General features: G+C 45.1%; 2 protein-coding genes across 2 annotated transcripts in view; both read right to left on the bottom strand.

Moving 5' to 3' along the window:
* Nucleotides 1-7,893, bottom strand: part of LOC144484293 (E3 ubiquitin-protein ligase DDB_G0292642-like) — an 11,841-nt gene extending 3,948 nt beyond the window's left edge. Inside the window, exons 1-3 of the mRNA XM_078202825.1 lie at nt 7,637-7,893; nt 1,542-1,639; nt 1,279-1,452 (exon numbers count right to left, since the gene is read on the bottom strand). Coding sequence (XP_078058951.1) covers nt 1,279-1,452; nt 1,542-1,639; nt 7,637-7,712 — 348 coding nt within the window. The 5' untranslated portion in view covers nt 7,713-7,893. The remainder of the gene's footprint in view (nt 1-1,278; nt 1,453-1,541; nt 1,640-7,636) is intronic.
* Nucleotides 7,894-59,803: 51,910 nt separating this feature from the next.
* LOC144484282 (uncharacterized) lies at nt 59,804-67,878 on the bottom strand. The gene is made up of 4 exons (XM_078202813.1): nt 67,744-67,878; nt 67,366-67,486; nt 62,374-62,451; nt 59,804-61,039 (listed from the first exon to the last, which is right to left on the bottom strand). The coding sequence occupies exons 1-4, from the start codon at nt 67,835-67,837 to the stop codon at nt 60,994-60,996; spliced, it is 339 nt and encodes a 112-aa protein (XP_078058939.1). The 5' UTR covers nt 67,838-67,878; the 3' UTR covers nt 59,804-60,993.
* Between the last annotated feature and the right edge of the window lie 4,211 nt (nt 67,879-72,089).

The raw sequence follows: 72,089 nt of genomic DNA, 5'->3' as shown, positions 1-72,089 counted from the left end.
GTGAAGATCTGTGCTGCTTGGTTGTGGAGAACATTGCATTTCCATAATTCGCGTTGGTGTCCCTGTGGGCCCTCAAAGTAGTCAAATAGGTGGGGCAAGGTCACAGACTGCTCACCAGGTACAATCATCATTACCTCCCTCCAGTGTGCCTCCTTCTTCTGCCAAGATTTCTTCAAATGTTCCTTCACTCAGTAGTTCCTTCAATATTACTGATGTATTTTTGCATCGATGTCTCCAAAACGGCCACTATGTTCTGAGATGGGTCCCTCTACCTTGGACTCTAGACGTGGGACTTTGTTTTCACAGACTGTAGATATCTGCTTATGTTATCTGCTTCGCAATTGTTTTATTAGTACCACATCCTAACAGGTTACAGAATAGTATGCATGGCATTCTAACCTCAGTAAGAAGTCTCACAACACCAGGTTAAAGTCCAACAGGTTTATTTGGTAGCAAATACCATAAGCTTTCGGATCAATGCTCCTTCGTCAGTGCTTCCTCCAAGTGGTGTTCAACATAGAGGTGTACTGATTCATCAGCTGAGGGAGTAAGGTATGACCAGGAGATTTCCTTGCCCACATTTGACTTGATGCCATGAGACTTTGATGTTGAGGACTCCCAGGGCAACTCCCTCCGAACTGTGCCCCCCCCCTACTCTGCTGGTTCTTTCCAGGACATATCGAGGAGAGGAGCATTGCTCCGAAAGCTTATGGTATTTGCTACCAAATAAACCTGTTGGACTTTAACCTGGTGTTGTGAGACTTCTTACTGTGCTTACCCCAGTCCAACGCCGGCATCTCCACGTCATTCTAACCTCAACAGAGAGAGAGTCTAACACATGACTGACTGATGTCCATCATCATCTATGTTGTACATTAACATGTCTCATCTGCTAACCCTTTATACAACACAGCCTTTTCAATATTTCTCACCATAAAAAAATGTCTTCAGAGATTACAGGGGGAATTTTCCTGTTTCACCCACCACGGGAATTGTAGTGGGCAGGGGATGGACCATGCAAAGGTGCATTGACCGCAAGAGGGATTTTCCAGTTTTGGGGCAGGTGCAGCAGGAAAATCCCACCCCACCTGCTTTTGTTTCAATTAAAAATGTTTCTAATAGGCCGACAAAAGTGTTGTGATCCTGCCTGAATCAACCATTCTGATTGCCTTATTTTTTAAATATTCTCACTCCACACTGACTTCAGAATTTTCCCAATTCCTGCAATGTCCCCTATTTATTGCTAACAATAAATATGAATTGCCGGGGCTGGATTACCAATTTGTAGTCACAGTATTTTGCAGCAGCATATGTGGCAACCTTCTCTTCAAACAACCGCCTTTCCAGAACCGTCAGCAATGCATTTCTGCAAACCTCCACATAGGACCATTTCTTGTTACATTTCTCCTTAGTGCCTGCCTTTTCAGCTGGGCAGTGGAATGTGAAATGACCCTTGAATAGAAATTGAAAACTATATTTTAAAAATATCACTGTTAACGATCACTTTTTAAAAATTGATCAATCTTGTCCAAGACACTGACCTGGTCTATCAGGCTCCGACACCATAAAGTGAGTGAATTGGGGTCGACAGCATGTCCACAGGACATTTCTATTCTCAGAACATCTGGGTCATCGTCTCCTGAAATAGACATCTTTCATTTCATGAGTACAGAATTAGGAGGATAAGGCAGATGAATGCGTGACTGGGAAAATGGTGCAGGAGAGAGGGGTTTAAGTTCCTGGGACACAGAGACTGGCTCTGAGGGATATGGCATGGGCACAAGTCGGACGGTTGCAGCTGAATAGAGCTGGGACTGAGTTTATTATGAGGCGGTTTGCGAGTGCTATTGGGAGGGCTTTAAACTAACTCAGCAAAGGTGTGGGAATAGAGAGGAAATATTGAAGAGCAATGTCAGGATGCATAAAATATTAGGAGGGGTAGAAAGCACCAGCATAGAGAACAGTAAGTTAATTGGTGAAGTTGGAGTAAAGGAAAAAGTAATGGCGTCTAAATCAGGGTTACTGCGGATGTTTGCGAATGCACGGAGCATAGTAAATAACATTGGAGAGTTACAGACACAGATTGCATTGTGGAAATATGATATTGTGGCAATAACAGAGGCCTGACTGAAGGAAGGACAGAAGAGGGTGTTCAATGTTCCTAGGTATAAGGTGTTCAATAAAGATAGGAATGGAAGGAAAGGAGGTGGGGTGTCAGTACTGATTAAGGAAAGTAATGCTGTGCTGGAGAAAGAGGATGTCCCAGAGGCTTCAAGGGCAGATTCAATTTAGCTACAGCTAAGGAACAAAAAGTGTGCAATTACATTGCTAGGTGTGGTCTATATACCACCAATCAGTGGGAAGGATGTAGAGGAACAAAACTACAGGAAAATTACAAAGAGAGGGCAGGCAGAAGGGATTAGTTTAGTTTGGCATCATGTTTGGAAGGGCCAGTTCCTGTGCTGTGCTGTTCTATGTTCTATGTAGATGCACACATTATGGAATAGTTATTTTGAGGAACTTTAATTACCTACATATAGATTGGGATAGTGGTAGTATAAAGAGTGAAAGGGGCAAACATTCCTAGATTGTGTCCAGGAGAATGTTCAATCCAGCAAGAAAGGATGCATTGTTAGACCTGGTTCTTGGACATGAGGTGGGCCAGGTAGATCAATTGTCAATGGGGGAAGTTTTAGGAGACAGCACTCATTGTATTGTAAGTTTTAGGATGATGACAGAAAAGGATAATAGGCAATCCAGAGTAAAAGTAGTTAACTGGGGGAGAGCCAACTTCAATGCAGCAAGAATGGAGCTGGGCTGGTTAGACTGGAATGAGAGGTTGGCGGGAAAAACTGCTGCTGAACAATGAACTGCCTTCAAAACAGAAATGGTCCAGGCACAGTCAAGGTATTTTCTTTTAAAAGGAAAAGGTAGGCAAACAAATCCAGAGCTCCCTGGACAAAAAAGGCGATAGAAATTAAGGAATAAAAAGTGTGCTTATGACAGGTGTCAGGTAGAAAATACAGTTGAGAGCCAAGAGGAATACAGAAGGTTCAGAGGGGAAAAAGCACATTAGAGAATTGAAGAAGGATTATGAGAAAAGGCAAGCATCCAACATAAAGGGAATCCCAAAGTCTTCTACCAGCGTATAAATAGTGAAAGGGTGGTCAAAGGAGGAGTAGGGCTGATTAGGGATCTAAAAAGGAATTTAGATATGGAGGCTGAGGCATGGATGAGGTATTAAATAAATACTTTGCATCTGTCTTTACCAAGAAGATAGATGCTGCCTAAGCCATGGAGACAGACAAGGAAACTCTGTACCTAGAAAGATTCAAAATCGATAAGGAGAAAGTGATGAATAGACTGTCAGTATTTAAGGTTGACATGCTCTGGGGACATGATGAGATGCATCCAAGGATATTGAAGGAAGAGAGAATGGAAATTGCAGGAGCACTAGCGATAATCTTCCAGTCTTCTCTCGAGGTGCCAGAGGACTTGAGAAATGCAAATGTTATCCTTTTGTCCAAAACAGGTTGTAAAGATAGCCCCAGCAATTACAGACCAGTCAGTTTAACATCAGTGATGGGCGAGCCTCTAGAAACAATTATGAGGGATAGAATTAGTCGTCAATTGGAAAAATGTGGGTTGATTAGGGAGAGCCAGCGGGATTGCTAAAGGGGAAATCATGTTTAACTTTTTTTGAAGCGGTAACAGAAAGGATCAATGAGGGTAATGCTGTTGATGTGGTGTATTTGGACTTTCAGAAGGCATTCAATGCAGTGCCACACAACAAACTTGCGAGAAAAGTTATAGCAAATGGAGTGAAAGGGGCAGTAGCAATGTGGATACAAAATTGAATAATTGGAAACAGACAATAATGGTCAATGGAAACTTGGGCTGGAGGAAGGTTTGTTGTGGTTTCCCCCGGGGATCGATACTGGGACTCTTGCTTTTCCTAATACATATTAATGATCTAGATCTTGGTGTGCAGGGGGTAGTTTCAAAGGTTATGGATTACACAAAACTTGGAAATATTGTAAACTGTGAAAAGGGCAGTATAGAACTTGAAAGGGACATCAACAAGAAGGTGGAGTGGGCAGATAGATGACAAATGAAGTTCAATGCAGAGAAGTGTGAAGTGATGCATTTTGGTAGGAAAAAATGGAGAGAAAAATTAAAACGGATAAAATTCTTAAGGGGGTATAGGATCAGAGGGACCTGGGTGCACAAATCATTAATGCAGGACAGGTGGAAAGCAATTAATAAAGCATATAGTATTCTGGGCTTTATTAAAATGTGGCATAAAGCACAACAGTAAAGAGGTTAGGCGGAACTTATACATAACACTAGTTAAACCCAACTGGAGTACTGTGTACAGTTCTGGGTGCCAGACAATAGGAAGTATGTGGACGCATTGGAGAGAGTACAGGAGAGGTTTACAGGAATGGTTCCAAGGATGAGAAACGTCAGTTATGAGGATAGATTGGAGATGTTGGAACTGTTCTTCTTGGAGAGAAGCAGGCTAAGAGGAGATTTGATAGAGATATTCAAAATCATGAAAGGGCTGGACATAGGGAGAAACTGTTCCTGCTTGTAAAAGGATCAAGAAAGGGCACATATTTAAAGTGATTTGCAAAAAAAGCAATTTTTTTTCACACAGTGAGTGGTTGGGGTCTGCAATGCCCTGACTAGAAGTGTGGTGAGGGCAGGTTCAATCAAGGCATTCAGAAGGCAATAGATGATTATTTGTATCGGAACAATGGGCAGGGGTACTGGGAAAAGGCAGAGGAATGGCACTAAGTCATGATGCTCATTTGGAGAGCTGGAGCAGCACGATGAGCCAAATGGCCTCCTTCTGTGCTGTAACAATTCTGGGATTAGAATCATGACCAATAAAGTCTATTGTTTAAAATAACACTGGCCAAATTTTGCAGGCAGTTGTGAAGAAAAGACACTCGCTGCTGACCTTCAAGAAATATGTCCACAAGGATCGAGCAATCTTTGTGGTGTGATTTTCTCCTTTCCTGACAGTAGTTTAAATCTGGTGCTAGGTTAAGGGAATATCTTGGCGTGTAGCAGCAGTGATGTCAGTAAGCAGGTAAGCAGCCTATCAGACTCAACAAATCCGTAAGTAAAAACATTTAATATCCTTCATTTTTAATTCATATTTTCAGGTAACAAAATAAATGATCATATTTGGATTAAGGTCGAAGCTAAAATAATGTAAAGCACACCGTCTGGAGAAGCAAACGACCACAGGCACCAACCTTTAGATTGTCAGAAGAATTCATCATAGAATCATAGAAACCCTACAGTGCAGAAGGAGGCCATTCGGCCCATCGAGTCTGCACCGACCACAATCCCACCCAGGCCCTACCCCCACATTCTACACATTCTACACATGTGGACTCCAGAAGCTAATGTCACTTTCACTGGATTAATGACAGCGAATGCAGACAGTTTCACTGCAAAATCTGGGCCAAAGAAAATGCTACCCACATATTTTTTTTAAACTTTTTGTTCGAAAAAATTTAGTAAAAACATCCTGAAACAGTTGAAAGAAAATTGATCTATATAGGGAAAAAATAGTTTAAAATGATGGCGATGAAAGGAACGTTCAAGTGACAACTTGGCCAACAATTCCTTTTCTCCCAATGCTTATAAACATATAATATAATGATTAACTTAAGCATATCCAGGTATGTCTGAGAGTGTTATTAAATGAAGGAAATGCCCCTTTAGAAATATCATTATCACCCAAAATGTTATGGTATCTTATTTTCAATTGCAAATGTCTAAATGCATCTAAATGGCATATGAATGCACATTAGAATTGGGTATCTGCAACTTGATCTGAGAAACAGAGCTCCAATTTACAAAATCACAGAATTGTCACAATGCAGAGGAGGCCTTTCGGTCCATCGCGTCTGTACTGGCACTCCAAATGAGCATCATGATTTAGTGCCATTCACTTGCCCTTTACCCTGCACATTGTTCCAATTGGACTAATCATCCAATTCCCCCCTGAATGCCTTGATTGAACCTGTCTTTAACACACTTCCAGGCAGTGCACTGCAGACCCAAATCATTCATTAGGGTGAATTTTCCCATCCTGTCCGCCATGGGAATCATAGCAGGCAGGGGCTAGACCATGCAAAGGTCCATTGACCTCGGATGGGATTTTCTGGTTTTGGGCCGAGCGTGGTTGGAAGCCCTGCCCATTGTGTGAAAAAGGTTTTTCTCACATTACATTTGCTTTGTTTCCAAATCATTTAAAATCTGTGCCCTCTCATTCTTGATCCTTTTACAAGTGGGGACAGTTTTTCCATATCTACTCTGTCCACCCCCCTCATAATTATGAACACCTCTATCCGATCTCTTAGAATCCCTACAGTGCAGAAGGAAACCATTTGGCCCATGGAGCCTGCACTGACAATACTCCCACCAGGCCTTATCCCCCTAACCCCACGCATTTACCCTGCTAATCCCCCTGACACTTTGGTGGGATTTTCTGGCCCCAGGACAAGAAAATTCCACCCGAGGACAATGGACCTTTGCATGGTCCATCCCCCACCCACACCTATGGCAGGCAGGACTTCTTCCCTCCAAGGAGAGCGTCCCAACCTCTCCAATCTATCCTTATCCCTGGAACCATTGTTGGGAACCTCTTCTGCACTCTCCAATGCATTCCTATTCTTCCTAAAGCGTGACACCCAGAACGTGACACCCAGAACTGTACACAATACTCCAGCTGAGGTCTAAATAATGTCCGATGCAAATTCAGCATAACCTCTTGGCTCTTGAACGCCATGTCCATATTAATAAAGATGTGGAGATGCCGGCGTTGGACTGGGGTAAACACAGTAAGGAGTCTAACAACACCAGGTTAAAGTCCAACAGGTTTATTTGGTAGCAAACGCTTTGCTACCAAATAAACCTGGCGTTTGCTACCAAATAACCTGTTGGACTTTAACCTGGTGTTGTTAGACTCCTTACCATATTAATAAAGCCTAAGATACTAAGAGTGGTTAATAAAACATACTGTATGTTTTATTAACCACTCTCTCCTGCCAACTTTAATGACTGATACACATATCCACCCAGGTCCCTCTGCTCCTGTGCACCCTTTAGAGTTTTCCCACTTATTTTGTATTGTATCGCAATGTTTTTCTGACCTAAATGCATCGCCTCACACTTCCTACCTTCAACTTCATTCAAGTTTAAATGTGATTTTACAATATTTACAAATCCCTGCATGGCCTCACCTTTCCCACTCTGTAATCTCCTCCAGCCCTCACACATATCTTCTTGTATCTTGAGCATCCCTGATTTTAATTGCTGCACCCACCAATTGCCTGAGCCCCAAGTGTTGGAATTCCCTGCCTAACCTTCCTCACTTTCCGCCTTTAAGACGCTCCCCTAAAGTCGACTGCTTTAAAAGATTTTGGCTATCTGAACCAAACTATCTCGGAAAGTGGCTCGGGGCATGTTTTATTTTAAAACTGTGAAACCACCTTTCTATTTAAGGTGCTGCATACAAACATACGCTATCGTTTACTGACGTTGCAATCGTTCAACTCCTTTATCTTTACTTTCAAGGTGTAACGCTGCCGATGTGCAGCGATTGGTATTTTACCTGTGATCTCGTCCTTTCTCTTTACAAATTTCAAAGTGGTGTCATTGGGATCATAGCGCTTCTCCACAGACTCCATTCTCCTCTGTCACCGCCTCAGTCCTAGCTGAACGCTGCTTGCTCTGCAATAAAACCTCCGCGGATAGTTTGAGTGAAACGATCCCACGGACCACATCGCATCAAACCAGCGACTTTTTGCTTTACCAGAGGCAGATATTGAAGAAGATAGTCGCGGGTGTTTCATTTTCGTTTTCTGTCGTAAAGAATGGTTTCAAAGCTTGGCTGAACCGGAAAACACTTTTCCAATGCGCCAATGTGGTGTTTCTGTCATAAATATCCAATAGAGGAAATATTTTGGCCACGTTCTGGGACCTCCTAACTCGGTGCCCACCTCTCCCAATGGGTTTCCAACTCTAGGACAAACTACCCTAGAAAAAAATCTAGCCAGAAGCACTGAAACCACCCTTGTCAACGTTACAAATCACATCCTCAGTAGCTGCAAACAGTCGTTTTTATAAGTACCTTATTTCTAATCAAAAATGCCAGTTCAAATTTAATCCAACCAAAGAACAAAGAACAGTACAGCACAGGAAACAGGCCCTTCGGCCCTCCAAGCCTGTGCCGCTCCTTGGTCCAACTAGACCAATCGTTTGTATCCCTCCATTCCCAGGCTGCTCATGTGACTATCCAGGTAAGTCTTAAACGATGTCAGCGTGCCTGCCTCCACCACCCTACTTGGCAGCGCATTCCAGGCCCCCACCACCCTCTGTGTAAAAAACGTCCCTCTGATGTCTGAGTTATACTTCGCCCCTCTCAGCTTGAGCCCGTGACCCCTCGTGATCGTCACCTCCGACCTGGGAAAAATCTTCCCACTGTTCACCCTATCTATACCCTTCATAATCTTGTATACCTCTATTAGATCTCCCCTCATTCTCCGTCTTTCCAAGGAGAACAACCCCAGTCTACCCAATCTCTCCTCATAGCTAAGACCCTCCATACCAGGCAACATCCTGGTAAACCTTCTCTGCACTCTCTCCAATGCCTCCACGTCCTTCTGGTAGTGCGGCGACCAGAACTGGACGCAGTACTCCAAATGTGGCCTAACCAGCGTTCTATACAGCTGCATCATCAGACTCCAGCTTTTATACTCTATACCCCGTCCTATAAAGGCAAGCATACCATATGCCTTCTTCACCACCTTCTCCACCTGTGTTGCCACCTTCAAGGATTTGTGGACTTGCACACCTAGGTCCCTCTGTGTTTCTATACTCCTGATGGCTCTGCCATTTATTGTATAACTCCTCCCTACATTATTTCTTCCAAAATGCATCACTTCGCATTTATCCGGATTAAATTCCATCTGCCACCTCTCCGCCCAATTTTCCAGCCTATCTATATCCTGCTGTATTGCCCGACAATGCTCTTTGCTATCCGCAATTCCAGCCATCTTCGTGTCATCCGCAAACTTGCTGATTACACCAGTTACACCTTCTTCCAAATCATTTATATATATCACAAATAGCAGAGGTCCCAGTACAGAGCCCTGCGGAACACCACTGGTCACAGACCTCCAGCCGGAAAAAGACCCTTCGACCACTACCCTCTGTCTCCTATGGCCAAGCCAGTTCTCCACCCATCTAGCCACTTCTCCTTGTATCCCATGAGCCTTAACCTTCTTAACCAACCTGCCATGTGGGACCTTGTCAAATGCCTTACTGAAATCCATATAGACGACATCCACGGCCCTTCCTCCATCAACCGTTTTTGTCACTTCCTCAAAAAACTCCACCAAATTTGTAAGGCACGACCTCCCTCTCACAAAACCATGCTGTCTGTCACTAATGAGATTGTTCCGTTCTAAATGCACATACATCCTGTCTCTAAGAATCCTCTCCAACAACTTCCCCACCACGGACGTCAAGCTCACCGGCCTATAATTTCCTGGGTTATCCCTGCTACCCTTCTTAAACAACGGGACCACATTCGCTATCCTCCAATCCTCAGGGACCTCACCCGTGTCCAAAGAAGCGACAAAGATTTCCGTCAGAGGCCCAGCAATTTCACCTCTCGTCTCCCTGAGCAGTCGAGGATAGATGCCATCAGGCCCTGGGGCTTTGTCAGTTTTAATGTTCCCTAAAAAACCTAACACTTCCTCTCTTGTAATGGAGATTTTCTCTAACGGGTCAACACCTCCCTCCGAGACACTCCCGGTTAACACGCCCCTCTCCTTCGTGAATACCGATGCAAAGTATTCATTTAGGATCTCCCCTATTCCCTTGGGTTCTAAGCATAATTCCCCTCCTTTGTCCCTGAGAGGTCCGATTTTCTCCCTGACAACTCTTTTGTTCCTAACGTATGAATAGAATGCCTTAGGATTCTCCTTAATCCTGCCTGCCAAGAACATCTCGTGACCTCTTTTTGCCCTTCTAACTCCCCGTTTGAGATCTTTCCTACTCTCTCTGTATTCCTCCAGAGCTCCATCTGTTTTCAGTTGCCTGGACTTAACGTACGCCTCCCTTTTCATTTTAATCAGATCCTCAATTTCCCTGGTTATCCACGGCTCTCGAATCCTACCTTTCCTATCTTTCCTTTTTACAGGCACATGCCTATCCTGCAGCCTTATCAATAGTTCCTTAAAAGACTCCCACATGCCAGACGCGGACTTACCCTCGAACATCCTCTCCCAATCAACATCCACCAATTCCTGCCTAATCCAGCTATAATGTGGAGATGCCGGCGTTGGACTGGGGTAAACACAGTAAGAAGTTTAACAACACCAGGTTAAAGTCCAACAGGTTTATTTGGTAGCAAAAGCCACACAAGCTTTCGAGGCTCTGAGCCCCTTCTTCAGGTGAGTGGGAATTCTGTTCACAAACAGAACTTATAAGACACAGACTCAATTTACATGAATAATGGTTGGAATGCGAATACTTACAACTAATCCAGTCTTTAAGAAACAAAACAATGGGAGTGGAGAGAGCATCAAGACAGGCTAAAAAGATGTGTATTGTCTCCAGACAAGATGAATGAACACCGCTTGAAGATGAATGAACACCGCTCGACAATCACCAGGCAAGACTGTTCTCTTCCTGTTGGGGAGCACTTCAGCGGTCACGGGCATTCGGCCTCTGATATTCGGGTAAGCGTTCTCCAAGGCGGCCTTCGCGACACACGACAGCGCAGAGTCGCGGAGCAGAAACTGATAGCCAGGTTCCGCACACACAAGGACGGCCTCAACCGGGATATTGGGTTTATGTCACACTATTTCACATAAATATTTCTGCTTTTTTCCTCCTGAGTCTTTATCATGCGATCCTAGAATCAGAATTTATGTCACACTATTTGTAACTCCCACAGTTGCGTGGACCTGCAGAGTTTCACTGGCTGTCTTGTCTGGAGACAATACACATCTTTTTAGCCTGTCTTGATGCTCTCTCCACTCCCATTGTTTTGTTTCTTAAAGACTGGATTAGTTGTAAGTATTCGCATTCCAACCATTATTCATGTAAATTGAGTCTGTGTCTTATAAGTTCTGTTTGTGAACAGAATTCCCACTCACCTGAAGAAGGGGCTCAGAGCCTCGAAAGCTTGTGTGGCTTTTGCTACCAAATAAACCTGTTGGACTTTAACCTGGTGTTGTTAAACTTCTTACTGTGTTAATCCAGCTATAGTCAGCCTTCCCCCAATTTAGCACCCTGCCCGTAGGACAGCACTCATCCTTGTCCATTACTATCCTAAAGTTAACAGAGTTGTGGTCACTATTTGCCACATGTTCCCCTACCGAAACTTTGACGACCTGACCGGGCTGACAAGATCCCCACATGAGGGACAAACCTGAACCAAGCTGACAAGACAAGGATATTGCATCTTGGGTTCCTCCTGGACTTGATCTAATGCTTCATCTTAGCCAAAGGGCTCAGATGGCTTTGAAAAATTGTATCAGGTAAAGCCTCGGTTTAACCTCATTAGCCACCCTGATTCTTTACCCTAGCCTGAGCAAACAACCACGATCGCAGGCGTCAGCACTCACCATTGCTATGGGCTAGCCTTGTCCCTGCCGAATCATAGTTTCATCATTAAGGCTCCTTATTCTCCTTGACCTCACTGTGGCATGCCATAAATCCAGCCCTGCCCATATCCCATTGTCTGTTCTGTTAGGACTACATTTGCAAGGTTGCCAAGCCTATCATTTCCAAAAGAACCAGAGCTTTTCTAATAATGGGGATGATTCTCCGACCTCGCCGTGCCTGTTGCAGATTGTGCCGATCCTGGAGAATAGTGTGCAGGCCTAAAGATCGGTTTGACACCCAGCGTCAAACAGTTTGCAATTCCTCCTGCCTCTTTCTAATGGTGCGACTAACGTGAGATTGACTGGATTTCAATCTCATTAGCGAGTTTGAACATAAGAACATAAGAAATAGGAGCAGGAGTAGGCCATCTAGCCCCGCCATTCAATAAGATCATGGCTGATCTGAAGTGGATCAGTTCCACTTACCCGCCTGATCCCTATAACCCCTAATTCCCTTACCAATCAGGAATCCATCTATCCGTGATTTAAACATATTCAACGAGGTAGCCTCCACCACTTCAGTGGGCAGAGAATTCCAGAGATTCACCACCCTCTGAGAGAAGAAGTTCCTCCTCAACTCTGTCCTAAACTGACCCCCCTTTATTTTGAGGCCGTGCCCTCTAGTTCTAGTTTCCTTTCTAAGTGGAAAGAATCTCTCCACCTCTACCCTATCTAGCCCCTTCATTATCTTATAGGTCTCTATAAGATCCCCCCTCAGCCTTCTAAATTCCAATGAGTACAATCTGCTCAGTCTCTCCTCATAATCAACACCCCCCATCTCTGGTATCAACCTGGTGAACCTTCTCTGCACTCCCTCCAAGGCCAATATATCCTTCCGTAAATAAGGGGACCAATACTGCACACAGTATTCCAGCTGTGGCCTCACCAATGCCCTGTACAGATGCAGCAAGACATCTCTGCTTTTATATTCTATCCCCCTTGCGATATAGGCCAACATCCCATTTGCCTTCTTGATCACCTGTTGCACCTGCAGACTGGGTTTTTGTGTCTCATGCACAAGGACCCCCAGGTCCCTCTGCACAGCAGCATGTTGTAATTTCTTTCCATTTAGATAATAATCCAATTTGCTATTATTTCTTCCAAAGTGAATAACCTCGCATGTGTTAACATTATACTCCATCTGCCAGATCCTCGCCCACTCACTCAGCCTGTCCAAATCTCTCTGCAGACCTTCTACGCCCTCCACACGATTCACTTTTCCACTTATCTTTGTGTCATCTGCAAATTTTGTTACCCTACATTCAGTCCCCTCCTCCAGATCGTCTATATAAATGGTAAATAGTTGAGGCCCCAGTACCGATCCCTGCGGCATGCAGGCACTTGGCCCTCACACCTCTCTAGTGGGAAGGCACACAGGCACGAATCACTACTGGTCCCTTCAAGTGTGGTTCAGGCACAACAGTTGCAAGGGCGAACGAGCAACCTCCAAGATCTAATAGAGCGGGTCAGCCATTGCCATGCTGCGGGGTAGAGCGGGGGTGGGGGGGGGGGGGGTTGTCCATGGGTACAGGGTCTTGTGGGGTCTCGGGCTAGGCCAGGGGTCCTCAGGTCAAGGATTGCCGTTGGGTTGGGGCTCGTGTGGCGAGCATTCTCCCTGCCTGATGAAACAACCCCGAGGGATTTTATATGAGGTCCAGTTCAAGTCCCATTAATGTTGCATCCTCCACCCTGCCACCCGTCTCCTGGAAAGGCTCTGTGGTTTATCGTGGACATTTCATCCCAGACCCCACTAAGCACCAGGTCTGGCCGCTTGTCGCCTCAATGAAGAGAGCTTGGCGGGTATTAACACAGCTCTTCACACTCACAGACTAAAGATTATGGTTAGTGAGAGATGTGTGCCTTTGCTGGAACCTTTGCTGCATTGAGTCATATAGCCAGTGGTTAAAGTGAGAGTCTTGTGAGAAAACAACTTATGGTCTCCAGGAGGGCTCTGAGACTATAAATGACATGAAGTGGGGTAAGGATGAGACCAGAGGGAGCAACTGCGGGGCAGGAGCAGAGAGCAGCGATGAGGTTTTTGATGTGACATGGGCTGTCTACCAGCACATCTTTCAGCTGCAACTGGGGCATCTGACCTCAGCGATGCCCCTCCCTCATCGGTTGTGTGACTGTCAATGAATGGAGTTCCACGGGGTGAGCCAACAGCTTGTGCTCATCCAGGCTTACAAGGGGGAGAGCCCTTGGTGCACTTGGGGTGACATGGTGGCACAGTGGTTAGCACTGCTGCCTCACAGCGCCAAGGACCCGGGTTCGATTCCTGGCTTGGGTGACTGTGTGGAGTCTGCATGTTCTCCCCGTGTCTGTGTGAGTTTCCTCCCACAGTCCGAAAGACGTGCTGGTTAGGTGCATTGGCCATGCTAAATTTTCTCTCAGTGTACCCGAACAGGCGCCGGAGTGTGGCGATTAGGGGATTTTCACATAACTTCATTGCAGTGTTAATTCAAGCCTACTTATGACACTAATAAATAACCTAAAACTAAACTAACATACCTTGTGAATGAGAGGAATTCAGATACGCCTGGGGACCATTAAGTGAACGCAGAGATAGGCCAGATTGTGAATGGATTGCTGATTCAACAGGGGTCCAGATGGACATTGTAATAGATTGAGGGTGACCCGATGTGGCTTTAAACAATAAAAGACTTTATTGTCAAATAAAGAATAATATATATATATATGTATAACAAGATCAGAATAAATTACAATGCGACTCCTCTGCTCAAATTCCTGGTTAAAACTGTGAAAACCTCCTCGCCCTGTGGTATGCATCCGCAATTGGCTCAGCTCCTGGCGGCAGGAACCTGATTGGGGCCAGCGGAGCCGGCCAGGCAAATGACAATGGGTTTGACGCCCATTGGGAATCTCATTTTAGCCCCAGTGCCCCATTTGAATGGTACTGACGAATCCGCACCCCCCCCCACCCCCCGCTTAATATCTAATAAATGACACAAGTTTTGAAAAATAACTGAGAAAAAAATGCTCACCAACCAAACACTTACATGTTCCTTCCTCCCCTCCTGGACTATATTCCCTCACTCAGCAAATTATCATTTTTACACTCTGTAATAAGTTTCACTTATCTGTTGTCTTTGTGTTTGCTTACTAGGAAATGTGGGAAATGCAGCAGCAAGCTTGCACTCAGCAAACTCTGTCAAACAGCAATATCACAATGACCAGGCAATCTATTTTTTGTGATATCAATTGTAGAGCAAATATTAGCCAGGACACTGGGGATAACTCCCCTGCTCTTCAAAATAGTCATGATGTGGAGATGCCGGCATTGGACTGGGGTAAACACAGTAAGAAGTCTCACAACGCCAGGTTAAAGTCCAACAGGTTTATTTGGTAGCACAAGCCACTAGCTTTCGGAGCACTACCCCTTCATCAGGTGAGTGGGAGTTCTGTTCACAAGCAGGGCATATAAAGACACAAACTCAATTTACAAAATACTGTTTGGAATGCGAGTCTTTACAGGTAAGCGGTCACGGGCATTCGGCCTCTGATCTTCGGGTAAGCGTTCTCCAAGGCGGCCTTCATGACACACAACAATGCAGAGTCGCTGAGCAGAGACTGATAGCCAATTTCAGCACACATGAGGACGGCCTCAACCGGGATCTTGGGTTCATGTCACACTATCTGTAACCCCTACGACTTGCCTGGGCTTGCAAAATCTCACTAACTGTCCTGGCTGGAGACAATACACATCTCTTTAACCTGTGCTTAACCCTCTCTCCACTCACATTGTCTGTACCTTTAAGACTTGATTACCTGTAAAGACTCGCATTCCAACCATTATTTTGTAAATTGAGTTTGTGTCTTTATATGCCCTGTTTGTGAACAGAACTCCCACTCACCTGATGAAGGGGCAGCGCTCCGAAAGCTAGTGGCTTGTGCTACCAAATAAACCTGTTGGACTTTAACCTGGTGTTGTGGGACTCCAAAATAGTGCCATGTGATTTTTTACTTTCTCTGGAGCAGGCAAATAGAACCTTGGTTTAAAATTTTACCTGGAAGGTGGTAGCTTCAACTGTGCGGAACTCCCTCAGCACTATACTGGTGTTCCAGGCTTGATTTATGTGCTAAAGTCCTGGAGTGGGATTTGAATCCAGAACCTTGCTATTCGCAGGCGAGCGGGCTCTGAGTCTCAGCTGAGACTCTGCAATTGGTGTCATCAATTTTGGTGAAAACCTCCTTTGTGAAATAAAGACATCAGACACACTTCTTTCCTGGGATTCAGAGAGGACCCTATGGACCCTGCACAGCTGTGGCCTCCTGCTTGAATTTTTTCTCTTCCTCTCCCTTACAACAGCATGTCCTGTTCTGCAATCGCAGAGGGTGCAACACCTGCCCCTTTATCTCCTCCTTCCTCACCATTCAAGTCTCCAATCACCCATTTCAGGTTAAGCACGGAAAAAAACTCCAACTATCCATTCTGTCTATGCCTCTCACAATTTTGTGAACTTCCATCAGGTCACCCCTCAAGTTGTTGGTATGGCGTGGGGCATCAGATCATATTCTTATTTTTACTTTTTCACTCCTGAAATTTCACTCCATCTTATCTTCCAAAAACCTCCCCTCACCCCGCCACACTCCCCCCCCAACCCCGCAGACCAGCTGCCACATTCCACAGGTTGTCCTGTGAGAATCTGCGACTTTCTTCTGCCATTTACACATTCCGATCTCTTAATGGATGCTCTTAGCACCTTTCTCAGCCTTTATCATCACCATTTACATTCCCTTTGCCCAATTACAGCCCCTCCCCAACCACCCCCCACCCTCATAGAATAAATCTTGTCCTATCTTCTTTGTCTTTAGCTCTGACCAAGGATCATCCAGATTTGAAACATTGGCTCTATTCTCTCTCCACAGATGCTGTCAGACCTGCTGAGTTTTTCCAGCATTTTCTGTTTTTGTTGTTGACGCATACTCTGGTTGATTTGAAATGGACCACCTGCTAGCCATGAAGAGCAACACAATCATAAGCAAGCTCAAGAGGCACTTGGGCAAACATAGCATCCCACAGCACATAATGACAGAGAACACACGTCAGTTCATTTCCAGAGAGTTCAGGGACTGTGCGCACGCATGGGACTTCGAGCACACCACAAGTAGTCCACTATATCCACAGTCCAATGGCTTGGCTAGCAAAGCATCTTCTTGAGAAATGTGCCCGAGACCATACAGATTTCTATGCTGCACTCCACAGCCTGTGAAACATGTTCAGACAGGTCTGCCATCGCCCACACAGTGCCTGTTCTTTGGGTGCATCAGGACCACAATACCCATTGCCAAGTCCCTCTTGCAACCAAAGGTTGAAACCAACATGTGTGTGGTGCCCTTGTGAAGTGGTGACGAAGAGAAAAGAGGTATTACAACCAAAATGCGTGCTCACTTTGTCCTCTAGAACCGGCTTACATGGTCAGGATCAAGACCACATGTGGCCATGACAAATTGGCAGTGTTACATGGTCAAAAGTTTTACTTTTGTTTAATTATAATTTCATTAATTAAAATTAATTTATGAGCATGTTCAATATAAACTTTTCTGCTGGTATCTCTTTTATTTTAGAAAACTTTTGTTTATTATAAATAATAAACTAGTTGATTATTTTCTTCAATTGGTAACTTAATTATAAGCCATCCTACTGACCTGATTGGCATTTTCACAATTTACAGATCCTAAATTGTACTGTTTCTCCGTTGGGAGGTTAAAACAAAATGCCATGTTTATCTGACGTCATTCAGCTTCTTTGTTATTTAAAGCTTAGTTTCTATTGGAATGGGCATGGTACCTGATGCATTTGGATTGCTTGCTTCATGGGTAACATTGAGATTTTATAGTTCCTTGATAAATGTCTATTTAACACAATTAAAAGATGCAGGACATGTCACTCAAATTGGTTAAAAATTAAATCAGAGAGGCTTATTCCAAAGTTTAGTCACTCGATGAAGGGGCAGCGCTCTGAAAGCTCGTGCTACCAAATAAACCTATTGGACTTTAACCTGGTGTTGTGAGACTTCTTACTGTCCAAGGTATGAGATAACATTTGTGGCACAAAATGTGTTTGCACAAAGGTCATTGGTAAAGAGTGGGCCCATAAAAAGCAGGCCAAAAATAAAGGAATGACAGATAGGCAGTGGTGAGAGAGAAACTGCAGAAATGTATAGGTTTAAGGAATCAACAACCAGATACGAGCAGCTGTAGACGTTTGTCAATTGAATGTACAAAACATTTACTTGAGAATAAGAGAAGTGAGATTTGAAACAGAACTGGTCCAATAGGTACCAGCATGAGAGATAGATTTACCCAAGAAACAGACCACTAACAAGGGAAAAGGTACCAAGATAACATATCAATTTTGGTGATATTAGATCTGACTTTGTAATCTCAATTGTTAATTATAAATTGGTAACTTTCACCTAATAGTTTTCATAAATTATTCTGAAATACTGTGAATTGTGGTCGAAGTATATTAATAAAGGAATGTTAGTTCAGAAACTTCATCATCTGGTTTCCTCTTGCGTGAACCGAAAAGATATTTCAGCTCTTGCCAGTCAGTGAGGGAGCTCAGAGCAAAGAACAAATTGAGGCGCAATCAAGGAATGAGGAACTTCAAGGCAAAAGTTAATTATTAAAAGGCCTCATCTAAAAGTGTATCATAGGCAGAACAGAAAAACAGATTTCTGACTCCGGCCTCGGGTAACTGTGTAGAGTTTAGACATTCTCCCCATGTCTGTGTGGGTTTCCTTCGGGTGCTCCAGTTTCCTCCCACACTCCAAAGATGTGCGGGTTAGGTTGCTTGGTCAAGCTAAATTGCCCCTTAGTGTCAATGGGGTTAGTAACGTAAATTCATGGGGTTATGGGGATAGGGACTGGGTGGAATTATCAGATGTGGAGATGCCGGCGTGGGACTGGGGTAAACACAGTAAGAAGTCTCCCAACACCAGGTTAAAGTCCAATAGGTTTATTTGGTAGCATAAGCCACTAGCTTTCGGAGCGCTGCTCCTTCATCAGGTGAGTGGGAGTTCTGTTCACAAACAGGGCATATAAAGATACAAACTCAATTACACATTGAGTTTATAATAATTATAATTAAGTTTGTGTCTTTGTATGCCCTGTTTGTGAACAGAACTCCCACTTACCTGATGAAGGAGCAGCGCTGCGAAAGCTAGTGGCTTGTGCTACCAAATAAACCTGCTGGACTTTAACCTCGTGTTGTGAGACTTTTTACTGGAATTATCAGTGCAGGCTTGATGGACTGAATGGCCTCCTTCTGCACTGTAGGAATTTATGTTCTAAAATTCCATAGTAAGAAGTCTCACAACACCAGGTTAAAGTTCAACAGGTTTATTTGGTAGCAAATACCATAAGCTTTCGGAGCGCTGCTCCTTCGTCAAATGGAGTGGAAATGTGCTCTCAAACAGTGCACAGAGACACAAAATCAAGTTACAGAATACTAATTAGAATGTGAATCCCTACAGCCAGCCAGGTCTTAAAGGTACAGACAATGTGGGTGGAGGGAGCATTAAACACAGGTTAAAGAGATGTGTATTGTCTCCAGACAGAACAGCTAGTGAGATTCTGCAAGTCCAGATTCTGCAAATTCCATCACATGGAATGTCAAAATGTTGCCTAGCTTAGGCTGTAAAGCAAGTACAGCAACCTCAGCGTTTCCCGATAGTGCTTGCTGGTGTCTGGTAAACATATCAGGGAGATAATCACTGATTGGAAGCCTATGAATCATCAGGTGCAGTACTTTTTGAATTATTTTGCTAATGCTAGCCTCTCCCTGCTCAGTTATGGTGTCAAAATACTTTCCACTTTTTTTATTTTGAGAGGCTGTTCTGTTTTGCAAAGGGGATTACTGTGAGAGAGAAAGAACTCGCATTTATTTAACATTTTCACAACATCTCAATATCTTTATATTCAGTAAAGTAATTTTGAAGAGTGGTCACTATTATAATGGATCAAACAGATAATATGCACATCGCAAGTTCCCACAAACAACAATGTGATAATAACCATATAATTTATTTCAGAGATCTTAATAGAAGGGTAAATAAGGCTCATGTAACCAGGGTAACTCCCCTATTCTTCAACTAATAGCTCTAAGTGACCTTTGATATCCACCTGAGAGGGTGATTAGACCTTCAGTTCATGCCTCATGGGAAGGGCCTATGACAGCTTTGGGGGAGGGGGGCAGTGCACCAAACAGTGTTGTTGGCAACTGTGAGGTCGAGGGAAACAGCACCTGCCTTTAAGTTTTTCTGAAAGCCATTTTCAATGTAAAGTGGTTTGGGCATGACCTCTGTGCTGAGGTCCTTGTGGAAACAGCTTGGTCATTGCTAAGGACTTCTCCTATGATCGGGGATATGCACTGAAGGATGAGGCATTCAAGAATTTTGTATAGGGCCGACAGGAGCGAGATTAGCCAGTAGCCAGTAGCTAACTGCAAGTATGGGGTCTGTTCTGGGCTTTTGTACGACGATGAATTTTGCTGTTTGCCATTTCTTTAGAATGGTGTTGGAATTTGTGACCATCTTGTAGAATTGGGTCAGCCAGGCAAGAGCTCTGGGCCCCATGTGTTTCATGGGCACAGTCAAGAAAGAGTCAGAGCAATGCATATGTTAGGAAATAAATGTTGCAACTTCAGCTTTATGAGTTTGTGTAGATGGCAAAGTGAACACAGATGGCGAGCTTTCTGGTCCATCCCATGGCCAATGGCGAGCCATGTCCACCATCTGATGAGGGTGTTGGGGGGGGGGGGAGTGGGGGGTGATTTGGAAAATCCACCCTGTGACCAAGATTGTGAATTGCTTTTAGATGTAATACTTCATCTCGTAACTTTTGCCTTACAAGTCATCTCTGTAGCAAACTTCTTGCAGTCACTTGTATTTGCCGCATCAGTTTTATCAAGGTAATACCAAAGAAATCCATGGTGGTTTCCTGAACCTAACTCCTTCCTCTCTATTGTGCTAATACCATCTGATGCGCCTCTCAAACACGAGGCCAGATGCTCGGTAAATGAAAGGCTTTTATTTACTGTAATGAAGCAGTCAGTAATTATATACACTATCCCAGACTGAAGGGGTCCCGGCCAGAGCAGGGACTTTTGTACCTCTCCCAGGAGGCGGAGCCCGACTGGGATGTACCACAACACTACATAGAACATAGAACATAGAACATTACAGCGCAGAACAGGCCCTTCGGCCCACGATGTTGCACCGACCAGTTAAAAAAAAAACTGTGACCCTCCAACCTAAACCAATTTCTTTTCGTCCATGAACCTATCTACGGATCTCTTAAACGCCCCCAAACTAGGCGCATTTACTACTGATGCTGGCAGGGCATTCCAATCCCTCACCACCCTCTGGGTAAAGAACCTACCCCTGACATCGGTTCTATAACTACCCCCCCTCAATTTAAAGCCATGCCCCCTCGTGCTGGATTTCTCCATCAGAGGAAAAAGGCTATCACTATCCACCCTATCCAAACCTCTAATCATCTTATATGTTTCAATAAGATCCCCTCTTAGCCGCCGCCTTTCCAGCGAAAACAATCCCAAATCCCTCAGCCTCTCCTCATAGGATCTCCCCTCCATACCAGGCAACATCCTGGTAAACCTCCTCTGCACCCTCTCCAAAGCCTCCACATCCTTCCTGTAATGTGGGGACCAGAACTGCACACAGTACTCCAAGTGCGGCCGCACCAGAGTTGTGTACAGTTGCAACATAACGCTACGACTCCTAAATTCAATCCCCCTACCAATAAACGCCAAGACACCATATGCCTTCTTAACAACCTTATCTACTTGATTCCCAACTTTCAGGGATCTATGCACACATACACCTAGATCCCTCTGCTCCTCCACACTATTCAAAGTCCTCCCGTTAGCCCTATACTCAACACATCTGTTATTCCTACCAAAGTGAATTACCTCACACTTCTCCGCATTAAACTCCATCCGCCACCTCTCGGCCCAACTTTGCAACCTGTCTAAGTCTTCCTGCAAACTACGACACCCTTCCTCACTGTCTACCACACCACCGACTTTGGTGTCATCAGCAAATTTGCTAATCCACCCAACTATACCCTCATCCAGATCATTAATAAATATTACAAACAGCAGTGGCCCCAAAACAGATCCCTGAGGTACACCACTTGTAACCGCACTCCATGATGAATATTTACTATCAACCACCACCCTCTGTTTCCTATCCGCTAGCCAATTCCTGATCCAATTTCCTAGATCACCCCCAATCCCATACATCTGCATTTTCTGCAGAAGCCTACCATGGTGAACCTTATCAAACGCCTTACTAAAATCCATATATACCACGTCCACTGCCTTGCCCCCATCCACCTCCTTGGTCACTTTCTCAAAAAACTCAATAAGGTTAGTAAGGCACGACCTACCTGCCACAAAACCATGCTGACTATCACCTATCAATTCATTACTCTCCAAATAACTATAAATCCTATCCCTTATAATTTTTTCCAACATCTTGCCGACAACAGAAGTGAGACTCACCGGTCTATAATTCCCGGGGAAGTCTCTGTTCCCCTTCTTAAACAATGGGACAACATTCGCTAACCTCCAATCTTCTGGTACTATACCAGAGGCCAACGACGACCTGAAGATCAGAGCCAGAGGCTCTGCAATCACTTCTCTTGCCTCCCAGAGAATCCTTGGATAAATCCCATCCGGACCAGGGGATTTATCTATTTTCAGACCCTCCAGAATATCCTGCACATCCTCCTTATCAACTGTAATACTGTCTATTCTACTCCCTTGCAACCCAGTGTCCTCCTCAGCTATATTCATGTCCCCTTGCGTGAACACCGAAGAGAAATATTGGTTCAATGCTTCACCAATCTCCTCCGGTTCCACACATAACTTCCCTCTGCCATCTATAACTGGCCCTAAACTTGCCCTAACCAACCTTCTGTTCTTGACATACCTATAGAACGCCTTAGGATTCTCTTTAACCCTATCCGCCAAAGTCTTCTCATGTCCCCTTTTAGCCCTTCTAAGCTCGCTCTTCAACTCCCTCTTAGCCAATCTAAAGCTTTCTAGTGCACTACCCGAGTGCTCACGTCTCATCCGAACATAAGCCTCCTTTTTCTTTTTAACCAACAAAGAAACTTTTTTGGTGCACCACGGTTCCCTAGCCCTACCAATTCCTCCTTGCCTGACAGGGACATACCTATCACAGACTCGCAGTAGCTGCTCCTTGAAAAAACTCCACATGTCGGACGTTCCCAGTCCCTGTAATCTCCTAGTCCAACCTATGTTTCCTAATTCTCTCCTAATAGCCTCATAATTACCCTTCCCCCAGCTAAAACCACTGGCCCGAGGTTCATGCCTATCCCTTTCCATCACTAAGGTGAACGTAACCGAATTGTGGTCACTATCACCAAAATGCACACCAACTTCCAAGTCTAGCACCTGGTCTGGCTCATTTCCCAGCACCAGATCCAATATAGCCTCACCTCTAGTTGGCCTGTCTACATACTGAGTCAAAAAACCTTCCTGCACGCTTTGAACAAAAACTGACCCCTCTAACGAGCTAGAGCTATAACAATTCCAGTCAATATTAGTCAAGTTAAAATCCCCCATAACAATTGCCCTATTACTTTCACTCCTAAGCAGGATTGACTCTGCAATCCTTTCCTCAACCTCTCTAGAACTTTTAGGAGGTCTATAAAAGACTCCCAACAGGGTGACCTCTCCTCTCCTATTTCTAATCTCCGCCCATACTACCTCAACAGATAAGTCCTCATCAAACCTCCTCTCTGACACTGTGATACAATCTCTGACCAATAATGCTACCCCTCCCCCTCTTCTACCTCCTTCCCTACTTCGACTAAAACATTTGAACCCCGGGACCTGCAGCATCCATTCCTGCCCCTGCTCTATCCATGTCTCTGAAATAGCCACAACATCAAAGTCCCAGGTACTGATCCACGCTGCAAGTTCACCCACTTTATTGCGAATACTCCTGGCATTGAAGTATACACATTTCAAACCCTGCTCCACCCCACCTCTGCAATGCCGTGCATTGCAGTCCCCATCCATGCATCCCTCACTTTCAGCCCCACTACTCAGGATCCCTCCCCCCCCCCGAATCAGTTTAAACCTCCCTGCATGGCCTTAGCAAATTTACCCCCCAGGATATTGGTCCCCTTCTGATTAAGGTGTAGACCATCCTTCTCATAGAGGTCACACCTTCCCCAGTACGAGCCCCAATTGCTTAAGTACCTGAACCCCTCCCTCCTGCACCATCCCCTCAGCCATGAATTCAAACCTTCCCTCTCCCTATTCCTCTCTAAACTATCCCGTGGTACAGGCAAGAGTCCAGAGATAACCACTCTGTCAGTCTTGGCCTTTAGTTTCCACCCCAACTCCATAAATCCCTGCCTAATATCCCCTTCCCCTATCCTCCCTATGTCGTGTGTCCCCACATGTACAATAACTTGTGGTTTATCTCCCTCCCCCCTAAGAGTCCTGAATACCCTGTCAGACACATCCCGGACCCCAGCCCCTGGTAGGCAACACACCAACCCTGAGTCCCTACCTTTAGTTCCGACCCTCCTATCTGTCCCCTTAATTGTGGAGTCCCCAATCACAAGGCCCAGTCTTTTACAGCCCCTAACCACCTGAGCTTTCTCACTCGGCTCACCCCCAGAGATCTGCTCTCTATGCTCAGTTGATTCCTCCTCAACTGTAGCCTCCAGCACCGAAAACCTATTATGGAGGGGAACCGCCCCAGGGGATTGTCTTCCCGATTGCTTCTTACCCCTCCTCCTGGCATTGACCCAAGCCTCATTTCTAGGAGTTACTATTTCTCTATAACTCCTATCAACTTCCACCTCCGCCTCCCGAATTATGCGGAGTTCCTCTACCTCCCCCTCCAGCTCCTTTACACGCTCCTCCAGAAGCTGCAATCTAATGCACTTCTTACAACTAAAATCTCCTGAAACACTACTGGATTTCCTCACCACATACATCCCACAGGAGATGCAGCATACTGCCTGAACTGCCATCCCTGAAGCCATTACCAGCAAGAAAAAAAGAAAACAAAAAACTTCCCCACACTTATAATTAGGTTAGAGGAGGATGGAAGGGTGGGATCCTCTACCAGTGTAGAGGATCGGGTATCTCCTCTGCACCAATTTATAGGGCTAGGGGCCCGAGAGAAAAAAAAAACTACTACTGAGGGGGAACCACCCAGGTAACTGACTTTTAAAGTTAAAATAAAAACCCTTCCCAGACTCCTTTGCTGCCCACTTCTAGTTTTCACTTAAACTTGAAAAACTGCTGTTAAAGTAAAGGCCAAAAAAATACACACACTAGTTGACTAATTAAATAAATAAACAATTCAATTAATCCAATTAATCTCCTACCAGCACTGCTGCTTTTCAATCACCCCTCTCAGCTTGCTCCAGTGGATCAATGAGGGGGAACCACCCAGGTAACTGACTTTTAAAGTTAAAATAAAAACCCTTCCCAGACTCCTTTGCTGCCCACTTCTAGTTTTCACTTAAACTTGAAAAACTGCTGTTAAAGTAAAGGCCAAAAAAATACACACACTAGCTGACTAATTAAATAAATAAACAATTCAATTAATCCAATTAATCTCCTACCAGCACTGCTGCTTTTCAATCACCCCTCTCAGCTTGCTCCAGTGGATCAATGAGGGGGAACCACCCAGGTAACTGACTTTTAAAGTTAAAATAAAAACCCTTCCCAGACTCCTTTGCTGCCCACTTCTAGTTTTCACTTAAACTTGAAAAACTGCTGTTAAAGTAAAGGCCAAAAAAATACACACACTAGTTGACTAATTAAATAAATAAACAATTCAATTAATCCAATTAATCTCCTACCAGCACTGCTGCTTTTCAATCACCCCTCTCAGCTTGCTCCAGTGGATCAATGAGGGGGAACCACCCAGGTAACTGACTTTTAAAGTTAAAATAAAAACCCTTCCCAGACTCCTTTGCTGCCCACTTCTAGTTTTCACTTAAACTTGAAAAACTGCTGTTAAAGTAAAGGCCAAAAAAATACACACACTAGTTGACTAATTAAATAAATAAACAATTCAATTAATCCAATTAATCTCCTACCAGCACTGCTGCTTTTCAATCACCCCTCTCAGCTTGCTCCAGTGGATCAATGAGGGGGAACCACCCAGGTAACTGACTTTTAAAGTTAAAATAAAAACCCTTCCCAGACTCCTTTGCTGCCCACTTCTAGTTTTCACTTAAACTTGAAAAACTGCTGTTAAAGTAAAGGCCAAAAAAATACACACACTAGTTGACTAATTAAATAAATAAACAATTCAATTAATCCAATTAATCTCCTACCAGCACTGCTGCTTTTCAATCACCCCTCTCAGCTTGCTCCAGTGGATCAATGAGGGGGAACCACCCAGGTAACTGACTTTTAAAGTTAAAATAAAAACCCTTCCCAGACTCCTTTGCTGCCCACTTCTAGTTTTCACTTAAACTTGAAAAACTGCTGTTAAAGTAAAGGCCAAAAAAATACACACACTAGTTGACTAATTAAATAAATAAACAATTCAATTAATCCAATTAATCTCCTACCAGCACTGCTGCTTTTCAATCACCCCTCTCAGCTTGCTCCAGTGGATCAATGAGGGGGAACCACCCAGGTAACTGACTTTTAAAGTTAAAATAAAAACCCTTCCCAGACTCCTTTGCTGCCCACTTCTAGTTTTCACTTAAACTTGAAAAACTGCTGTTAAAGTAAAGGCCAAAAAAATACACACACTAGTTGACTAATTAAATAAATAAACAATTCAATTAATCCAATTAATCTCCTACCAGCACTGCTGCTTTTCAATCACCCCTCTCAGCTTGCTCCAGTGGATCAATGAGGGGGAACCACCCAGGTAACTGACTTTTAAAGTTAAAATAAAAACCCTTCCCAGACTCCTTTGCTGCCCACTTCTAGTTTTCACTTAAACTTGAAAAACTGCTGTTAAAGTAAAGGCCAAAAAAATACACACACTAGTTGACTAATTAAATAAATAAACAATTCAATTAATCCAATTAATCTCCTACCAGCACTGCTGCTTTTCAATCACCCCTCTCAGCTTGCTCCAGTGGATCAATGAGGGGGAACCACCCAGGTAACTGACTTTTAAAGTTAAAATAAAAACCCTTCCCAGACTCCTTTGCTGCCCACTTCTAGTTTTCACTTAAACTTGAAAAACTGCTGTTAAAGTAAAGGCCAAAAAAATACACACACTAGCTGACTAATTAAATAAATAAACAATTCAATTAATCCAATTAATCTCCTACCAGCACTGCTGCTTTTCAATCACCCCTCTCAGCTTGCTCCAGTGGATCAATGAGGGGGAACCACCCAGGTAACTGACTTTTAAAGTTAAAATAAAAACCCTTCCCAGACTCCTTTGCTGCCCACTTCTAGTTTTCACTTAAACTTGAAAAACTGCTGTTAAAGTAAAGGCCAAAAAAATACACACACTAGCTGACTAATTAAATAAATAAACAATTCAATTAATCCAATTAATCTCCTACCAGCACTGCTGCTTTTCAATCACCCCTCTCAGCTTGCTCCAGTGGATCAATGAGGGGGAACCACCCAGGTAACTGACTTTTAAAGTTAAAATAAAAACCCTTCCCAGACTCCTTTGCTGCCCACTTCTAGTTTTCACTTAAACTTGAAAAACTGCTGTTAAAGTAAAGGCCAAAAAAATACACACACTAGCTGACTAATTAAATAAATAAACAATTCAATTAATCCAATTAATCTCCTACCAGCACTGCTGCTTTTCAATCACCCCTCTCAGCTTGCTCCAGTGGATCAATGAGGGGGAACCACCCAGGTAACTGACTTTTAAAGTTAAAATAAAAACCCTTCCCAGACTCCTTTGCTGCCCACTTCTAGTTTTCACTTAAACTTGAAAAACTGCTGTTAAAGTAAAGGCCAAAAAAATACACACACTAGCTGACTAATTAAATAAATAAACAATTCAATTAATCCAATTAATCTCCTACCAGCACTGCTGCTTTTCAATCACCCCTCTCAGCTTGCTCCAGTGGATCAATGAGGGGGAACCACCCAGGTAACTGACTTTTAAAGTTAAAATAAAAACCCTTCCCAGACTCCTTTGCTGCCCACTTCTAGTTTTCACTTAAACTTGAAAAACTGCTGTTAAAGTAAAGGCCAAAAAAATACACACACTAGCTGACTAATTAAATAAATAAACAATTCAATTAATCCAATTAATCTCCTACCAGCACTGCTGCTTTTCAATCACCCCTCTCAGCTTGCTCCAGTGGATCAATGAGTAGAAAGGTGTAACAACCCCACCCTAACCCCAACAGCAACAAGTAGCACAACCCAACAGTAACATATGTACATCCTTGTAGTACTGGCCAGACCCTGGCTCAGTACTATCCAGTGGGAACCAACGATGGTTCACCACATTCACCCCTCCTTTGAGAACAAAGGCCGGCGGGGTACAAAAACAGAATAAAGCGTCATCAGTCTATAAGTTCAGACGGTCAGGGGGACCGCACCGTCGTTGTGACCTCCTCAATACCGGCGGAGACACCGGAGTAGGCACTTGCGGTGGCGTTCTCCCCAAGGCGGCGTCCAGCTGTTCTTCCACGGACTCACAGGCCGGTTGACCCTGAGGTGACGGTAGTCCATGGGATCCTGACACCCCCTGCGGTGGCGACCATCTTCTGGGCTCAGGCAAGCTGTACATGGGAGTAAAATTGTTAAGCAATGGTCCCGATGCTGCCCGCGCCGTGTCCGGGGAAGAAACAAGAGATAAAGGGTTTGTTACAGGGGTAGCTACGTCCCCTGCTGGCGCCAGGTCTCGGATCGAGACCGTGTCCTCTCGCCCGTCAGGGTATGCCACATAGGCATACTGAGGGTTGGCGTGGAGGAGATGGACCTGTTCGACCAACGGGTCGGACTTGCGGGCCCTTACATGTCGCCGCAGGAGGACGGGTCCTGAGTACGTCAACCAAGACGGTAATGAGGTCCCCGAGGAAGACTTCCGAGGGAATGAGAACATCCTCTCGTGGGGAGTAGCATTGGTTGCTGTACACAGGAGGGAGCAAATAGAATGGAGCGCATCAGGGAGCACCTCTTGCCAACAAGAGACTGGAAGACCTTTTGACTTCAACGCCAGTAAGACAGCCTTCCAGACTGTAGCATTCTCGCGTTCCACCTGTCCGTTACCCCTAGGGTTGTAGCTCGTGGTCCTAGAGGCAATCCCGTATGAGAGCAGGAATTGCCTCAAGTCATCGCTCATGAACGACGAGCCCCTGTCGCTATGGATGTAGCCGGGGTACCCGAACAGGGTAAAGAGATCACGGAATGCCTTGATAACCGTGGCAGCGGATGTATCAGAGCAGGGAACAACAAAAGGGAACCGAGAGTACTCGTCAATGATATTGAGGAAGTACACATTCCGATCTGTTGACGGAAGGGGGCCCTTAAAATCGACACTCAGTCTCTCGAAGGGACGAGTGGCCTTGACTAAATGTGCCCGGTCAGGTCGGTAAAAGTGCAGTTTGCATTCCGCGCAAGCCCGACAGCTTCTTGTTACTGACCTGACGTCCTCCACCGAGTAAGGCAGGTTGCGGGCTTTTATAAAGTGGTAGAGCCGAGTGACCCCAGGATGGCATAGGTCATTATGGAGAGCCTGCAAACGGTCCTCCTGTATACTGGCGCAAGTTCCACACGAGAGGGCATCCGAGGGCTCATTGAGGTTCCCTGGACGGTACATGATGTCGTAGTTATAGGTGGAGAGTTCAATTCTCCACCGCAAGATCTTGTCATTCTTGATCTTGCCCCTCTGTGTGTTGTTAAACATGAACGCCACGGACCGGTGGTCCCTGATCAGGGTGAACCGTTTTCCCGCCAAGTAATGGCGCCAGTGCCTGACGGCCTCCACAATGGCCTGGGCCTCCTTTTCCACCGCTGAATGCCGAATTTCGGGGCCTTGGAGGGTGCGGGAAAAAAATGCGACGGGCCTGCCCGCCTGGTTAAGTGTGGCGGCCAGTGCGAAATCAGATGCATCGCTCTCCACCTGAAAGGGGATGGACTCGTCAACAGCGTGCATCGTAGCTTTCGCGATGTCGGCTTTCAATTTATCGAAGGCCAATCGGGCCTCTGGTGTTAGGGGAAAAGTCGTGGACTTAATGAGCGGATGGGCTTTGTCCGCCTAATTGGGAACCCACTGCGCATAATAGGAGAAGAAGCCTAAGCATCTTCTCAGTGCTTTTGCACTAGCAGGCAAGGGAAGTTCAGAAAGGGGGCGCATACGGTCTGGATCAGGGCCAATGACCCCGTTTTCCACCACGTATCCTAGGATGGCTAAGCGGCGTGTACGAACCACACACTTCTCCCTGTTGTAGGTCAAGTTCAGGCGAGATGCAGTGCGTAGGAAGTTCAGGAGATTTGTGTCGTGGTCCTGCTGGTCATGGCCGCAGATGGTGACATTATCCAGGTACGGGAAGGTAGCCCGCAGCCCGTTCTGGTCCACCATTCGGTCCATAGCACGCTGGAAGACCGAGACCCCATTGGTGACACCAAAGGGAACCCTGAGAAAGTGATACAAGCGACCATCCGCTTCAAAAGCCGTGTATTGTCGGTCCTCTGGGCGAATGGGGAGTTGGTGGGCGGCAGACTTGAGGTCTATGGTGGAGAACACCCGGTACTGCGCAATCTGATTGACCATATCAGATATGCACGGGAGAGGATACGCATCCAGCTGCGTATATCGATTAATGGTCTGACTGTAGTCAATGACCATCCAGGGTTTGTTCCCGCTCTTGACCACCACGACCTGCGCTCTCCACGGACTAGCGCTGGGTTGTATGATCCTTTCTTTGAGGAGCCGCTGAACCTCAGATCTAATGAAGATCCGATCCTCAGCGCTGTAACGTCTACTTTTAGTCGCGATGGGCTTGCAGCCTGGCACAAGATTCTGGAACAAGGAGGGTGTGGTGATCTTCAGCGTCGAGAGGCTACAGGCGGGGCGCGTTGGGCAATTTGGAGGCTGCTGCTGTTTTCCCACTGCCAGTGAAGGGAGTGGCCCACCGTACGGTAGGATTACACTCCTCAAGTGGACCATGAAGTTTAGTCCGAGAAGTATTGGCGCGCAAAGGTACGGCAACACTAGGAGCTTGAAACGCTCGTAAACTGTGCCTTGCACCTTCAAAGTTACCACGCAACTCCCTAGCACGGTGATAGACCGGGACCTCGATGCCATAGAGATTGTCTGTTTGGCAGGTTGAATCTGGAGTCCACACCGCTTCACAGTGTCTGGGTGGATAAAGCTCTCAGTGCTCCCGCTGTCAAACAGACAATAAATCACGTGGTCATTTACCTGGATATTCATCATAGATTTGTCAAGTCTATGAGGCTTGGCCTGGTCCAGGATGATCGACGCCACCATTGGTTCATGAGCGCCACTGCAGGCAGCTGAAATCGATGAGGAGGACCCCTGCTGGTCGTTCGCGGTCAGTGTCGACCAACATGGCCGCTCCCATGAGTCGCACGTGGGTGATGGCGCCAAACTCAGCGACCCCTGGTGGTCACACACCTCCGACTCCGTCGACGTAATGGCGTCGTCCTGGCCTCGCACGTGGACAAACCCCTCGATGACTTCGGCGACGAAGACCCGAGCTCTGAAGAATCGCAGGCCGCACTGCCGTTCCTGGGTTTAGATCGGCACACTTTCGAATAGTGCCCTTTCTTACCGCATGCGGTGCACATCACAGCTTTAGCGGGACACCGTTGCCGAGTATGCTTCGCTCCCCCACAGAAGTAGCACCGTGGGCCGCCCGGGGCTGCTGCCGTTGTCTGGCCCGAGTGTGAGCACGCCATTACGCAGCATTTTGAACCCGAGGGACGAGGAGGGATTGGCGACTGCTCCTGCCACGTTGTCTCCACATGGTCCTCCGCATATAATACTAAGCTTTTGGAGGCCGTCGCGAGCATCTCCGCTAGCTCGATAGCCTGGGTAAGATTAAGATTACCCTTCTCCAACAGTTTAAGTCGAATGTACGACGATCCAACTCCCGCCACAAACGCATCTCGGGCGAGGTCGTTCATGCTCTGCTCAGCCGACACAGCTTTGCAGTTACAGCCCCTGGCTAGCTGTAGGAGCTTGTTCGCATATTCCTCCATCGTTTTGCCAGACTGCCGTCGTCGAGTGGCTAGGAGGTAACGAGCGTGTATTTCATTGGGTGGTTTGATATAGCGCTTCTTCAGAAGCTCGAGGGCCTTAGTATAATCGGTGGCCGCACGGATCGCGAGGTAGGCAGTGTCGCTTATCCTCGCATGGAGGACCCGGAGTCTGTCATCATCTGTGGTGACCGCTGCGGAGGCTGCCAGGTAGTCTTCGAAGCACTTCAGCCAGTGGTCGAAGGTGTTAGAAGCGCCCACCGCACGTGGACCTAGTGTAAGGCATTCTGGCTTCATGATCTGCTCCATACTCTCTTTTTGTTTTCTTCGACGAGAGTTTAACAACAGTAAATAAAATTGATGCGCTTCTCAAACACGAGGCCAGATGCTCGGTAAATGAAAGGCTTTTATTTACTGTAATGAAGCTGCCAGAACTTATATACACTATCCCAAACTGAAGGGGTCCCGGCCAGAGCAGGGATTTTTATACCTCTCCCAGGAGGCGGAGCCCGACTGGGATGTACCACAACACTACAGTACAAAGGTGTAACAACCCCACCCTAACCCCAACAGCAACAAGTAGCACAACCCAACAGTAACATATGTACATCCTTGTAGTACTGGCCAGACCCTGGCTCAGTACTATCCAGTGGGAACCAACGATGGTTCACCACACCATCGTTAATCATCAGAGCCAACCCACCACCTTTTCCTAGCTTCTTGTCCTTTCTAAATGTTACGCACCCTTCAATATTCAGGTCCTAATCTATATTAAAATCAATAATGTCATTATTAAAGGAATGTTAGTGCAGAACCTTATGGTCTGACTTCCTCTTGCGTGATCTGAAAAGACATTTTAGTTTCTTCTGGTCAATGAAGGAACTGAGAGCAAAGTACAAGTTGTGCTACAATCAAAGAATGACAGTCAATTATTCATAAGTCTACTTTTCAAAGTGTTTCATAACCAACACCGCTTGACAATCACCAGGCAAGACTGTTCTCTTCCTGTGGGGGAGCGCTTCAGCAGTCACGGGCATTCAGCCTCGGATCTTCAGGTAAGCGTTCTCCAAGGCGGCCTTCACGACACACGACAGCGCAGAGTCGCTGAGCAGAAACTGATAGCCATGTTCCGCACACATGAGGACGGCCTAAACCGGGATGTTGGATTTATGTCACATTATCAGTAACCCCCACAGCTTGACTCCTGGACTTGCAGAAACTCACTGGCTGTCCTGTCTGGAGACAATACACATCTCTTTAACCTGTGCTTAATGCTCCCTCCACCCACATTGTCTGTATCTTTAAGACTTGGCTGGTTGTAGGGATTCGCATTCTAATCAGTATTCTGTAACTTGATTTTGTGTCACTGTGCACTATTTGAGAGCACATTTCCACTCCATCTGACGAAGGAGCAGCGCTCTGAAAGCTTATGGTATTTGCTACCAAATAAACCTGTTGGACTTTAACCTGGTGTTGTGAGACTTCTTACTGTGCTCACCCCAGTCCAACACCGGCATCTCCACATCTTTTTCTAGACAGCCATGGGGGTCCAGATTTGGCAGTACCATATTTCAGTTACAAAGTCTTGCTCATAACTGAGGTAATGCATTTGGAGAGGTCAAGCAGTAAAAGTGAATACACAATAAATGGGAATATACTGAGAGGGGTAGATGAAGTGAGAAATCTTGGCTTGCAAGTGCACAGATCCCTCCCTATAAGTAGCATTACAGGTAGATAATCATAGAATCATAGAAACCCTACAGTGCAGAAGGAGGCCATTTGGCCCATTGAGTCTGCCCTGACCACAATCCCACCCAGGCCCTACCCCCACATATTTACCCGCTAATCCCGCTAACCTATGCATCTCAGGACTCTAAGGGGCAATTTTTAAGACAAGGTTGTAAAGAAGGCATATGGAATGCTCAGCTTCATTGTCAGAGGTATAGAATACAAAAGTAGGATATAATGATGAAACTGTACAAGACACTGGTGAGGCCACAACTGGAGTATTGTGTGCAGTTCTAGTCACCACATTACAGGAAGGACATAATTGCTCTGGACAGAGTACAGAGAATATTTACTCGAATGTGGCCAGGGCTGGAGACTTTGAGCTATGAGGAGAGATTGGAGCGGTTGGGATTGTTTTTCTTGGAACAGAGAAGGTTGAGGGGTGACTTGATTGAGCAACCTGTTTCACTTGGCGGTGAGTTCAGAAACCAGGGGTCATAGATTCAAGCTAAGTTAGCAGTTATTGACCATCCCTAATTGCCACTGAGAAGGTGGTGGTGAGCTACCTACTTGAACTGCTGCAACCCATATGGTGTTGTAAACCTACAGTGCTGTTATAGAGGAAGTTCCAAGACTTTGACCAAGTGACAATGAAGGAACAGCGATATATTTCCAAGTCAGGATAGTGAATGTGGGATCCTCTGTATAGCTTGCATTAGTTAAAAGACTTCATTTTAAGGTATTTCTGCCCATGTAACTAATTATGCTATGCTTTAAAGCTAATTTAAGCTAACTTGGCCACATTTTAAAACTCAGCTTGGAATTCTGGGTTGAGCCTAGAAAATTGACTATGTTTGAAAGTGCAATGATAACAGAAATGGTTTTTGTCATAAACAAGCTTTCATGGTCACACAGCTGTGATTTCTTTTTGAAAATTGGAGACTGTATGTGCCTGGTGATTTAATAGCAAAGTATAACCAAAAAGCTATATTGTGGTAACAGCTATCTGCAGTTCAGTTGTTGTTCAGTCGAATGCTGCAAGGTTTTGAATTCAAGTCTGTAATCGGGACCAGCTACTTGGGCCCTCTCTCTCTCTCTTTTCCACTTTCTGTAATTTTTAAAATTTCAAGTTATATTCAATAAATCATTTTAAAAATCGTACCAAAAGTGCGATTGGTGCCCTAGGTCTATTCAGAGGAATGAATGGATCCTACAGTGAGTGACTTGGAGGGGAACTTCCAGGTTCCTTGTATCTGCTGTCTTTGTCCTTCTGAGATGGTAGCAGTCATGGATGCTTTCTATAGAACCTCAGTAAGTCCCCGCAGTGCATCTTATAGATAGCACACACTGCTGCTACTGTGCATTGGTGATGGAGGGAGTGAATGCTTGCGGATAGAGTGCAATCTAGTGGCCTGCTTTTTCCTGGATGGTCTCAAGCTTCTTGAGTGATGTTGAAGCTGTATTATCCATTCAAGTGCATTCCATCACACTCCTGACTTCAGCTTGTAGATGGTGGACAGGCTTTGGGGAGTCAGGAGGTGAGTTACATGACACAGAATTCCAACATGCTCTTGTAGCCACCATATTTCTATTGCTAGTCCAATTCAGTTTCTGGTCAATGGTAACCCCCAGGATGTTGTTAGTGAGCAATTCAGTGATGGTAATATCATTGAATGTCTAAGGGTGATGGTTAGATTCTCTTGATGGAGATGATCATTGCCTGGCACTTGGGTGGTGTGAATGTAGCTTGCCACTTGTCAGCCTGAGCCTGGATATTGTACAAGTCTTCCTGCATTTGGACATAGACTGCTTCAGTAGATGTTGTGGAGGTCCTCACCAGTGAGGATCACGTATGGTCCCCATCAACAGGGACCAAATGAGATGGCCTTGCTGGTGGGACTCGAGGCCATTGAAACCCCCTGGGTGATGGGAGGCAGGAGGGGCAGTGCTTCTTGTGCAGTGCCAGCCTGACACCCTGGCACTGCTCAGAAGGCATCCTGGCAATGCCAGCCTGGCAGTGCCTACTGAACACCCTGGGGCGGTGCCAAAGAGTGGGGCCTAAGGTTAAGGCATGGGACCTGAATGGGAGGCTGCACATGGGGAGCTGTGCATTCTGCACTCACGGATCGCTGGCATGGCAATCGACTGGGAGGGGGGTGAATAGGGGCCACAATTGATCAGGGATGGTGAATGGGGGCCGGGATCAACCGGGGGGGTGATTGTCCGGGGTGGGGGTGAAAATAGGGTGGGGCGATCGGCCAGGGGAAGGTATGGTCACGATCGGGGAGGTCACGATCAGGGGAGGGTGTTGGGGGGGGGGGTGGTTGGGGGATGGGGGAGTGTCACATTCCCAGTGCACTAACTGTGTACACTTTACACAGTGCACTGGAAGATCATGTGCATGTGCAATGGCGCCCTCTAGCAACCAATGGCTTCCCAGCATAAATAGACACCATCCACTCCCCCTACTTGCACATAAGTGACATAAGATTTGAATTTTTCTCTTGCCTGAAAAAATGGGCACGATTCTCTCCTGTTTTCACGCTCGTTCAGCACTTACAATTCCTTTGGTAAGATCATCCCCTTTAACTCTTAGGTGGGATTTTCCAGCTGTGCTCGCCTCAAGACCAGAAAATCCTACCTGAGGTCAATGGACCTTTGCATGTTCCTGTCCTGCCTGCTACAATTTCCGCCCCTTACACTTCAACGCTTAACCTTAACTCTTTAACATTAACTCTTAGCTGAAACTTTAACTCTTTAACTGAAAACAGATAGTACCCCAGTTCAGAACAAAGTGGCCAAATCTATTCCTGCTGTAGATTCATCCTCGTGGTTGTCTTTTCTGAAGATGTTCCTTCATGTCACACTTGCAATGGTAGGTCTCAAGTCATCACTGGAGACAAAAGCTGAAACACACCTCTTTATCTCCAAACTGTCCCATTCTTCCAGAGAGTTCTCTGGCACTCAGCCAATGATATCATCAGAAACTGATCACAATGTTCAGTCATGGCCAATGGGGTTATTCGTAAACAACTCACAAATGTTTATATCTTGCTGCATGTAAATTACATAGCTTCACCATATATGGTAACAATGGTTCCGACATGTCCAGCATAGTTCAAACAACTATCGCTATGTGGTTAACACAGAAAGTGTCAGATCACAGCTCACAGGTCAGGTCACAGCTCACTGCAGATGGGCAATCCCCATCTGATTCCTTCCATCCGCCAGTTGCAATCCCCCCCATCAACTCCATCCCAATCCTCATGGAAACATCTCTCCAGCCAGGATAGATTTGCTGTTGTGCTCTCCTTTTCCTCCACTATTATTTTTTCCATCAAAATGACCCTCTAAATCTACCACTGCCGCCAACCATTCGCAGGTATATGTGCATGACGTTCTTCAGTCATCAATGTGCCTTTACATGCACCAGCCACCGGCAATCAAATAAATTCACCAAATGGCACAACCCTTAAACTAAAAAATCAAAGTAATCCAGCCAGGAGAGATGGAGGTGAAGTGGTAATGTAACATTAATACTGCACCATTAGTAGTCTGGGCTGGTGTTCCAGAGGCCTATGCTAATATCAGGGGGCATGGCTTCAAACCCCACTATAGCAGTTGGTGGAATTTAAATTTGATTAATTCATTTAAAACCTGAGGTGGGATTTTCCAGTCACGCTCACCCCCAAAACTGGGGTGGCACAGTGGCACAGTGGTTAGCACTGCTGCCTCACAGCGCCAGGGACCCGGGTTCAATTCCCGGCTTGGGTCCCTCTCTGTGTGGAGTTTGCACATTCTCCCCGTGTCTGCGTGGGTTTCCTCCTGTCCAATTTCCTTCCACAGTCTGGAGATGTGTGGGTTAGGTGGATTGGCCATGCTAAATTGCCCCTTAGTGTCAGGGAGACTAGCTAGGGTAAATGCATGGGGTTATAGGGAGAGGACCTGGGTGGGATAGTGGTCGATGCAGACTTGATGGACCAAATGGCCTCCTTCTCACTGTAGGATTCTATTCTATGAAAACCAGAAAATCCCACCCGAGGTCAACGGACTTTTGCGTAGTCCACCCTCCCCCCGCACGTGGGCGAGACAGGAAAATTCCACCCCTGCACTTACAAGTCTCAGTTATGGTAACCATGTAGCTATCATTGATTGTTTTAAAAAACTATCTCACCAATATCCTTTAGGGAAGGAAATCTGCTGTCCTTACCTGGCCTGAACAAGCCATTCATTTGTACCAAAACCACTGAACTGCAGCAGTTCAAGAAGGTGGCTCACCACCACCTTCTCAAGGGTAATTAGGGACGGGTATCAAACATTGGCTTGGCTATTGATGGCCATCTTCCATGAATGAATAAGAAAACCATGGTCCTACTGGGAAATAACCCTATAAATTTCCAATGTCACCGTGTGATCTTTTAAACATAATACTTATGAATAATGATTTTGTGAAATAAAGTTATTGCCTAGAAGCACATTTTGTAGACTTTAGTTTAATATATACTTCAATGAGTGTAAGTTAGGAAAAGGTAATTTCATAGTGATATAAACGCACATTTTGAAACAATTTGGTAGGATGTAACAAGGAAAACGTTAAAGTTAACAGAACAAAATAATAGCCCTTCTACTTAGTAAGGAATCACTAAAATGCGAGCAACGATTTATCACAAGCACTTGGAGTCAAGAGTTATCAGAGTTCGAGTTGACAGAGCTTTCAGATATTTGGCATGTTTTCAGAGGGGAAATGAGTTTGTTAAAGTTCATCCTCACTGTGCCGTTCCTCCGTGCAGGCGTACCATCACCAGAGTATTGATTTCTCCTTGATCTGGTAATTAGAGAATTTCTTTCCGTCCTCCAACTGCATGTCAGCGAAAAGAAGGCGCAGATCACCTGTGGCGGCTATTCCGTCAAGAAAAGAGAAACTTCGAAAAATACCTAAACAAAACTGTATGCACCCTTGTGGTGAACCATCGTTGGTTCCCACTGGATAGTACTGAGCCAGGGTCTGGCCAGTACTACAAGAATGTACATATGTTGCTGTTGGGTTAGGGATGGGTTGTGCTACTTGTTGCTATTGGGGTTAGGGTGGGGTTGTTACACCTTTGTATTGTAGTGTTGTGGTACATCCCAGTCGGGCTCCGCCTCCTGGGAGAGGTATAAAGGTCCCTGCTCTGGCTGGGACCCCTCAGTCTGGGATCGTGTATATAATTGTTAGCTGCTTTGTTACAACAAATAAAAGCCTTTATTTCCTGACCATCAAGCCTCGTGTATGATAACGCGCATCAACCCTAAAAAAACATTCGTTATTATTCTAATTTTAATATTAAATTGATTTAGGTCCAGCATCACCTGCAGAAAGCTAAATTCTGAAGTTGTTTTTTATATAAATCATGCAGTTCTGCAGTTCTGTGACACACACAGTCACTTTCATACTTAGGTTGCGATTCTCCCATCGTGGCCCGCCACTTTCCTGGCGGGTCCGGCCGAGAGATGCGCATGTCAGCCATTTTGCGGGTTCCCCGACAATGTTTTTGGACCCCTGCGCATCTCCCAGCCGGAGAAAAATGGCGCCGCCGGGAACCCGCTGAAAATCGGTGGGTTGCTGATTAGCATGAATTTACATACCTTTAAATGCCATTACCGGAATCCACACAGCAATCTCCGCCCACGTCTGCATCTCCCACCTCTTTGGCATGATGTAATTTTGGCACGAATCAGAACAGTTACTTAAAAGTCGCAACCTGGCATGGCAGCTTTGAACTGGTGTTAGGAGGTAAGTGCTGCTAGCGGAACGCGGGGGATGTTGCAGGCAGGCCCTGAGATGCCTGGTGGCCTTCCTCCTGCTGCCTTCAGTTTTTGGCCCATTGAAGAGTGACATCTGTGGGGGTGGGGGGTCTGTTGAGGGGGGGCTTCCATTTCCTCACAGCTCCCTGAGTGAGGTTCCGTCAGGGAGTCCCGCTTCCCCCTCACCCCCCGAGCAGCACTGAGGCTGACTGGGAAGCAGCCTCGAGGGCTCCCGCTCCCCCTACTCGCCACCTCCTCTCCAAGCGGCGCTGAAGCTGACTGTTTGAAGCAGCCTCGAGGGCTCCTGCTCCCCACCTCCCCCCCCACGCCCTCCACCTCCCTCCACAGCACTCTGCAGTGGCATTGTCTTTCTGTGGGGTGTGATCAGGGACTCTACTAACTGCTGGTGATCTGGAGTGGGGGAGGAGTGCACCATGTGCTGACTGAAGCCTAACCAGATGAAGCAGCTGCTGCTCCAGGCCGGGGAGCAGAGGTTCAGACACGGACTGCATGGAATCTGCTGTCACTGGGCACACATCTGGTGCTGCTTTGCAGTCTGTCCCTGCTCTGTGACACGGACCAGCAACACATGCCTGTAACGGATGCTGCAGTTGCACACATAGCAATGGCTCAAGGGTGCGTATTGCCCACGGCTGCACACCGACCTGCATAATCTGTGCCAGCATTTGTCATGATGGGAATCTCACACAACCCTAATCGGGCCACGCATGGCACCATGGATTGTGTGGGGTTGCCAGCTCCTACAAGTGGGGGTTTTGGCCCAAGTGCGGGATTGGGGTGGTGCTGGGTTTATGCAGCCAATGGTAGCAATCCGTCATTCTATGCTCTTTCCAAACCCCACTGTGCAGGTGGATCTCAGTTTGCTCGATCTGGAGCTGGCCATGTTAGTGGCCATGATGCGGAGATGCCGGCGTTGGACTGGGGTAAACACAGTAAGAAGTCTCTCCCGCCCAGCAGCGGGGAGACTGGCTGGAGCAGGAGGAGGATGAAGAGGAGGAGGATGAAGAGGAGGAGGACGAGGAGGAGGAGGGGGAGGAGGAGCGGTGAGGGGGCGAGGTGGGCGCCCCAGCACATGAAGAGCTGGAGGAAAGACGGCGGGCGGCAATGGCAGGTGTCTGGCAAGGAAGGGCAGTGAGGGCCGCCTTGATTGCAGCCCGCTTCACCTAGCTGGTGCTGTGCAGTGAGGGGGCTGCAATCAACACACATCCACCACACCCCAGGAGCAAGTGCAGCCGCTATTCCTCCTCCAAACCAACCTGGGCCCTCAAACCACCACATCACCCTTCCCCTCCTTCTGTCATCCCATCACCCTTTCCTCCAGAAACATCCGACCCTATTAATGTGCCTGGGCTGGCAATGGTTGTGAGACTTGGTTGAAGGCTGGAGGATGATGATGACTCATTGTCGTGCTCACTGGGATCCTGCCCCTGGTGCAATTCAAGTCTGATCTCTGCCTGTACTCTGAATGCACGCTGCCACCCTGGTCCACGTAGCTGTAAGGGTTGGGGACAGATGCTTCTTGGTCAAGAGAGAGGGGGCACTTGCACCAAGGGTCTGGTGGATGTTGGGGAAGGTAGGGCAGGCACTCTCTGAAACACGGGCTGAGCCTGCAAGACTCAACAGACAGCACCTCTATGTTTGGGAGTCGGGAACACTGAGCTGTGGGGGACGGGGGGACGCGGCGGGGGGGGGGGGGGGGGGGGGGAGGGGAAGAGAATCAGAGACACATTAGTCGCAGCATGTTGTGCAATTAACAGTTTCTTGTGCTCTCAACATAAATGATTACTAAACCCTGACTAATGCTAACTTTCACCCGTGCCTTCGAGTGAACTACAACTTTCTAAATTTGTGCTGTCTACTGCTTTTTCTAGGTGCTACCCCAGGATGCACATCGGAGGTGGAGGTGTCCAGCTGTGATGCACGCCCCGTTGCCTGTGATGCCCTTGACAGATGTCCCCTGGGTAGCCGGGACCTGAAGGACCTCGGCTGACTTGCAGATGGCACTGTTTCGGTGCCACCTTGTTCACCTCACTGGCCCTGGGATGCCCCGGTGTGAGGAAGGGGGGGAATTGGAAGGTCTCTGGTCGTCCAGGATCTCCTGGGTGGAAGACCCCGGCATGGGTTCAAACCCTTCCTCCTCCCTTGGGGTGCCCAGAGGCCTTGGGGACACACCATGGGACGCCAGGGTAGCTGGACTGAACTCCAGAAGCTCCAGCATCACCTGGCTCTGCCAGTCCTGGAGGCCTACATGTGTCTGCCCCATGATATGTGATCCCTCAGCCCTGGCCCCCTGAGACTGGACCAAGCTCCGGAGTCCCTCCGCTACAGCACTCTGTGAGCAAGCCAGGGTCTGGTGCCCCTCAGCAGTAGCCCTCTGAGCCTGGGCTAAGTTGTCGAGGCTCACCGCCACAGCCTGCTGAGTCTCCAGAATGCCAGCGAGTGTCCCAGCCATGGCCAGCAGTATCTCCCACATGCCCCTGACACCCATGGCCAACGAACGCTGTGCCTCCTGGATGCCAGAAACACACTAGCCCGTGGCCCGTTGTGTCTCCAGGATGGCCTGGACCCTGTCACCCATGAGGACAGACCCCTGAGCCAGACTTTCCACTGCGGTTGCCACCCTTGTAGTATTGGCCTGAGTCTCACGCTGTGTCGGCACCACCTCCTGCAACAGCACTCTGTTTGACTCCCCTAAACAGCCTTGCAGTCACAGCATGGTCGCTGACAGCCCTTCCACAACTCCCCGGGTTTCCTGATGCATCTCCATCAGCCTTGGGAGGAACAAACCCAGAGGCCCAGCAGCTGGCTTGGGGACAGCTGAATCCTCGCCTCCGGTAGACCTCCGTGTGCCCGAGCCCTCGGATGTGCCCGCCTCCACTCAATGTGCATCAGCAGCTGTGATGTGCTCACCAGATCGTGACTCAGAAGCCTCAACACTAAAGGTACCCACCATGGTGATCACCTCTGTGTTGGTGGGTTGTGTGGTAGATGCCGGTGACGCTATAATGGTGCTGCCCTCGGAGGATTCCTCAGTGCCTCCCTCTGAGGTGTCATTCAGGGGACCGTGGGCAGTTTGCTCCAGAGCAGTGGGGGCGGCGGCAACACGCGAAGAGCCGGGTTCCTCTGGGTCCAGAGCTGGGGAAAAAAGAACACACATTAGGTGGAGGGAGACAAAACATTCCATGCAGCATCCCACTTACTTAGAGGAGGATCAAGGTTGAGGGTGCGGTTCTGCTCATTTGCATGCTGTACACCGACCTGGCTGTCAGTGACCATTCGGGATGGCCCATCACTCCCTGCCAGCTCCATGGCACACTCCTCCATGCTACTCAGCTGCCGCAGGTCAGGCACATCACCACCAGTCTGTGTCATCTCCCATGCATTGTGGATGTTCTTTTCCTGTGGGAACATCAGGTGGATAGCAAGCATTAACATATTGCAGTGCATGGTGCGCAATGTGTACCTGTGCCTCGGGCATTGTGCTGGCAGTTTAGGGGAAAGTGGTCAACACTGAAGGGTGCTCATTGAGGGGATAAAGGGAAGGGGTTAGATTCTGTTCCTGGGGGAAGGGTCACTTGTTGCATTGTTTTCAGATGTCTAAACAGGGTTGGAGATCCGGGCCAAGCATGTGCGTGGTTCCAAGTGGGATGCTCACTCACCTTCGCTGTTCGCAGAAAGTCGTTCATTTTTTTGCGGCACTGCCTGCCAGAGGATGGTGTCAGGCTCCTGGCATTCACCGCTTCTGCCACCTCCTCACACAATGCCATGGCAGATGCACCCCTTGGGTTGGAGCTCTGGCCAAGCTGAACTGTCGGAACAGTCACGATCTAAAACAGTTTTCCCGCCAATTCAGCACTTTTGGGAGAATCGCCCCCAGGGAGTGAGAGTCTGATCTCCTTTTGAATCTGGGAGAATCCGATGGATGGTTTAATTTTTCCTCAAATTTATACCTATGTTCTATGAGTACAAAGATTAATTCCAGACTTAATTTGTTTCTTGATGCAAAAAACACCTCAGCTAGGAACTTCAAAGGTGCATCACCTTCATGGTAGTTTATTGGGTTGTTGGCAGGGTGCTGAGTTATGTGGTAAAGTTTTATAAGTTGGTGAGATGAAGAAGCCATCTAAGCCATCAAATTCACCCCTGCACTACGAACTCTCCCTTCGTACAATCTGGGCGGTGTTTTCAATAATGCCAATATTTCTGTCTCTGCGATCTTACTGCGTTGATCATTCCAAACATTTAGCTGTTTATGAGCCAAGATTTTTTTTTGAAATATCTGCTGTGACATCACTTGCATTTATTTTTGCTTTTGCTCCCATACTTTCCCATTTTACATCAAGATGGTACTTTAATTGGCCTCCGTCTCCTGGGGGGAAAAGGGATGCATGGGGTTACGGGAATAGGGCTTGGGTGGGATTGTGGTCGGTGCAGACTCAATGGGCCGAATGGCCTCCTTCTGCGCTGTAGGATTCTATGATTCTATGAAAAAATTAGCCATGGTTATCACTTCTGACTGTTTCCCTGGTTTTGCTGTTGTAGCGGGAATATGAGACTCGCCCTCAGGGCAAGATGCCCCCAATGGTGAAAGAGACAGCCAGTACTCTCTGACAAGGCTTACACTTGTAGAAAACCTATTTAGATGGGTTAACAAGGCTAGTAGCTGATGAATTACACCCCAATATCAATCAGCATGTTCAGGCGAGGACAGAGAAGAAAATAATGCTGAACTGCTGTTTCATCACAAATTGGACAGTTGGACCATGTGAATTCCCAGTGCTTATTTAATCACTGATTAATGTCTGTAATCTCACTGTATTTGTTAATCCATCCACCAATGCAGAATCGAACCTGGGTCCCTGGTGCTGTGAGGCAGCAATGCTAACCACAAGACAAAATGCATAAAGATTGTCATTTCTAGAGTGAAGAGAGGAATTCAGAGATTGTTTTTCCTTTGGAAACAGTTGACAGAGAGTTGTTAAATCTTTGTTCCAGATGAAGATCTTGGACTACGAGAAGACAGTGAGATTATCTGGCAGAGTCATGGTGGGCTGAATGGCCTCATTCTATCACACGATATATACCACACCAGGCTTGCCCATCCATTAACTTTATTGGTGAATTGGTGAGATTATATAAGAATAAGAGATAATTAACTTGGTGGTCCTGTGGCTTGAAGATATACTGAGTTGACCACGAGAGTCTGAGAGGTCAACTCACTTCAATAATTATTCAGCCTCTACAGTTTGGATCCATTATGAAGCTTGCTTCATGGTTGGCTGGAGGAGGATATCTGGCTCTTAAAGAGTTGCTGATGTTCAGACATGAATGCCTCATCTTTCCACAGGTCAGTTTTTGGCAATTACTGAGATATACTGGAGTAGTAGGAAATGAAAGGGGAAGAAGGAAACTTCCCTTTCTCTGATACAGCCATGGGAATTTTGCTGGAAGAGGTGTAGCAAAGGAGGATTGCCTTCTTCATTTCACTGGAACACCTACCTCTGTAAGCAAATATCTCTGTGAGTACACACCATTGACAACCATTTGACTGCAGACAGACAACATTTCACCCTTATCAAATATTCACCTCCACAGCCGTTGTTGCTGCAGGATGCACGATACGTGGCACTGAAACATTGAATTAGTGTCACACAGAGCTTGGAAGTTATACCAGAAATTCTACTTTCAACATAAGCCAACTGAAAGACTGTCACTTTTTAAAAAATTTTTTACTCCATACTTAAAGTTACAAAGCCAACGTTCAGAGTGGAATGGACAAACCCGAATCCATTCCTTGCTCACTCCAAAAACAAAATTCAAATTCCAGTTGAATCGAATTCATGGTCCCCACCAGAGAGACAAACAAGTTCCAAACCGACACGATAAGGCATTGCACCCCATCTTGGGCTTGATCTGACATTTGATCTGAGCTAAACAGCTGAGAAGCTTTGGGTGAAAATGTGTAGAACCTTCAAACTTTCAACATTTCAACAATTTGCTTCTGCTGTCAGGACACAACTGATTGAACCAAGGGGAAAATTGTGTCATAATGAAGGATATACTCCCAATGTAAGGGCCTTAATTCACACAGAATAAACCTTAAAAAAATGGGCAAGGCATCCGGTGGGAAGGGCTGGGTGAAAGGGCCTGTTTACTTTCCTTGCTCACTTATACACTTGGTGACAAACAGGCGGTACAGCACAATGATACACCACACATTGGCAAGGTGAATTGGCTTTGAAAGGGTCTACTTACACTATTCTAACACTGTTCTTATTCCTGCACAACTAAAATCAGTCATCACCTTGTCAAATTTATGGGAATAAAATGATCTCTTTATAGGTCTCACATCTGAACTCTTATGAACATTATAGCTAGATTTCAACAAGTATCTCATTCTTCTGGCAGCATTCAGAGCGTTCATCTGTTTTTGAGTTCCACCACACCAGACTGAATGATATGGACTGCAGCACCCCCTGCCTGTCCTTCATATTAGTTCTGAAATAAATATCATTGTAAAAGGAAACAGCATTTTACCGATTGGAATGTACCTTGATAGATGCCAGGACAGGATCAGAGCTAAACAAATTTAATTTATTTATTTTGATTCTGATTTTATAATTTGCATTAAAATTAGTATATTGAAATTGTTTGTTTCACTGTTCCCTGACAGAAACCTTTAAGCAATAATTTTAAACGTTACGTAAAGTTCCAGAAAGGCAATTTTAGCAACAAAACATTAAAATTACAATTTGAGGGTGAAATAACGCTTTATGACGAAGAGCGTTAGGCCATCTTACAAGATTACTTTGTACTTCAAGACGATTTAATGTTTGTTTGATCAAACATCCATGATCTTCACAGGTGAGCCATTTATTGTGAACCTCTTAAGGTCTGGAAAAGCTGATGAATGGGTAGGAAAGCAGAGCCTTAAATCCATTCTCCTTGCAAATCATTAACCTCAAGTAGACATCTTGTGCACTGTGGTGCTTTAGCTCAGGAGATCACAGAGGGAAGTCAAATGGCATTGGTTTAAGTGTGAGCATTTGTGAAAGTATGCTTAAAATGTAATCTCTGCACTATATTCCTTTCCCCAATATCATAGGCTCAAAGCACTGAATGGATTATTCCTGTCCCTATGTTTTGTTTTATTCGTTCATGGGATGGAAGCGCTGCTGATAAAGCCAGCATTTGTTGTCCATTCCCAATTGCCCCTGAACTGAACATTTCAGAGGGCAGTTAAGGGTCATCCACCTTGCTGTGCATCTGAAGTTACTTGTAGGCCAGACCAGGTAACTTTCATGACGATGGATTATAATGCAAATTATTTATGAACTGATTGAACTTTTAAGTAAGACATGTGTTTTTAAAATGGACATACAAGCCAAAGATGACTGAGAATGTAAATTTTGAGAATGTAATTCAGTGGCTGTCTAGAAAATTCCTATCTGGATTGTACTCAGCTCCCAGAGAGACAATGGGATAGAATCATAGAATCTCTGCCGTGTAGAAGGAGGCCATTCCGCCCATCGAGTCTGCACCTACTCTCCGAAAGAGCATCTTATCCAGGCCCACTCTCTCGTCCTATTCCCATCACTCAGCACATTTACCATGGCTAATCCACCTAACCTACACATCTGTGGACACTAAGGAGGAATTGAGCATGGCCAATCCACCCAACCTGTACATCTTTGGAATATTGAATCCTTTTTAAACAGGGACATTTCAAAGGAAGAAGCAATGTAAAAACTGAACTGTAATCTGTGGTGATAATTGTGCTGATTATCATCTCAGCAGAAGCTACGACTATGCTTTGAGTTTACCAAATAAATTTGTGGTTTACCACTGCCTGCCAGACAAGGGGAGGTGATGGCCTAGTGATATTACTGCTGGACTATAATTCCAGAAACTCAGCTGAAGCTTTGGAAACCCGGGTTTGAATCTCACCATGGCAGATGATGGAATTTGAGTTTAATTTAAAAAATCTGGAATTAAGAATCTACTGTTGACCATAAAACCATTGCCAATTGTTGGAGAAACCTATCTGGTTCACTAATGTCCTTTATAGAAGGAAATCTGCAGTTCTTGGTCTGGTCTACATGTGACTCCAGAGCCACAGCAATGTGGTTGACTTTCAACTGCCCTCTGAATGGCTGAGCAAGCTAATCAGTTCAAGGGCAATTCGAGATGGGTAATAAATGCTGGCCTAGCCAGCGATGGCCATGTCCCATAAATAATTTTTAAAAACACAGGGCATTGGGATAAAAAAAATAGCTGCTGTACTGATCGGTGTGGACTGGTACAGGAGTGCCACATTGTGTGACACAGAAACAAGAATTCAGTCAGTCACCTGTGCAAAGGCAACTTGCAGGAAAAGATCTCTCTCTCTGCTGATGGAAGAAAGCTCAGCCACAAGCTGATGGAAAGTCAGCAAAGCCACAGTGGAAAAAGAAGCAGGACAAATCCTTTCAGCTAACCTGCAGAACTAGGAATCTCCAAACCAACTGCTCAAATGCGCTACTGGAATCACCCAGATAAATCGCTGTAATATTTCACCATTACTCATAAGACCATAAGACATAGGAGCAGAGTTAGGCCACTCAGCCCATCGAGTCTGCTCCGTCATTCAATCATGGCTGATTTTTTTCTCATCCCCATTCTCCTGCCTTTTCCCCATAACCCCTGAACCCCTTATTCATCAAAAACCTATCTATCTCTGTCTTAAAGGCACTCAGTGACCTGGCCTCCACAGCCTTCTGCGGCAAAGAGTTCCACAGATTAACCACTATTCTATCCCTCACAGTCAAGCCAAAAAATGACTTGTGTATCTTTTATAAACTTTTATTTTAGGACTCATTTCTCATTTCTAATCTGTGTATGTGTATTGCATTTTCGTATTTTCTTCTAATGTTTCAGTAAATTATAAACTCACTCTTTCTTCAACTGAAGAAAGGGTGGTTAAATTGGCTCCTTTTAAAACAGTTGGACTGGGTAAAGGTATCCAGAAGGGAAGTGATCATCTTCAAATTAACTTTGTTGCAACCAACCAAGAAAGTTGAATAAAGGGGAGCCAGTTCATAGATCTTCACCCGGGAGCATAACAATTTGGGTGTCCTATCCAGAAGGATAACAAATTGGGAACCATTCTGAGATAACTCCCACAGAGGGGGTGGAGTGGAACAAATTTGGAGACCTCACCGAGGGACCTGTTGCAACGAAGGATGGCAAATTTCCCTCCCAAAAGGGCATTAATGAACTTGATAGGTCCATATAACAATCAATGATGGTTTTATAGTCACCATTACTGAGATTAGGGCATGAATTCTCCAGTCCCATATGCCTCACTACTGCTGCCAGCAAAAGAGAATTTGGCGCTCAGCCAAATCTCCATTCACTGCAGTGGGACCGGAGAATCCCAACCGTGGGTGACGTCAGAGAGTTCCAGCCTAGAGGTGGAATTCTCCCATTCCCCCACCATCAGGCTTAATGGCTGTCGGGGAGGGAGAATGCAGCAGCAGGCAGAAAATCGTTTCTACATTGGTGTGAATTCCCCATGGGATCTTGTACTGGCGCTGGCCACTGTGGATCAGGAAACTCGCTGGTGGCAGGCATGAAACTGATTTGCATCTGCTAATAGGATGCAGATAAGGGCTTGACCAAAATCTTCCCCTCATGCTCAATTCTTCATGAGGCCAGTGGGAAAACACGCCAGTCCAGAACACATCTGGAACAACATAGTATTTAGAAGATGAGACTTACCTGTAGAATGCCTGGGGCTGCCTCCAGAGTTTGGGATGGAGGCCACCAGTGACCCTAGGCACCAGAACAATTGCTGAGAGGAGCACCTTTCAGGTGGATCTTCAGCTTCATTGTCATTGAGGAGGTTCATCTCCCAGCCTCAGAGTGTACTTGGATATCCACCTTCTTTCTTCAACAGTTGGTCAGTCACATTGGGTGCCTTTTAAATATGGCGCCCAGATATGATGGCGGGACATGCGCAATTAAACCCACCCCACCATGGAATGCAGCGCTAAACTCCTGGTTGCATAATTTATGAGATCAGAGTCAGAAGATATGGCGTGGTTTCCCATCAGCCTCCCCAGCAGAAAACACCCTCTGTCCCTATCCCCGCCACAGGACCTCGTCCCAGATGGGTGAATTCTGCCCTGGCTTTATATTTCAGATTTATTAATTGAATTTTGTCAATTTTCTAAGATTCATGAACAATTGCAATCAGGTCCCTCTGAATATCAACTTTCCCTAGTCTCTCATCATTGACAAAATATTTCCATCCAAAATGGATAACTTTATGCTTCCCCAAATTATATTCCATCTGCCATGATCTTGTCCTCTCGATTAACCCACCTATATCCCTTTGCAGCTTCTTTGTGTCCTCCTCACAGCTTCCTTTCCCAACTAGTTTTGAATTGTCAGCAAGCTTGTCTGCATTATACTCAGTCCCCTTAATTAAGCCATTAATAAAGATTGCAAATGGTTGAGGCCCAAGCACTGATCCTTGCCATACCTCATTAGTTACAGCCTGACAACCCAAAAAATGATTAATTTATTCGTATTGTTTTCTGTTGTGAACCAATCCTCAATCTATGCGAATATATTACTCCAAATCCCATGGGCCCTAACTTTGTATGATAGCCTCTGTGTGGCCCCTTATGGAATGAGTTTGAAAAATCCAGTTACATTACAATCCCTGGTTCACCCTTATCTACACTGTTACCACTTCAAAAAGTTCTAATTGATTTATCAAACAAGATTTTCCTTTCATAAATCTCAGTTGACTCAGCATAATCCTACTATGATTCTCTAAGTGCTCTGTTATCGTGTCATTAATAAATTATTCTGGCAATGATACAATTAGCAACAAATCTAAATTAAGGTGCATCCACAGTATGTTGCTTCTAAATTAAGGCGGCACAAAATAATTACCCAAAAGAATATTATAACATATGATGAAAAGGCTAGTCAAGGTTTTAGAATACTAATTCTAATAATCAAAGAAACATGGTTTTCATGGGTAGAATTTCAGGAGCCCTTGCCAGTGGGTGTGCAGGTGGCAGGGCCGATAAAATTCCATGTGTCCCGCCTGCCCTCACCCCAATTGAGGACCTTAAATGGACAAGTAATGGAGATTGGAAGACTGCAGCTCCAACAACACTCAATAAACAGTATAGTGGCTCAATGATTAGCACTGCTGCCTCACAGCATCAGGGATCCAGGTTTGATTCCAGCCTTGGGTGACTGTCTGTGTAGAGTTTGCACATGCTCCCCGTGTCTGCGTGGGTTTCCCCCGGGTGCTCTGGTTTCCTCCCACAGCCCAAAGATGTGTAGGCTAGGTGGATTAGCCATGTTAAATGTGTGGGGTTATGAGGATAGGGCAGGAGAGTGGGCTTTGGGTAGAATGCTGTTTTGGCGAGTCAGTGAAGACTCATTGGGCAGAATGGCTTCTTTCTGCATTGTAGGGATTCTATGGATTCTATAGATTCTAAGAATCTTGACATTATCTAAGTCAAAACAGCTCACCTGATTGGCACCCTATCCACCATTGTAAACATTTCCTCTCTCCACGACTGATGCACAGTGGCAGCAGTGTGTATCATCTAGAAGATGGACTGCAGGAATTCACCAAGGCTCTTTCATCAGCACCTTCCAAATCTGCAGCATCTATTACCTCGAAGGACAAGGGCAGTAGAACCTGCCACTTGCAGGTTCCCTCCAAGCCACACACCATCCTGATTTGGAACCATTGCATTCCCTTCACTGTCACTGAGTCAAAATCCTGGCAGACCTTCCCCAAGGGTTTACCTATCCCACATGGCTTTTAGCAGTTCAAGAAAGCGGTGAACCATGACATTCACAATGGCAATTAGGGATGGACAATAAATGCTGGCCTAGCCAGTGATGCACACATCCTGCAGAAGAATTAAAAGAAATCTAAGGGTTGTTTACTGCCTGGCCTCAATTTTAAGATTGATGGGAGGAGATCAAAGACAGAGGAGAAGGCTGGCAGATTACCTGTTCCTGGTCCTGAGACTCTTGACATTTTGAATCTGGGAACAAGATGCAGTCCCATCAGTGGCCACCACTCACAGTGGCACTGCTGAGTCTAGAAAGTTTCTGGCCAATCAGATTGACTAGCAGCTCTCAGCGGCGGGACTTTCTCCTGAGTGAGGAGCAGAAGTTGTGCCTCTGGCCAATTCATGTGTTCTACGAATGTTAAATGGTTGGGAGGGGAATGTTAAATAAGGGGGATGAGGGGGGGTGGTGGTTGCTGATATCATGGGGGATGCTTTCCTTGCCAACGTTTTTGGTTGTGGAATGGGATCTGAAAAATGTTGCCCCTTATATTTACAGCACGACAACTTATTAAATATTCCGAGAAACCAAATAATTGGGGAGAAATCGGATTTATTTCCCTTGAGTTCTGAGTTGGTTGATCTGATTCAAATTGAGAAAGATGACTATCTCGTGCGTGTATATGTTTATCTCTTTTTGAGGTTATGCACTCCATGCAAGGTGTGGGTGTAATTGAGCTTGGTTGCTGAGCTTCATCGAAGATGATCCAGCAATTTTGCAGTTATGTTTTGTTTGTAGATAATACATCGATTAATGATCCAGACCTTCATATCTCGCTATCTCGCCATAAATGAAATATACAAGTCATTGAGGTGAGTGCCTCAATGTATTGCTGATTCTTATCTCATTTCATTGTGAGGGAGTCCACAGTTCAAACTTATCAATTCTCTTGAGGCTTATTCTCCAATTGATCATTCCTAGCAATGTTTTCTCTTCCCACTCCCACACCATCACCTCAAAACACCCATGAGGATCCATCCTTGACTTCCTGCTCTCCCTCATCTAAATCTTCAATATGCAGGTGGACTGGGAAAATCGGGCAGGTAGTGGATCACAAGAAAAGGAATTTGTGGAACGTCTAAGAGATGTTTTTTTAGAGCAGCTTGTGACAGAGCCTGCTAGGGAACAAGCTATTTTGGATTTGGTGATGTGTAATGAGGCAGCCTTGATTAGGGAACTTAAGGTGAATACAGCTCCTTAGGGAGCAGTGACCACAATATGATAGAATTTATCCTGCAGTTTGAGAGGGAGAAGCTGGAGTCAGATGTAACGGTATTACAATTAAGTAAAGGTAACTACAAAGACAGTAACTACACAGTACAGCACAGTACAGGCTCTTCGGCCCATGACCTTTTCCGAAACCAAGATCAAGCTATCCCACTCCCTATCATTCTAGTGTGCTCCATGTGCCTATCCAATAACCACTTTGAAAGTTCCTAAAGTGTCCGACTTCACTATCACAGCAGGCAGGCCATTCCACACCCCAACCACTCTCTGAGTAAAGAACCTACCTCGTACATCCCTCCTATATCTTCCACCATGAACCTTATAGTTATGCCCCCTAGTAACAGCTACATCCACCTGAGAAAATAGTCTCTGAACGTCCACTCTATCTATCCCCCTCATCATCTTATAAACCTCTATTAAGTCACCTCTCAACCTCCTCCGCTCTAAAGAGGAAAGCTCTAGCTCCCTCAACCTTTCCTCATAAGACCTACCCTCCAAACCAGGCAGCATCCTGGTAAATCTCCTTTGCACTCTTTCCAGTGCTTCCACATCCTTCTTATAGTGAGGTGACCAGGACTGCACACAATATTCCAAATGTGGTCTCGCCAAGGTCCTGTACAGTTGCAGCATAACCCCATGGCTCTTAAACTCAAACCCCCGTTAATAAACACTAACACACTATAGGCCTTCTTCACGGCTCTATCCACTTGAGTGGCAACCTTCAGAGATCTGTGGATATGAACCCCAAGATCTCTCTGTTCCTCCACATTCCTCAGAACCCTACCTTTGACCCTGTAATCTGCATTCAAAATTGTCCTCCCAAAATGAATCACCTCGCACTTATCAGGGTTAAACTCCATCTGCCATTTTTCGGCCCAGCTCTGCATCCTACCAATGTCTCTTTGCAGCCTACAACAGCCCTCCACCTCATCCACTACTCTACCAATCTTGGTGTCATCCGCAAATTTATTGATCCACCCTTCAGCCCCCTCCTCCAAGCCATTTATAAAAATCACACATAGCAGAGGACCCAGCACTGATCCCTGTGGTACACTGCTAGTAACTGGTCTCCAGTCTGAAAATTTTCCATCCACCACCACAACTTTTCACATGAGGGAGGAGTTGGTCAGAGTTGATTGGAAAGGGAGCCTAGCAGGGAAGACAGTTGAACAGCAATGGCAGCGATTTTTGAGAGTTATTCGGGAGGCACAACAGAAATTCATCCCAAGAAGGAGAAAACATGCTGAGGGGAGGACGAGGCATCCATGGCTGACGAGAGAAGTCAAGGACAGCATAAAAGCAAAAGAAAAAGCATACAAAGTGGCAAGGATTATTGGGAAGCCAGAGCATTGGGAAGCCTTTAAAAGCAAGCAGAGGACAACTAAAAAAGCAATAAGAGGGGGGAGAAGATGAAATATGAGTGTAAGCTAGCTAGTAATATAAAAGAAGATAGGAAGAGTTTTTTCAATATATAAAAGGTAAGAGAGAGGCAAAAATAGTCATTGGACCACTGGAAAATTAGGCTGGAGAAGTAATAATAGGAAACAAAGAATGGCAGAGGAACTGAATAGTTACTTTGCATCAGTCTTCACAGTGGAAGACACCAGTAGGATGCCAGAGCTCCAGGAGAATCAGGGGGCAAAGGTGAGAGCAGTGGCCATCACTAAGGAGAAGGTTCTGGGGAAACTGAAAGGTCTGAAGGTGGATAAATCACCAGGACCAGATGGACTGCACTCCAGGGTTCTAAAAGAGATAGCTGAGGAAATTGTGGAGGGATTGATGATGATCTTTCAGGAATCACTGGAGTCAGGGAGGGTACCAGAGGACTGGAAAGTAGCGAATGTAACACCGCTATTTAAGAAGGGAGGGAGGCAGCAGACGGGAAATTATAGGCTGGTTAGCCTGACTTCGGTCATTGGCAAGATTTTAGAGTCCATTATTAAAGATGAGATCGCATAGTACTTGGAAATGTATGATAAAGTAGGACTGAGTCAGCACGGCTTTGTCAAGGGGAGGTCATGTCTGACAAATCTGTTAGAGTTCTTTGAGGAGGTAACAAGGAAGTTAGATAAAGGAGAGCCAGTGGATGTGATTTATTTAGATTTCCAGAAGGCCTTTGGCAAGGTGCCACATAGGAAACTGTTAAATAAGTTAAGTGCCCATAGTGTTATGGGTAAGATCCTGGCATGGATAGAGGATTGGTTGACTGGCAGAATTCAGAGAGTGGGGATAAAGGGGTCTTTCTCAGGATGGCAGCCGGTGACTAGTTGTGTGCCTCAGGGGTCAGTGCGATGACCACAACTTTTCACAATATACATTAACGATTTGGAGGAAGGAACTGAAGGCACTGTTGCTAAGTTTACAGATGATACAAAGGTATGTAGAGGGACAGGTAGTATTGAGGAAGCAGGGGGGGCTGCAAAAAGAACTTGGACAGGTTAGGAGAGTGGGTAAAGAAATAGCAGATGGAATACAATGTGGAAAAGTGTGAGGTTATGCGCTTTGGAAGGAGGAATGGAGTTGGATATTTTCTAAATGGGAAAATGCTTTGGAAATCAGAAACACAAAGGGATTTGGGAGTCATTGTTCAAAATTCTCTTAAGGTTAACGTGCAGGTTCAGTCGGCAGTTAGGAAGGCAAATGCAATGTTAGCATTCATGTCGAGAGGGCTGGAATACAAGAGCAGGAATGTACTTCTGAGGCTGTTTAGGGCTCTGGTCAGACCCCATTTGGAGTATTGTGAGCAGTTTTGTGCCCCATATCTAAGGAAGGATGTGCTGGCCTTGGAAATGATTCAGAGGAGGTTCACAAGAATGATCCTTGGGATGAAGAGCTTGTCGTATGAGAAATGGTTGAGGACTCTGGGTCTGTACTTGTTGGAGTTTAGAAAGATGAGGGGGGATCTTATTGAAACTTATAGGATACTGCGAGGCCTGGATAGAGTGGATGTAGAGAGGATGTTTCCACTCGTAGGAAAAACTAAAACCAGAGGACACAACTTCAGGCTGAAGGGACGATCCTTTAAAACAGAGATGAGGAGAAATTTCTTCAGCCAGAGAGTGGTGAATCTGTGGAACTCTTTGCTGCAGAAGGCTGTAGAGGCCAGGTCATTGAGTGTCTTTAAGACAGAGATAGATAGGTTCTAGATTAATAAGGGGATCAGGGGTTATGGGGAAAAGGCAGGAGAATAGGGATGAGAAAAATATCAGCCATGATTGAATGGCGGAGCAGACTCGATGGGCCGAGTGGCCTAATTCTGCTCCTATGCCTTATGGTCTTATGATCTTATCCTTTCCCCTGGCAACATCATCTAAAGAGATGGGTCAGCTTCTAATGGACTCTTGACACCACCCAGCTCTACCCCTCCGTTACCTCTCCCAATCTCTCCACTGTCTCTTCATTGTTAAGGCTATTTATCTGACATTCACTCTTGGGATGAGCCACAATGTTCTCCAGTTCTCCAGTTAAATATTGGGAAGATTGAGTGTATCCTCTTTGAGACTGGCCACAAATTCTGTACTCTCACCACCACCTCCATCCCAAAACCTGACTCCTGTCTCAGTACCAAATGTTCACATCTTCAGCCTCTTCCATCCCTATCCTGTCTCAAGTAAGCCCGCTTCATCATCATCATCTTACACACCCACCCCCAGCCCTCCTCCTTGACAGACAGTGTGAACAATCTGAACTGGACGATCCTGCCACTGGCCAATGGCAGGCAACCTCCGCCACCTTAAAGCATGCCACAGGGGAGCGGAAAATCCCACCCCATGTGTTTAGTTCCCTGATTTTGTGGAAAATTTACAGACTCAAGGTATATTACTGACATACCCAAAATGGGATTATGCATCTTGACACAGTTGGGGTCTTGTCATTTAGTTTGTCTCTGCTAAACTAATTATGTAACTGGCTCTCTGTTGGACAACAAACAACTTACAAATGTTCTCTACCAATAAGTAATGCCAGCCAAATTGTTGCTGTGTTCGTTAGTTTGCAAAAGCTTGATTCTTCATTACCACACATTAAACTTCAAAATTACTTCCATTTTGTAGAAATCTGGGATGTCCTAATGTCACCATATAAAAGCAAGTCGCATTGATTATTTTTCTTGCCATAAATAATAATACTGGAGTTACATGATTGCAAATGTTCCTACAATAACAGAATTAAGCTCTAAATAGCAGCAGTATCTCAAATCAGAAACTTTGCTAATTCGGGATTGAGCAACATCCTTTCTGGACTGTACTTTTTATTATTTTCACTTTATTCATCATTCCTTAAAAGTTTCAAGAAATGGTTTTGCTGATGATAACTGCAGGAAAATGTTTATCAAATGTATGTGTTTTAAAGTTGTGGTCAGTGTTGTTTGACTTGTTGTTTTGACGAAGGTGGGGCTAGGATCTCAATCAGAAGGAGTACAAGGACAGGTCAACAGTGCCCCACAGTTGATCTTGCTGAGCTGGGACTCCCAGACATCTTGGAGATTTTGTTTCCTTTCTTGAGGGTTTTCCAGCCGTTTCTTTAAGTTCTTTCAGGATGGCTTGTTAAGATGCTTAAAACTCAGAAATACTTGACTGAGCCTGTAAAACACTGTGGCTTCAACGAAAACACATTGAGGTGAGCGAGTTGCAAATGGACACAGGGACAAGACTTGAGCAGGGTTGACCCTGTGATGCAGATCAGTCCTATTAGTTTCATTATTGTTCCACTAGTCTCACAGCGAGAAAATAAGGACAGCAATGTTGAATTTGGACTCCACTGTTCAACAAATGGATGCACTGAAATGTCTGCCTTTAGAGCAACTTGGTATTGTGGTTTCTGGTTATTTCCTCACAACATGATACTTCCTCTTTGGTTGGTTCAGAGATGTCTTCACTAACAGTCTGATAAATTATATTTCTTCAAGTTTTTAGGGCTGCACTTTGTTTTAAAATGGTTCAGCTGCTTAGGTGATGATTCTAGGTTAGTCCTCCCTCCTGTGTTATGGGGAGAGAGGCAAATCTGGTGACTCTTTTTTAAGCACTCAGGGGATGTCGGGATCACTGGTTGGGCCAGCATTTATCGCCCATTAACTGAGTGACATGATAGGCCAGGGTTTTTCAAAGTGGGGGTCGTGACCCGTGTGTGGGTCAATGGGTGACCTTTTCAAGACATGGGGAGATGCATGAAATGTCGCATGATGTGTTCAAAACATCATGAGTTATGTTCAAAACATTGTTAGATACTTTGTGATCCTGTTTAAAAGAAAAGTGGGAAGTTCTGTTTATCGTGTACATATTGTAGAAGGTGATATGACAATGAAGATTTCTTGACTCAGACAATGATATAGCTAGCATGAGGAGGAAAAGTTTTGCATTGCCTGGTACAATTCAACTTATGTGCACTTTATGAAAGGAAAAGGTAAGAAGTTATGTTTCTAAATGTACAGTAAATTCCGTTCAGATTATGTCTGTAGCAGTAGGACTACAGTTTGCCTGGTCAGTGGGTCGGGAGGGGTGGCCATTTTGTAAAACTGTGTCACTGGGAAAAAAAATTGAAAACCAAGGTGAAAGGCCATTTCAGAACCAACCACAATCCTGTGGATCTGGAGTCACATGTAGGTCAGACCAGATAAAGATAGCAGATTTATTTCTCCACACTGGGCATTGATGAACCAGATGGGTTTTTACAATCAATGCTTTGAGGTTCTCATTACATTTTTATTGGGTTCAGATTTTACCATCTGTTTTGGTGGGATTTGAACCCTGGTCCCCAGAGCATTACCCTGGGTCTTACTAGGTTACTAGTTCAGTGACAGTAGCACTAGCCCATTGCTTCCCCACAGGTGAGGCATAGCTCAAATGTGGCTTCTGGCATCTCAGGCAGAAGTAGAAGATCAAAAGATTCAATTGGCCAAGGGATCCCATCAGTCTAAAGGATAAAGATGGCAAGTAGACCAAGAACATTTTATAAGATTTAGTACAAAGTAAAATTGAACCAAATCTGCATGGGTCTTCACATTAAAAAATATTTATTTTACTTTGATTACGTTGCGATGATAGAATATTGTCAAGGTGCAGATTGCAACACGAGAGTTTCTTTGCAAGGGGAGCTACTTTCATTTCCTTTACACCACTTTCTGTCAAGATTTTGCAAATGTATGTCATATGTACTCTGGGGTTAAAATTGTGATTGCTCCTGAATTAGGCATGGGGATTGCAATGTACATTTAACCTGTTCTCCTTCAAAGTATTGGGGGCAGTGTGCAAACTGTCTGCTGCCTGCTAGTTATGATGGCACTGGCATCAGCCTGGTGCTAAACATGTTGCTGAGTGGTTAACCTCAGCAAAGGGCCCAGTTGGCACCACTTAATGCTCACCTGCTAAATAAAACCAGCCCTCATCTCTTAAAGACAAAGTGCATTCAGGCTGCTGCAGATGCTAAAACAGTTTAGAGCAAAAAAGACTTGGTGGGATTTAAAAGCAGCAGAGATGACACAATAAGCCAGAGGGGTTGGCCCAAAGTTTTTGGAGGCCATGTTGAAAATCTTGCCGCAGGATGTTGACTAGTGGTCAAAGGTTTTCTTCCCTCAGGTGAGGCATGGAGGTCATCCAGACCAGGGAAGAGTTGAGAAGGTAGTGGGGGCTGGTACCTATGGTAGTCAGTTCTACAGTGTGCCCAAGGACCTGGATGCTTTGCCATTTTACAAATTCGAACAAGCAGCCGAGGTCAGTGAATGCATCCACTCATGTCATATCGTACCAGCTTCACCAATAGCATTACCATTTGCTTTGACTTAGGTGCAGGTCGGAGGAATGTTCTTTAAGGATCTGAAGTGAGTAAGGCCCCCTGCTGGAACCACTCCTCCTGCTCCCACTGCCTCTTTGCTGCTTCTACTCTATTTTGTTCTGATGGTGCTCTCCCATGGGGATTGAAACCATACCCCCCCATGACTTGGAGCAAGTGTTGTGCTCATTGTCTTTCCAGTAGCCCTCCCACTGTCCAACACCCATCACCAACACCCACTCCCCCACAGACTTTTCCAACTTTTCCAAAGATTCAAACATCCACGACTTCCAAAAATTCAATAAAAGCCAGGTGCAAATTGAATGATGATGCATTTTAAAAGTGCTGGCATATTTGAGGGAGAGTGTGTTAACAAGAACAGTGAGCCCAGAAATGGCAAATTTGATGTTAGGGAGAAAGTATAGCTATTCAACTACAGTGTACTTCATTCTCTCACTCTTGAGCAAACCAGACAGAGTCTCTGGAGTTTCAGGCAAAGCCTTTATTGTGAACTATAGTACAAGCAAGTCTCAGTGCTGTAAATATTGGTACACCAGGAAAAAACCCTGAATTAAGAATCATTCAAACAATCATAGTTAAGATCTAGTTAAAAGAAATTAGCATATACCAATCAAAAGATATACATCAAAACATGAGTTATCGATATCCACTCAAAACTATCAATTAGCTTTAAATCATGCCTAAAGTGCAAATGCAATTGACCAATTACAACATGTGCATGTCCACTTGATTATAGTATCCAATCAGAGTAAAGGTTCATACATGCTATCCAGTCTGATTTACTGCAGCTATAATTTGTCATCAACATGACAACTTGTGTCTGACTTGTGGATATCAATTATCTTCCCATGTCCAAGATGAATTGACGAATTTTCACAAGCTAGGGAGGTTCGATAGACAAACAGACCCTTACGTTCAAGCTGTAAACAGTGTTGCCTCCCAATGTTATCTTTAGACTACTTGGTTGTCAGAACAGCCCCACATTGCTTTTACGGACCTTGAGATCTAACACCTGTGAAGTCCTGCCTGGGAACTAGCCCCTAGCTGATTATTCCCCTTAGAGTGCCTTCTTGCAGTTAATAGCTTGCCTCTCATAGACTGAACTGAAGATTTTCAAACCCATTTAGTAAATAGTGAAATAATAAACATATACTAAGGTGAGTGCCTGATGGAGGAGCAGCGCTCCGAAAGCTCGTGATACCAAATAAACCTGTTGGATTTTAACCTGGTGTTGTGAGACTTCTTACAGTGATCGTCTATATTGTCACAGTTGTCCAAAAACCTCCATTCTCGCTTATGGCTGGGATTCTCTGGTGCCACTGAAAGTGAATGGAGTTTTGGCTGGAACGCCAAATTCTCCATTCTCACTAGCAGTGGGGCGGGCACAGATGAGTTCGGAGAATCCAGCCCAACGATTATTTGCAGTCAAACTTTCTATTTTAAAATAACTTCCATTTAAATGTTATTTGTGGGTATTTTTAATACCTATATGTATATTTTATATGAAGACTGGTTAACATTGCAACATATGTTATAGCAATCTGTTGATTTCAGTATAAGCAATGGCATTTCAAAGATGAAGCAAAAATGATTATAAAACAGAGCGATCATTCTCATTAAAACTTTGCCAGCCTCTTCACTTTTCTTCATTCTTCAGTGAAGAAATTCAATTAAACTCTGAGGCAGGCGAGCAGCAGACCTGGTTATATAAAGAATAAAATGTTTAGACTGATGCAGTTAAGGTCCAATTAAAGCATTTCAGATTCTGTGGCATTCTTAGGTTCTATCCATTGGGGCAGAAACAGCAACATCGTCAGGGAGCTATGGTACTGTTGCATTACTGTATACAGGGATGGGAGGCAGAGCTTCAACATGTACTTCCACACACTTGGAATTTAATCCAGGCGATGGATCCTTGTACACCGGCTGAAGAGCTGGCAAGAGCTCTCTAGTGTCCCCCCCCCCACCATCCCACTTAGGGAATGTCTGCCCTATTAAATGCCAATCAGGCATTTTTGTGGCCAGAAGCAGATCTTCCCCAGGATCAAGGACCCAAGGGGCGGAAATCCTGCTCCCATAAAGCTGCCATCCAATCAGAAGCTGGCAACTCTACATTTCTGTCAGTGCCACTGGCCCCAGGGCACGATCTTACCACCCATTCACGCCACACTCTCACTGCAGCGAGGTCAGAGAATTTGGCGGCCAGCCAAATCTCTGTTCATTGAGATGGGGTGGGAAAATCCCACTGGCGTGAACAGTGGTAGGATTCTGGCCCCAGAATCAGAGAGGCCATAGGTCACAGGTGTGTGATTGGATGTGGTTGGTGGCTCAGGGAGTGAGAGTGGTTGAAAGAAAGGGCAGGGGATGGCTCTCAGCAGACCCTCCCATTTCTGATGCCAGGGCCTCAACCAGGCAGTGAGTACCTGACAAGAAGGGATCCCCTGTGAACCCAAGCATTTTGGGCTCCGCACGTAGCAACTGCCCTTCCCACCGTTGGTTGAACACCAGAAGACATGTGATGAGGCCCGTAAATGAGCAACAATTGCCCTCTTAAGGGCTTCAATTGATTCTGGGGCAGTTAGGCTGTCCACAAGCCTTTGCACACTGGGCTTTATCGGGCAGAGGTAGGAGCCTGGTGGAGTCCTCACCCTGCACCCTCTGGTTCAATTGAATGACGCCCCCTCCCCCAACCTTCAAACTCTCCTTGGGGGAAGGCATTAAGTTGTTCCACCCAATAAAGGTCAGTGCACTGGAATTGGTTCCAATGACAGGAGAGGCAGTGCTTTTCAATGGATTTGGCATTAAAAGAGGAACTGCTTTAACACGACCATTTCAGAATTAAATAGATTGGGCGTTGATTTCTTAGAATTTGCATTTATTAAGCAAAGCAAATGTAGATCATAGCTTGGAAGTGATCCAGTTAGTCATTAATCACATCTAATTGCAGCTTCCCTGCTGCCTTTGCCATTCAGTGGCTGTAGCTCTTGCGCTAATGGCAGATATGCCAGCATTAAGCAATCATGTCCTACTTACAGCAGCTTTTTGATCTTCTTTGGCACCCACCGTGCTTTAGGATGAGTACAAAGTGGTCCCTTCTCTTTGGTGTACAATCTAAAGGAGAAGATAAATCATTAGTGGAGTCAGACACTTTAGGAACATTTAAGCGGTTATTGGATAGGCACATGGAGCACATCAGGATGATAGGGAGTGGGATAGCTTGATCTTGGTTTCAGATAAAGCTCGGCACAACATCGTGGGCCGAAGGGCCTGTTCTATGCTGTACTGTTCTATGTTCTATGTTCTATGACCATTTGCTTCACAGGCAAGAGACCAGAAGTAGGGTGAGATTCCCAATTACGAAAAAACATGAAACCTTCTTGCCAAATGACTTTGATGCAACATTCCCCAAAACAATCCAGAATAATACATTTCAAATAGTTTCCAAAGGGACTCCCTGTAATCCTATTTTGTTAAACCATCTTTGTCAGTTACACTATTTTTTATTGTTCCTCAGCTTTGTCTGTCATGGTCGCAGGATCTTTGACAGGCTGCAGTCAAGCCTGGTTTCTAATCACACGCAGTTTTCCTATTTTCGAGTGGATCAAGTAGCAATTTATCGCCTTGTAGTCTCTTCCCAGGCTGAGGTTATGAGATTACCATTTGAGGCTGGTCTGTGAATATTACCTTCTCACGATTTTCAGAAAGTTTATAGATTTCCTCTGGTGTTTATGATACGTCATCTGTCATTTTGCATTTCAGTTTGATAGAAGGGCTATTGACTTGAAACATTACCTCTGTTTCTCTCTACACAGAGGTTATCTGAGCTATTGAATGTTTCCAGCATTTTCTGTTTTTAATTCAGTCCAGTGAGTCTCTTTCATCATTCAGTTAGACAATTGTTAATCTATGTCTTAACTCTATCTAACTGCTTTGGATAACCATTATCTTGCAATTGAGTCTGTGTCTATATATGCCCTGTTTGTGAACCCAACTCTCCACTCACCTGATGAAGCAGCAGTGCTCTGAAAGCTCATGATACTAAATAAACCTATTGGATTTTAACCCGGTTCTTACTGTGCCCATCCCAGTCTAACGCCGGTATCTCCACATCTTGGATAAAAAGGCTTCAGGCTCAGCTCCATGGAATGAGCGCCTAATCTGGGTTGATCTCAGGGAGGGAAGGAGATTCTCCTGATGCTCTGACCATAGTTTATTCCTTGCCCAACACGATAAAATAAATTAAATGTTATTCACCTCCTTTCCTGATTTTTTTGGGAGTTTATTGTTTGCAATGGGAAAAAAAGCTTAGTGACTGATGGGTATTTCTATGACTGGTAGGCTGTTTCCAGAAGGTTCTGCAGGGTTCAGTACTATAGGTCCCTTGCTTTCTGAGGTAGATATCAAGGATTTGGACTTGAATGTAGGGACAATGATTAAGAAGTTTGCGGATGATGCAAACATTGGCTGAGTGTTTAGGAATAATGAAGAAAGCTGTGGACTGCAGGAAGATGTCAATAGACTCATTAAATAGGCAGCAGAGTGAAAAATGGAATTTAATCTAAAGATTATGAGATAATACATTTGGAGAAAGCTGGACAAAGGAATAGACAATAAATGGTAAGAGAGTGAAAAGTGTGGAGGAACTGAGGGATCTTGGAGAGCATGTCCATAGATTCCTGAGGATGTCTGGACAGGTAGATAATGTAGTTAAATAGGTGAGATACTTGCTTTTATAAGTTAAGGCTTGGATTTAAGAGCTCGGAGGTTATACTGGAACCGTATAAGATACTAGTTAGGCCACAGCTGGAGTGCTGTAGGCCTGCAGTTCTTGTCACTGCATTATAGGGAAGATGTAATTGCATTGGAGATGCTACAAAGGAGATTTATGAGGATTTTAAAAAATTCTTTCACAGGGAATGTGAACACCGTTGGCTAGGCCAGCATTTATTGCCCATCCTTTATTGTCCAGAGAAGGTGGTGGTGACCTGCCTTATTGAACCACTGCAGTCCATGTGGTGTAGGTACACTCATAGTGATGTTAGGATGGGAGTTCCAAGATGTTGCCCTGGATATTGCCTGGATTGGACAATTTTAGCGCGAATAGGTCAAGATTATTTTCTTTGGAACAGTGGAGGCTGAGGGGAGATCTAATTGAAATGTATAAAGGTGTGAGGGTTGTACAAAGCACAAGGAATATTACAGCATAGGAACAAGCCCTTCGGCCCTCCACGCCTGCACCGATATGCCTTCGGAGCATGTACAGCGTACAGGAGGGATACCCGTGCGCCACACACATCACGGCGGCAGATCTATCTATCTATCTATGTATGTATCTATGTATGTATCTATGTATGTATCTATGTATGTATGTATGTATCTATCTATCTATCTATCTATCTATCTATCTATCTATCTATCTATCTATCTATCTATCTATCTTTCTTTCTTTCTCTCTCTGTGTTTCTCTCTCAGAACTTAATTCAGCGATTTAAATCTACTAACTATGTGACATCCACCCTAAATCAATATTACCTTTTGAAAATTATTTGTTCCCCTTATCCATTAGCTCCTAAAGGCAATGACTTGTTCTGTTTTGCGTGATACTTTGTTTTTTGCATTAATGATAGCCTCTATTAGTTTCCCTGAGGAACCAGACTTCATGTTCCACATTGCACTGAAATTGTCGGTAGACTATTCCACTATGGGGGTATCGTTGCTGAGCCCAAATCTGTTTAAGTTAAATTTATTTATTAGTCTCACAAGTAGGCTTACATTAACACTGCAATGAAGTTACTGTGAAAATCCCCGAGTCGCCACACTCTGGCACCTGTTCAGATACACTGAGGGAGAATTTAGTATGGCCAATGCATCTAACCAGCACGTCTTTCAGATTGTGGGAGCAAAGCGGAGCACCCGGAGGAAACCCATGCAGATACGGGGAGAATGTGCAGACTCCATTCAGATAGTGACCCAAGCCAAAAACTGAACCCAGATCGATGGTGCTGTGAGGCAGCAGTGCTAACCACTGTGCCACCGTGCCACCCCAATGTTTTTTCACCCAATGTCATGAAAGAAGCCATGCAGTATCACCAGAGATTGAAGTACAGCGACTTCATTCTCCAAACCTCTATCCACAGCAGCCCTAAGTCAGATCAAAGAAATCTGTATTGGTAGAGGTCTATCGAGCTGAGTACCGTACCAGTCTCTGATTTCTTCACTGAGCTAACAAGAGATCTAAGGTCATCTTGCCAGTTCAAAAGAGAAATTAAAAGCCAAGATCTCAATAATAATAAGAATAGAATAAAAGCTCTTTATATTTCAGTTCTGGCAGGACTTGCAGATAGTGAGGAACATTGTCAGAGGCTACAGAAGGATATAGATAGGCTGGAAATTTGGGCAAGGAAATGGCAGATGGAGTTCAATCCTGATAAATGCGAAGTGATGCATTTTGGTGGGAATAATGTAGGGAGGAGCTACACGATAAATGGAAGAACCATAAAGGGTGTAGAGACGCAGAGGGACCTGGGTGTGCAAGTCCACAGATCTTTGAAGGTGACGTCACAGGTGGAGAAGGTGGTGAAGAAGGCATATGGCATGCTTGCCTTTATAGGACGGGGCATAGAGTATAAAAGTTGGGGTCTGATGTTGCAGATGTATAGAACGTTGGTTCGGCCGCATTTGGAATACTGCGTCCAGTTCTGGTCGCCACACTACCAGAAGGACGTGGAGGCTTTGGAGAGAGTACAGAGGAGGTTTACCAGGATGTTGCCTGGTATGGAGGGGCTTGGTTATGAGGAGAGATTGGGGAAACTGGGGTTGTTCTCCTTGGAAAGACGGAGGATGAGGGGAGACTTAATAGAGGTGTATAAAATTATGAAAGGCATAGATAGGGTGAACGGTGGGAAGCTTTTCCCCGGGTCGGTGGTGACGTTCACGAGGGGTCATAGGTTCAAGGTGAAGGGGGGGAGGTTTAACACAGATATCAGAAGGACATATTTCACACAGAGGGTCGTGGGGGCCTGGAATGGGTTGCCGGGCAAGGTGGTGGAGGCGGACACACTGGGAACGTTTAAGACTTATCTAGACAGCTATATGAACGGAGTGGGAATGGAGGGATACAAAAGAGTGGTCTAGTTTGGACCAGGGAGCGGCGCGGGCTAATTGTTCCTGGTTTCTCGTTTCAAGGCTTCATTCTATGATCATCTTGCTGGTGCCAGTACAGAGTGAGACTGCGGATAGTTGGGAACCTGTCTCGGGGGCAGGGAATTCATATGGTGTTCGTGGAAGTGGAAATGACTAGGGTTGGGAAGCATTTTGTGATCAGGGCCATTGTGATCTCCTGGACTCGTTTCGATCGCCTCAGGGGGTCGGAGAGGAATTTCCCAGATTTTTTTTCCCCATATTGGCCCTGGGGTTTTTCACTCTGGGTTTTCGCCTCTCCCTGGAGATCACATGGTCTGGAATGGGGGGGTGGGGGTAAGTTAATAGGTTGTAATGAACAAAGCATCGTAGCTGTGAGGGACAGCTCGGTGGATAGGATATGGGTATGTAGATAGGCTGGAAAATTGGGCGGGGATCCTGGATTCAGGATTCAATCCTGGACCGGGGAGCGGCGCGGGCTTGGAGGGCCGAAGGGCCTGTTCCTGTGCTGTATTGTTCTTTGTTCTTTGTTCTGCAAACTTGTTCAATCAGTAATACAGAAATCAAATGGTGGCTTTCGCTTACAGCCTATTTGCTACTTAAAATAAAGCAGGAATTCAACTTAGAGACTTGAGTGCTTGTTATAAGTTATTCAAGCATAGTCGATTCAGTTTATAATGTTATTAGTATCACTCAATTAAAGTTCTGCTTTCCTCCCTTTAGCCGACTATGTGCAATCCAGTTTACTATAGAAGTCTTTTGGCACCTGCCCATTAGCCTTCACTAACTTGATGAAGAATGTTTGCTTTTTTCCTCAGAGATTCATTTTCCACAACTGAAATAAACAGCATTTTATCGGACAACAATTTACCCGATTGTACCTACATAATAGCTTTAACACAAGGCTTCATCTCATGCTGAATCCTGTATCGTTTGATGTCAAAACTGAAGTTCTTCCGGGAAACAGACTCACAGCACTTGAGCCGAACCGTACCTGGCCGCAGATCTGAAAAGTAAAACGGTAGACTAGGATCAACACATCTTCAAGATAAAGTGCAAACACCTTTTCAAACTTTCATTCTTATTCGGCAACATGCTTCTCTCAAAAAATGAATTGAATTGATTTATCATTGTCACATACATTAGGATACAGTGAAAAGTACTGTTTCTTGAAGCTATTGGTAAATCGTTGCTTTCCCAAACTAAGTTTTTAAAATGGCAAAGTAAACATGTTAACCACAATTCAATTTTTAACCAACTTACACGACCCAGCAGTCAAAGTAATGAAGCCAAGCATCATCAAGGAGAGAATAAGATGAGGAGGTCCCCTATTTAACAACTGCTGCATCTTAAACATCCAGATGTTCCTGATCTGTTAGCTGTGAGCACAAATGAGTCTTATAGGCTGTAAAATGTCACATAAAAAAAAACGTCATCCCCTGTCCATTCCTGAATATAGTATCAGAAACTACGCAAAGGAAATAAGACACCAGTGTCCAGTGTCATAACCGCGTGCTTATTTTTGTTTATGGTTTAGTAAATTGATTTGTGGAAGTTTGGGGGCAGACTTTATCTGAGGTGTGAGTTCCTTCAAAATATTTAATAAAATTGCAGTAGAGAGACTGTTTTACATCCTTGCTAAGATGATTCATTAATTCCATTCCTTCTAAGTCCGTGAAGTTCTCGAGCTATTTTAAGGACCCACTTGTGGTGACTGGTTCTTTCATGGTTTGTATTTAAGTATAGCACTAACAAAAGCTGTTGATGCTCCACCAAACTATTTGATTTAAATATGACACTAAGAACAACTTATATTTATCTGGCACATTATAAACGTCCTAAGGTACTTCACTAGAGCATTATGAAACAAAGCAAAACTGAGGAGGTCAAGCATCCACACCAACCCATGAGTGTCACTGGCGAGTGACCAAACAAAATGGAGAAGGCCCATTTGGGAAAGCATCAAACAGATTAACAGTCTTTATTGGGAACAAGCAGAGGCAAAGTCAAGGCATCACAGAGAGCACACAAACCTCAAAACAAACTAAAGTTTATTTATTAGTCACAAGTAAGGCTTACATACACTGCAATGAAATTACTGCGAAATTCCTCTCGTCGCCACATTCCAGCACCTGTTCAGGTCAATGCACCTAACCAGCACATCTTTCAGAATATGGGAGGAAACCAGAGCACCCGGAGAAAACCCGCACAGACACAGGGAGAACGTGTAAACTCCACACCGACAGTGATTCAAGCCAGGAATCAAGCCCAGGTCCCTGGCTAGGAAGCAGCAGTGCTAACCACTGTACAACAGTGCTGCCTGACTTGTCAAGCTGCGTTAGGCATGGGTTAACAGACCTTCCAACTAAGCCCTAATTTGATGTCAATTATTCAATAGAAGTCACTGATATATAAAGGGCCATAGGTTGCACTGTTTGTTATAGAACATAGAACATAGAACAGTAGAGCACAGAACAGGCCCTTCGGCCCACGATGTTGTGCCAAGCTTTATCTGAAACCAAGATCAAGCTATACCAGTCCCTATCATCCTGGTGTGCTCCATGTGCCTATCCAATAACCGCTTAAATGTTCCTAAAGTGTCTGACTCCATTATCACTGCAGGCAGTCCATTCCACACCCCAACCATCTCTGCATAAAGAACCTACCTCTGATATCCTTCCTATATCTCCCACCATGAACCCTATAGTTATGCCCCCTTGTAATAGCTCCATCCACCCGAGGAAATAGTCTTTGAACGTTCACTCTATCTATCCCCTTCATCATTTTATAAACCTCTATTAAGTCTCCCCTCAGCCTTCTCCGCTCCAGAGAGAACAGCCCTAGCTCCCTCAACCTTTCCTCATAAGACCTACCCTCCAAACCAGGCAGCATCCTGGTAAATCTCCTCTGCACTCTTTCCAGCGCTTTCACATCCTTCTTATAGTGAGGTGACCAGAACTGCACACAATATTCCAAATGTGGTCTCACCAAGGTCCTGTACAGTTGCAGCATAACCCCATGGCTCTTAAACTCCAACCCCCTGTTAATAAAAGCTAACACACTATAGGCCTTCTTCACAGCTCTATCCACTTGAGTGGCAACCTTTAGAGATCTGTGGATATGGACCCCAAGATCTCTCTGTTCCTCCACAGTCTTCAGAACCCTACCTTTGACCCTGTAATCCACATTTAAATTAGTCCTACCAAAATGAATCACCTCACATTTATCAGGGTTAAACTCCATTTGCCATTTTTCAGCCCAGCTTTGCATCCTATCAATGTCTCTTTGCAGCCTACAACAGCCCTCCACCTCATCCACTACTCCACCAATCTTGGTGTCATCAGCAAATTTACTGATCCACCCTTCAGCCCCCTCCTCTAAGTCATTAATAAAAATCACAAAGAGCAGAGAACCAAGCACTGAAGCCTTGTTGGTGGAGAATTGGGTGTAGAGTTGAATCGAAGAAATAAAGGTATGTTATGAAGAAGCAGAACTTGTGCCTCCTTTACTCAACAGCAACCGAGAGGCTGAAACAAGCTGGAGCGCAAGAAAGTCATCCTTGATCCCAAAGGGACAGCCTGAGAAAGAAAGAGGAAAGATAAAACAAAATGTGACACCACAATAAGTTTGGTCACAGAGTTGGTTGCTTTTAAGGAGTGTTTTAAGTATCACTGACAAAAGAGACATGTTGAAGCTTTTCATCCTGCACTCATCAGGACACTTGGCAAGAATACCCTTTATACTTGTATTCTTGTGAAATGTCCTGATAAGTGAAAACCAAAAAGTTTCAAGCTTTCTCTTTTTTCAGCAATGCTTGAGTGTCATAAAGATGAAAAGTGAGGTAGAGAGAAAGAGATAAAAGCATAAAAGCAAAGCTCTGATGAAAGGTCGTCCTGACTCGAAACGTTAGTTCTGTTCCACAGATGCTGTCAGACCTGCTGAGATTTTCCAGCATTTTCTGTTTTGGTGGTAGAGAGACAGAGAGTTATGGGGAAGGTATTCAAGAACTTGGTCATAGGAAACTGAAGGCACACCTACCACTGGTAGAGTGAATAAAATCAGGGGTTTTTAAAAAATTATTTCCTGGGATGGAAGCGTTGCTAGCAAGGTCAGCATTTGTTGCCCATCCCTAATTGTCCTTGAACTGAGTAGGCATTTCAAAGGGCAGTCACGAATCAATCATATTGATGTGGGTCTGAAGTCCTGTGTAGGCCTGACCTGGTAAGGATGACAGATTTCCTTCCCTAAAGGATGTTAGTGAACCAGATAGGTTTTTACAATATTCCTTGAGAATTTCTTGTGCTAGCTTTAAATTCCAGATGTTGTTAAGGGATTTGAATCCATGGCCCCAGAGCAATAGCCTAGGACTCTGGTTTGCTAGTCCAGTTGCATCTCCCCTAAAACTGAAGAGGGTAGAATTAGAGGAGTTGCTTGAGCAGGAACAAAGTGAGACAGTGAGCACAGGGGTGATCAGTGAACAAGACTTGGTGCAAGTTATGACATGGGCAGCAGAGATTTGGATGATGTCATGTTTACAAGAGGGTTAAATGTGAGACACCAACCAGGAGAGCATTGGAATCGTTATATCTGGAGGTAACAAATGGATGTGTGACAGCTTCTGCAGCAGATGAGTTTAGATGGAGAAGAAGTCAGGTAGTATTACCTTGGAAGTATGTGGGATGGAATTCTCCGAAAAAAATGGCAAAGTCTCATTTCCAGCTTGACAAATGGTGCGATTCCCGCTGGTGGTGGTGACATGATCTGATTCCTTTCCCGTGTGAAAAAGGGGTACCTGTGGCACCTAGATCTGATTTGCCCATCCGGGATCATCCAAAAACTTCAATCCAGGGGGCATTTAACCAGCTCCACAGAACTCACTCACATTCAAGCCAGGAGGATGGCAGCCAGTAAACCAACTCCGAGATCCTCAGAGGAGGCACTCACCAGACTACTGGATTTGGTGGAGGAGAGGTGGGTAACAATCTACTCTTTGGTTGGAAGGAGGACCCCCTCCAGCAAGGTAATGAACTCCATCTGGATGACGGTGGCAGCAGTGGTCAGTGCCATCAGCATGATAAAGAGGACCGGGGTTCAGAATTCCTACAGCAGAAAAGGAGGCTATTCAGCCCATCGAAACTATATTTACCCTGCTAATTCCCCTAACCCGCACAACTTTTGACATGAAAGACACATTTAGCATGGTCAATCCACCTAGCCTGCACATCTTTGGAGTGTGGGAGGAAACTGGAGCACCCGAAGGAAAATCACGCAGATATAGGGAAAATGTGCAAACTCCACACAGGCAGTTACCCAAGGCTGGAATTGAACCTGGGTCTCTGATGTCGTGAGGCAACATTACCAACCACCGCGCCACTGTGCTGCACATGTTTAAAGTTTATTTATGAATGGGTCACAAGTAGGTTTACATTAACAATGCAATTAAGTTACTGTGAAAATCCCCTCGTTGTCAGACTCCCTGCCTGTTTGGGTGCACTGAGGGGAAATTTAGCAAAGCCAATGCACCTAACCAGCACATCTTTCAGACTGTGGGAGGAAACTGGAACACCCGGAGGAAACCCATGCAGACACAGGGAGAACATGCAAACTCC

Source organism: Mustelus asterias, chromosome 3 (genome assembly GCF_964213995.1).
Source record: "Mustelus asterias chromosome 3, sMusAst1.hap1.1, whole genome shotgun sequence".
Lineage (NCBI taxonomy): Eukaryota > Metazoa > Chordata > Chondrichthyes > Carcharhiniformes > Triakidae > Mustelus > Mustelus asterias.
Note: the sequence above shows the minus strand (reverse complement) of the source record. Positions and strands in the feature narration are given on the sequence as shown.

Bases quoted from the DNA above. Each gene is read 5' to 3' on its own strand.
- LOC144484282 (XM_078202813.1), bottom strand. From the start codon at position 67,837: ATGTTTAAGATGCAGCAGTTGTTAAATAGGGGACCTCCTCATCTTATT. The intron at 67,487-67,743 runs GTAAGTTGGTTA...TTTACTTTTCAG, and splicing joins TACTTTGACTGCTGGGTCGT to ATCTGCGGCCAGGTACGGTT. The intron at 62,452-67,365 runs GTAGGTACAATC...CTTCTCCTTTAG, and splicing joins CCTTGTGTTAAAGCTATTAT to ATTGTACACCAAAGAGAAGG.